Consider the following 53675-nt stretch of genomic DNA (forward strand, 5'->3'; position numbering starts at 1 on the left):
AGTACAAGCATGCAAGTAAATTCACAGGCACAGAGGATCCATGTTAAAAACAGGTAAGGTAGCTGTGATGCAACACCAACAATTTGAATGGTCCTGACACACTCAAAATATTACCTTAATTATTCAACAAAACCCTGAAGCAAACTCTTGCTATTCTGATACACTGCTAAATACTAAAGTAGCATGTTTTTTCCATGGTTTCGCTTAGCTCAAAGAATTTTTACACTATTAAGGAAAAAAAAAATTAAAGTATTTCCCCTTTTTAAATTTACACAGACGTTTAATTAGCTTTATTTACAGAGCAGGGATGTTTTTTTTTTCAGTCTCCAATGGTGCCTAGATAACATCATTAGGCAAGAATGCCAGTTTAAAAGAAATCTATGCAGAATCCTAAAAATAACAGATGTTGAGGCTCCTCAAGAAGGGACAAGCTTGACTATATCAGCAGCTCTCTCAATATGCCTCAGTTACTCAGAAGCAATTCTGTTGCAGTCTCTACATCCCATGATTTTGAAGACAAGGCCACTATTACAGCATTCTGTAGAAATAAAAAGGGGGAAAAAAAAAAAAATCAAATCTCAAGGAAATATCTTAAATCACTCCCTTTGTATTAAGAAACCACAACTTGTTTTGTTTTTTTTTAATCTTTATGTTGCATTGCACTTGTGCATAAAAAAGCTTCTAAAACAAATGACTGGAATGAGTAAAAAGAAAAAAAAAATTACTGATTTTTAAAAACAAGAAGTTCATATATCAAAACTAAATTTAGAGTATTTTTGAAGCAATTCTGTCAGCCAAGAATTTGCCGCAATCGTTTAAAATCAATGAATATATCAAAATTACCATGCCTTGCCGAGACCGGTTTGGCTCAGTGGATAGAGCGTCGGCTTGGGGACTGAAGGGATCCGGGTTCGATTCCGGTCAAGGGCATGTACCTTGGTTGCGGGCATATCCCCAGTAGGGGGTGTGCAAGAGGCAGCTGATCGATGACTCTCTCATCGATGTTTCTAGCTCTCTATCTCTCTCCCTTCCTCTCTGTACAAAATCAATAAAATATATTAAATAAAAAAAAAATCAGCATGCCTTTATGTTACTTACCCTATCAAAGCCCATAGCACATAGGTTTTCTATTTTTTTGGTGTATTCTGGACTAGAAACTGGTGCTCCAGCATACACATGTGCCCAGAGTCGAGCTGTCTGTTTGAACATTTCAGGATTTTGCTTGTACTACATGAGGAAAAAAAATTGATTGACATGACAATAGAGTAGTAACTAGCTAAGTTCTAACTGCCTAATAACTGCTTTTTCTAGATAAAACTAATGTAGGTTTTAAATATTGTTGATTCACTCTCTACTACAAACAAACTAACATTATTATAAGCTAGAATTCATAAGTTATATAGATGAAAGAAAAACAAAGACAAATAACATTTATCAACTCTGATCTCCAATTTCAACAAATGTAAGTATTAGAAAACTAATGCTAAGTCAAGTGAGGTCTTAGAGATTGTTTCTAATTAGAGATGGTTCTAAATACTGTGTAGGGCAGATATTATACAACTAAATAGAATTATAATTTCTAAAAATAAAAATTACTAGTTTTTAAAATAACATGGACATTAATTAACCACAGCTCAGCTAGAATACACAATTGGACTTTACTGTTTTGCTAGAGCTGTATCAGTGAATAGCTATTTAAGAAAACCCCATATATCAACAATAAAGATTTTTAAAAAAGAAAAACACATGTACAAAGCCTAACTTATATCACATGTTTTGAGATGATTATGAAATTACCATACAACATTTGTAAAAGATAAAAACTTCCTATATGGATTGAAAAGAGGTAAATTTATTCTCAAACATTCCATTATTTAATAAAGCAAAGTATACATTTAAAGTAATTGTGGAGCCGGGACCGGTTTGGCTCAATGGATAGAGCGTCGGCTTGGGGACTGAAGGGTCCCAGGTTCGATTCCGGTCAAGGGCATGTACCTTGGTTGCGGGCATATCCCCAGTAGGGGGTGTGCAAGAGGCAGCTGATCGATGACTCTCTCTCATCGATGTTTCTAACTATCTCTCTCCCTTCCTCTCTGTATAAAATCAATAAAATATATTAAAATAACTATGGAATTCACTTTCTTTCAGAAGTATTTTACACATCTTTAATATTTTACCACCGAGATTTTGTTATATTTAATGATAAATATATTTTCTAATATTAATTCTTAACAAGGAAATAAGCCAAATTATTGGCTTGTTTTAGGAACTAGAAGAAATCTTTGAGTCCACCTCACCACTAAATAGGAACCAAAGCTGGGACTCAGGCTATGCTTCTAAGTACCAACACTGAACAGATAGCACATACATACATATAACATGTAAAACCGTAATTCTAAGCACTCAGAGACAGAGTATTTTAACAAGAATATACATATAATAAAACAAGGAGTGAACAACTTTGAGAGAAAAGAGAAACTTGCTGAGAGGAAAAGTTCCATCAGGCAGCCCTGGTTGGTGTGGCAGAGCCATCCTTTATCCTTTACCAAAAAAAGGGCATGAGTTCTATCCCTGTTTGGGGTGCATACAGGAGACAAGTGATCAATGCTTCTCTCTCATATCAATGTTTCTCTCTCTCCTTTTCTCTCTCTCTAATCCTCGGGTGAGGATTAAAAGGTCCTGGGTTTGACTTTGATCAAGGGCACTTATGTCAGTTACAGTCTCGATCCCGGCCCCAGTCAGGCAGTTCTGGAGGCAACCAATCCAATGTCTGTCTGCCTGCCTGCCTGTCTGTCTCTGAGCAATGTTTCTGTGTGTGTGTGTGTGTGTCTCCTTCCCATCCTCTCCCCCCTGCCCTTCTTTAAAAGTCAATGGAAAATTATCCTCGAGTGAGGATTTACAAACAAACAAAAAATGTCCTATGGCAGATCAGGTAAAATGACATGTAGAAATGCATCTCTTTTTAAAAAATATATATTTTATTGATTTTTTACAGAGAGGAAGGGAGAGAGAAAGAGAGCTAGAAACGTCGATAAGAGAGAGACATTGACCAGCTGCCTCATGCACACCCCCTAGCAGGGATGTGCCCGCAACCAACGTACATGCCCTTGACCGGAATCGAACCTGGGACCTTTCAGTGTGCAGACGCTCTACTGCTGAGCCAAACCGGTTTCAGCTAGAAATGCATCTTGAAAAAGCATGAGGTTGAGGAACAATAAGAATTTAGGGAATTAAGCTGGGTATGTAGATAGTTCAAATCATGGAGGAACTCTGCAAGTTCAAGAATTGAGACTTATTGCACTAGCCGGTTTGGCTCAGTGGACAGAACGAGGGCCTATGAACTGAAAGGCCCTAGGTTTGTATCCAATAAAGGGCACATGCCCGGGTTGCAGGCTCGATCCTCAGTGGGGGGTGTGCAGGAGGCAGCCAATTAATGATTCTCTCTCATCACTGATGTTTCTATTTCTCCCTCTTCTTTCCTTTCTAAAATCAATTAAAAAAAATCTTTAAAAAAAAATTGAGACTTACCGAGTAGGTGATAGAGCAAATAGGTTTTTAGTAGTAAAGTAAAATGAGATTTACACTTTATAAGGCTAACCGGTATCAATGTAGAACATGGGGGAAGAAAGAGGCTGAGGAAGGGGAGTTAGTTCTATCACAGCATTAGAAATGAGAAAATTAAAAAAATCTGTACTGCTGCACCAGAGAAGTATGATGACAGACAGATACTGGGAAGAGAATCAACAAGAGAAAAAAATACCTGGAGAAGAATTCCAAAACTGTGACTTGGATATTTAACTACATTGATGATGTATCATAGAAAGATAGACGAGTCTGCAGGCTCTAAGATTCTGCATTGAGTTTTGGGAATGCTATGCTGAGGTACTCATGGACATTCAGATAGAGCTATCCAGTTCCAAACTGGTTCTTGGGCTCAGGAGAAAGGTCTAGTATGAACATTTTATCAATATACAGATGGTAAGTCAGTGTGGATATGATCATCCAAGTGAGTGTATATATCAGAACCAAGGAACTATATTTAAAAAGGAATAGAAAGAAGAGAAATAATTGTGGGAACTAAGAAGGAATGACTACAACTATGAAGATAAAAGAGAACTGTTATTTCAGAAATCAAGTGAAGAAAAAATTTCTATGTGAAAAATCAATCCTAATGGTTTAGATAGAAGTTGGCAAGCTTTCTTAAAAGATCAGATAATAGCCGAAACCGGTTTGGCTCAGTGGATAGGGCGTCGGTCTGCGGACTGAAAGGTCCCAGGTTCGATTCTAGTCAAGGGCATGTACATTGGTTGCAGGCACATCCCCAGTAGGGGGTGTGCAAGAGGCAGCTGGTTGATGTGTTTCTCTCTCATTGATGTTTCTAACTCTCTATCCCTCTCCCTTCCTCTCTATAAAAAAAAATCAATAAAATATATATTAAAAAAAAAGATCAGATAATAATTATAATAGAGTACATGTAGGCAAATGTTAATCATAGAATATAGGTTAGGTAGGTATATGGATGTTCACTCTAATTCTTTTAACATTATTTGTTTGAAAATTTTTATAATATGCTAAAAAAAAAAAAAATCTACCATATCCCAATTAACACGTTAAGCACCCAACCCCTTTTGTCGTCCGGACGGGAAGTATAGTGTCAGTCATTGGTGACTGACAGGGCACTTAACGTGTTAAGCTAATACGTTAAAAATCAAGAAATTATCTTTTCAGATTAAAGAAAGAAGAAATTAACTTTTCACTAATATATCTGACAAAATAACCTATTGCAAGAACCATTTCCAAATTTGGGTCTGATAGAAGTATGCTCATATGTTAACAATGAAAACCACTAACGCAGAGACTAACAGGTAAGTATAGATGCATCTTTCAAAAGGAGCAGCTATCATACCTGATTTGCTACTACTGCATCCTGTGGATCATCTGGTTCTGCAGCTGCCAATAGTGCTTGCAACGACAATAATACCGTGCGGAGAGTCATTGCTGCTGCCCTAAAATTAAAAATAGAAAAAAATCAAGTTAAAGAATGCTCCACATGACAAAAGCAAAGTAGATGTTTTCTGAATAAAACATAACTACTGGAGTGAAAAGTAGCCCAGGCTTTATCTTAATTATATAATTAAGTCATAGAATTTATAATTATATTATTTGTGTACCATATTTTTTTCTTTACAATGACTCAGTCTTTCTATCTCTTTTTGGTTTTAATACTCACCTGAGGATATTTTTCTATTGTTTTTTAGAGAGTGGAAGAGAAAGGGAAAGATAGATATATCAATGTGAGACAAACACGCACCCTGCATACACCCTGAACAGGGCCTGGCCAGGGAGAAGCCTGCAACTGAGGTAGGTGCCCTTGATCAAAATCTAACTCGGGGCCCTTCGGTCCATGGGCTGACGCTCTATCCACTGAGCCAAACCAGCTAGGGCTGATTGATGTTTCTTCTTTTTTTAAAAAAATGTGTTAATTGATTTCAGAGAGTAAGTGAGAGGAAGTGATAGATAGAAACATCCAGGATGAGAGAGTCATGAGTCGGCTGCCTCCTGCACATCCTCTACTGGGATTGAGCCTACCACCCGGGCATGTGCCCATGACCAGAAGAATCGAACCCGTGACCTTCGGTCTGCAGGCCGACACTCTATTCCCTGAGCCAAACCGGCTAAGGCTGATTGATGTTTCTTACATTGAAGTCTCTCTCTCTCTCTCTCTCTCTCTCTCTCTCTCTCTCTCTCTCTCTGGGTCATTCTATTTCTTAAGACAATTCAAACTGTCTTGAACTAGCTTTGTTTTTTTTCTTGTTACTGATATCTTCAGATAAGCTATATCCACTGACTCATTTCCTACCCATTTCTCTAGACATAAAGTTAAAAATAAAGTGATATACTAACATGGGGAACTTAGTTTCAATGGCACTCTAAAGACAATAAGACATCATCAAGCACATCTCTTTTACTTTCAAGACAGCCTTGCCCAGCAGGTCTGGCTCAGTGGTTGAGCATCAACCCATGAACCAGGAGGTCACAGTTCCATTTTTGGTCAGGCCACATGCTAGGTTTCTGGGAATGATCCCCAGAAGGGGAATGTGCAGGAGGCAGATGATCTCATTACTGATGTTTCTATCTCTCCCACTTCCTTTCTTTATGAAACCAATAAAAAAATAAATAGTAAAAATTAAATTAAATTAAAGGCCTGGCCTGTTTGAGTCAGTGGTTAGAGCCATGGTTCTCGGATCTGAGATCTCCAGGACAGGGTCAGGGCACATGCAGGAGGCAACCAATCTCTCTCTATCCCTCCCTAACTCCTTTCCTCTGTCTTTAAAAATCAATGGGAGCCTTAGCTGATTTGGCTGTGATTTTGGTCAAGGGCATGTAAGTCGGTTGCAGGCTCGATCCCTGGCCCTGGTTGGGACAAGTGTGGGAGGCAACCAATCAATGTTGTCTACCATGTTTCTCTCTGCCTCTGCCCGACTCTTCCACTCTATAAAATTCAATGGGGGAAAAAAAATCCTCGGGTGAGGATTAACAACAAAAAATAGAAAAATTACAAAATATTTAGTCTGGCCCTAGCCAGTTTGGCTCAGTGGATAGAGCATCGGCCTGCAGACACAAGGATCTCAGGTGCAATTCTGGTCAAGGGCATGTACCTTGGTTACGGGCACATCCCCAGTGGGGGATGTGCAGGACCGGCTGATTGATGTTTCTCTCTCATCAATGTTTCTGACTGTCTCCTCCTCTCCCTTCCCCTCTATTAAAAAAAAAAAAAAAAAAAAAATCAATAAAATATACTTTTCTTAGAAAAGTCTGAAAAGATTCCTTAGCATTTTGAAATAGAGCAAGTTTTTGCTTAAAATATATCACTTAATTCAGTGGTCACCAACCTTCAGGACCTCACACAGCAATGGCCAAATTCATTTGCTTCTAAATATATTAATAAAGCAAATATGTATCTAGAAAATGGTATCTACCTAACGAGCAAGGATTCATAGCATTTCTGTTAAATATTAATATAGAAATTTTTATAAATGTAAGCATAATAGTGAAATATTTAAGATCTTGAAACTATTAAACAAATATATGCCCATTTTCACCACACTAATTATATCATTCTAAAATACTTCTTTTTCAGTTGGGGGTCTTCATTTCAACCACACATAGAGAAAATTAGTAAGTGACTGTGTTCTCAATTTCCCCAGGATAACATATAAATAATGCCACCTTGGATGTTTAGAACAGCGTTTTTCAACCGCTGTTCCGCGGCACACTTGTTGCCTGGTGTGCCGTAGGTGCAGACAAGACAAGAATTTTATAATTTTTCACTATTTTGTTTACTTAATATTTCATAATAAAGTAATTATAAAATACTTTCTTTGTGTTTATTTGATTCCTATTCAAGAGAATTACTTTATATATAGTCAATATAGGCACAGAGTTAAATTTTTTAACATTTTCTAATGGTGGTGTGCCTCGTGATTTTTTTCATGAAACAAGTGTGCCTTTGCCCAAAAAAGGTTGAAAAACACTGGTTTAGAAGACAAAATAACTCATTACCAAGAATGGATAATGTCTTAAGGCAGTGAGTATAACAAATATGCTTTCACCAACTAATAACATCGGTAGCACTTGGGAACTTCTAAGAAATGAAAATTTTCAGCCTTATCCCAGACCTACTGAATTAGAAACTCTGGGGTGTTTTAACAGGTACTCCAAGTGAGTCTGAGGTATGATAATCTTTCAGAAATACTGCTTTAGTGCATTATAGATTAAGCTCATTGAGAAAGGCTATTTTCAAAAAATATATATATTTTATTGATTTTTTTACAGAGAGAAAGAGAGATATAGAGAGTTAGAAACATCGATGAGAGAGAATCATCGATCAGCTGCCTCTTGCACACCCCCTACCGGGGATGTGCTGGCAACCAAGGTACATGCCCTCGACCGGAATCAAACCCAGGACCTTTCAGTCCGCAGGCCGACGCTCCATCCACTGAGCAAAAACGGCTTCGGCGAGAAAGGCTATTTTAACTGATAAAATAAGTATCACATCTGTATGTCTATATTTTATGTATTAGAGAAAAATCTATACAAGTTGTTCTTTAAAATGTTATCAGAGTAAATCTTTATTAAATCTAATTTATTCTTTTAGAGAAGCTAAAGAAGTAAGAAAATACTGGTTATGCTAAAAACTGGCTGAAATGCTAAACTAATATTAAAAAGAGAATAGGATTTAAAAAACATTACATATTCTTATCTAATAGAAATTTCTATTTCTGAAATAGAGCTGGGAAAATAGAAGTGCTTCTTTAGACTAGCTTTAAAATTTCCTAAAGTTTACACAAGTTCTTTTTCCCTTCCTCTTTTATATTTTATTGTTGTTTTGTTTTTTTTTACAGAGAGGAAGAGAGAGGGATAAAGAGCTATTATAGAAACATCAATGACAGAGAAACATCGATCAGCTGCCTCCTGCACACCCCTTCCGACCGGAGTTGTGCCCGCAACCAAGCTACATGCTCTTGACCAGAATCAAACCCGGGACCCTTCAATCCGCAGGCCAACGCTCTCTATCTACTGAGCCAAACCGGTCTCGGCTACACAACTTCTTTTCATTTTTCTAATTTAATTTAATTTTATTGATTTTTTACAGAGAGGAAGAGAGAGGGATAGAGAGTTAGAAACATCGATGAGAGACATCGATCAGCTGCCTCTTGCACACCCCCCACAGGGGATGTGCCCGCAACCAAGGTACATGCCCTTGAAAGGAATCAAACCAGGGACCTTTCAGTCCACAGGATGACGCTCTATCCACTGAGCCAAATTGGCTTTGGTTATTTGTGGTGTCTTTATTGTGAAGATACTCACAAACCATTATAGACCTTCTTATCACTTCATGAAGTGGAAGTTAAAGACCTAAAGGTGAACATGTTAAAAGGGATTCTATTGTTTGCCCTCAAAATGAAAGAAACAACTGGAAGTATAACTTTAGATACAATTTATAACAATCTCAATGAGAAATTGTACATTTTCAATATGCTTCATAACAATTAGTATGTTGGGGAGGTATTTATGAACCATTAAGAATTAGTTGAATAAAGAAATTTGAAATCTGCCTAGCCGGTTGAACGTCAACCTATGAACCAGGAGGTCAAAATTCAATTTCCAGTCCTGGCATATGCCCAGGGTTGTGGGCTTGATCCCCAATAGAGGGTGTGCGAGAGGCGGCCAATCAATTATATATAATATTATATATATATATATATATATATATATATATATATATATAGAGAGAGAGAGAGAGAGAGAGAGAGAGAGAGAGAGAGAGAGAGGGGGGGGGGAGAGATACATATATATAGATAGATAGGTATATATCTATATATTGTATATCATTATATATATATATAAAGCATATATATAATTATATACACTTTAAAGATATATATATATATTTTTAAAATATATTTTATTGATTTTTTTAAGAGCGAAAGGAAGAGGGATAGAGAGCTAAAAACATCGATGAGAGAGAAACATCAACCAGCTGCCTCCTGCACACCCCCATTGGGGATGTGCCTGCAACCAATGTTCATGCCCTTGACTGGAATCAAACTCGGGACCCTTCAGTCTGCAGACCGATGCTCTATCCACTGAGCCAAACTGGTTTTGGCATATATTTCTTTTTTAAAGATTCACTTGTGCACCTCTCATATGCAATCCTTACCTACTCCCACCACTGCCCTAATTTTTATCATCATAAAATAGCTTTGACTCATCTTAAATTTCTTAAAAACAGAATCATGGTGCATACTTCTTTCTGTCTGGCTTTTGTCACTCAGCATGTCTATGAGAATCATACCTGCTGACTGTGTCAACGTACTATTGCTATACTGTACAGTGTTTTACTGTACAATAAAGCCATTAGATATCCGTTATCCTGTTGATAAACATTTGGGTTATTTCCAATGTGAGTAAATCTGCTATAAATATTCTTGCACAAGTCTCTTGGTGGACATATGCACTCATTTCTCTTGGATATATACCTATGAGTGGAACTGGTACTGGGTACTGGCCATATTGAAGTTGTATGTTTAGCTTTGGTACATAATGGTTGGGCGGTTAAACCATATTTGTATCAACAATTCATGAGAACCATTTACAAGTGTGTAGTGGTATCTAATTGTGACTTTAATTTATATTTCCCTGATGATTAAAGATGCTGAGCAGAGCTTATCAACCATCTAAATAATCTCTTAATGCCTGTTCATGTCTTCGAAAGGGCAGTATCATTGAGAGCAATTTTTATGTGTTGTCATTTTCTTCCTCAGGTAAATTAGACACTTTAGTCCTGATAGGTGAGGGGGAAAAAAAAAATCAGAAAATAGTTTCCACATAGACTAAGAGTAGGGGTTAAGGAGGAGGAGGTTGTGTGCAGTGTCGGGGGAGGGCCTGATCAGCAGTGACCCTGGCTGCTTCAAGGGTGGGAGAGGGAGGTAGGGCGGGACCAGCAGCCTGGGGGAGGAGCGAAGAGCAAGGAGCGAGGCAGGGCCAGGCAGGCAAAAGCCGCAAGGGCTGCTGTTCTGTGGCCAAGGTCAGGGTTCATGCAGGAGGCAACCAATAGATATGAACCCCTCACACTGATGTTTCCCTTTTTCTTTCCCTCTCTCTTCCACGCTCTCTAAAAATCAATGGGAAAATATCCCTAGGCAACTTGAGGGTGGATAGTGTTTTAATAGAAGACCAAGATTGAAAAACTGCTTTCTAGCATATCTGTCCCATATTATTAATATTCATTCAATTTATTTTTCCTAAGATTACAATCCTATAGTTTTCTCTTTTTTGAAATTGATTTTAGAGAGGAAGAGAGCGAGAGAATCACTGATCAGCTGCCTCTTGCACACCCCAGACATGTGTGCTCTGACTGGAAATCGAATTGTGATACCTTAGTTCATAGGTTGGTGCTCAAAGACTGAGCCACGCTGGCCAGGCTACAGTTTTCATCAAATTCAAGTTCTAAAGTCTAAGCATCCACACTTAAACATTGATACCTACTAAATGTCAATTATACTTTAATGAGGGGCCTGGTGCACAAAATCGTGCAGGGGTGAGGGGTGCGTTGGGGTGTACCTCAGCCCACCCTGCACTCTCCAATCTGGGAGCCCTCAGGGGATGCCCTACTGACAGATTAGGTCTGCTTCACGTGGTTCTCCGCTTTCTGTGGGGGCCCACGGCCAGGGGCAAGCAGTCTCCCCCAGTCTGCTGTCTGCTCCCTTCTGCAGGGAACATTCCTTTCCCCGGCCCCAGCCACTAGCATGCACACCATGAGTGCCGGGGTCTGGGGGATGCTCCCACCCTGCCCCTGGCCGCTCAGTGCCTACATGTGGGCCTACAGGCTCAGAGTGGCCTAGCTCCCGAGGACACCTGTCCCCAGGACGCAGGCTGCTTGGTGCCAGCATACACGCAAGTGGCTGCAGGGCGGGAACACATAACGGATGTTCCTGCCCCTGTAGGCCTGGAGGGGCCGGGGGCATTCCTGAATTTCCTGAATGGCCTGAGTCCTAGGACACCCACCCCTGGGATCCAGACCACTTGTCGTTGGTGCAAGCAGCTGTCCCACCCCCGGCCGCTTGGTGCCTGTGTATGCAAATAAACCTGCCATCTTTGTTGGGTTAATTTGCATACTCACACCTGATTTGGCTGGTGGGCATCGTGAGTCAAATGCATCTTTCTCTTTTATTAGTGCAGATAAAGCTGGGGATGGTGGGGTGGGCAATGGGGAGATAAGGACACATACGTAATACCTTAATCAATAAAGAAAACAAAATTAATAAATAAAGCTGAAGAGGGCACGGAGAGAACAAACCCATGGATATCCAGTCTCAACTATTTTATCTTATGGGTCTTTGCTATCTTTTAATATTTTAATTATCCTATATAATAAAGAGGTGATATGCAAATTGATGATCACTTCAACACACAATATGGCCGCCCCCATGTGGACACAAGTTGGCTGCCACAAGATGGCCAGCAGGAGAGGGCAGTTGTGGGCTATCAGGCCAGCTGGGAAGGACCAGGCCTGCAAGGGAGAGCAGTTGAGGGAGATCAGGCCTGCAGTGGAGGGCAGTTAGGGGCAATCGGGCCAGCAGGGGAGCAGTTAGGCGTCCATCAGGCTGGCAAGGGAGTGGTTAGGGGGTGATCAGGCTGGCAGACAGAGGCGGTTAGGGGCAATCAGGCAGGCAGGTTGGGAGCCAGTAGTCCTGGATTGTGAAAGGGCAGTCAGACATCCCTAGAGGGGGTCCCAGAATTTCGTGCACCAGGCCTCTAGTACAGGTATCAAACAAGACTACATTTCAGCTATATCACCTGCCTTATGAAATGGACAAAGTTGATAAAAAGTCTTTTGGTACAAAAGTTCAAGCTCTCCCTATATGTCTATATGTATCCCATAATCATTCAGCTATCTACAGAGAGATAATCAGAGGTGGTAGGACTGCTGGCTTAACTCTGAGCAACAAAGAAAGTTAGTGGAAGATTTTAGTCTGGAGCTTTATTTATTTTAAAAGAGGTGGCTATCATTCCACTTGTTGAGAAGAGCCTGAGCAGGGAAGGGTCAGAAGCAGTGAGGCCAGCTACCATAATCATTCAGGCAAGAGGTAATGTGACTTGAATCAAGGTGGTAGTAGTGAAGCTACTAAGATTTTGGAAGTCCTACCAACAGAACTTACAGACAGGGTACAGAGTACCAGAGAAAGAAGAACTAAGGACCACCATGATGAGACTTTGTTCTGAGCAAACGAGGGGATGTAACTGCTAATAACTTAGATGGGGTGAACCAAGTTTTTGGTTAGGGGGAATATCAATCAGTTCAGTTTCCAACATGTTTAAGTTTGAGATAAGCCTAGAGGAGTTCAGGTAAGATAAATTTGTGAGTTGCTAGTATGTAAACCATGAAGTTATGAGATCAGATGAGTTTACCAAGGAAGTGAATATTGATGAAAAGGAGCACAGGTTAGGACTTAGTCCTGAAGCATTTTTTGTAAAATATATTTTATTGATTTTTTACAGAGAGGAAGAGAGAGAGGGATAGAGAGTTAGAAACATCGATGAAGAGAGTCATCAATCAGTTGCCTCTTGCACATCCCCTACTGGGAATGTGCCTGCAACCAGGGTACATGCCCTTGACCAGAATTGAACCCAGGACCTTTCAGTCCGCAGGCCAATGCTCTATCCATTGAGCCAAACCAGTTTTGGCAGTCCTGAGGCATTTTTATATGCAAAGCTCCAGAGAGGGAGTAACCAGTTAAGGAGTCAGAGAATGAGCATAGGAAAAGGGAACAGAATTGATATCATGGAAACCAAGTTGGGGGGCAGGAGGGGAGGTATCTCTTAACATTGCAAATAAATATTCATTAATATCACTGAACAATAGAGCTAGGGATCTTGGAGATGACCTTACAGGTACAAACAATGGGGCCAAGAAATTCAGTAAGTTGCAAAAAGCAAAAAAATCAAATGAAAGACAGAAGATAAAGTTAGGCAGATGTATTCTCACTGTTCAATGTTTAACAATATGAAATGTAGATCAAGAAACTAGATCCCAGGAGATGATATACTGAGTGGGAAGCCTTACACAGATGTGCTATTAGAATGAAAAAACAAAACAAAACCAGCAACTCTTGCCTGTTTATCCAGTTACTAAATAAACCAAATCGCCCATACACTGAATGTTGTCATTCCTGTCTCACCTTGTTCAGGTTCCTTTCTTTCCCTTCCTTAACAAATCAAACACAGAAGTTACTTCAATGTCTTTATGCTCCTTGCTTGTCTGCAACCTGGGCACATGCCCTGATGGGAAATTGAACCAGTGACCTCCTTGTGCATGGGTCCACACTTAACCACTGACCAACACCAGCTGGGCCCCAATGTCTCTTTATACTTCTTAGTCTTTTCATCCATTTTCAGAATAGGCCTAGACATAAAACAATTCACTTCATCCTGTCAACAGCCTTATGAAGGAAGTATTAACCCCATATTTTTTTCCAGATGAATTAACTAAGGCATAAAGATTAAGTGATTTGCTCAAGACTACATTGTTCAGTAAATGGCAGAACCAAGATTTGAACATTTTGAACATAATGACTCCAGAGTAAGAAGTTAAAAAAAAAAAAAAAAAAAAAAGCTTACAGATTTTGAGAAAGAGAGGAAGGGAGAGGGAGAGGGAAAAGGGGAAAGAGGGAAAAGGGGAGAGGGGAGAGAGTGAAACATGGATTAGCTGCCTCCTGCCTCTGACTGGGATTGAGCCTGAAACCCAGGCATGTGCCTCGACCAGGAATCAAACCTCTAGAGTAGGGGTGTCGAACTCAATCAGAGAAAGGGCCAAAATCTAAAATCCAGCCTAAATCTCGGGCTGAATGGTTTACTGAACAGTCATAAACTGTCATTGTGATGGAAACGCAGCGGAGTGCAGTGATGACAGCGCGGTGCGGGCCACATTGCAAGGCCTGGCGGGACGGATTTGGCCCGCGGGCCTTGTGTTTGACACATGTGCTCTAGAGGCATGGGACAATGCAAAATCAAGTGAGCCACACAGACCTGGGTCAAAGTAAGAACTCTTAAAACACTATGTTAAGATCAAATCAGACAAAATATGTGAAAGCACTATAAATTTCTGTGCAAATGAAGATATCACCTACAAAGGTACTTCTTGGAAGCTGAAAATCTAAATGAACACTTTTCACATTTTTGTTGGGTAACACCATCTAAGTCAGAGCTGATTATTTCAATACGTTCTTTTTAGTCTTTAACAAACATTCAAAATAACAAAAAACAAATTTACCAAAAAAAAAATGAAGTCCAAAACTTCTCAAGAGGTAAGCTAGCATCTGACATTACTTAATAAGCTTGTATTAAAAATATAGACTGTGATCTCAATTATAACATTTTCAATTACTTAAATACATAAATCTTAAAATCATTGCCCAAACAAGAGAAATGGTAATACACAGTGGGCAAAAGTAGGCTTACAGTTATGCATATGCAAAAGTTTATCCTTTTTTTTTTTTAAATTAATATATTTTATTGATTTTACACAGAGAGGAATTGAGAGGGACAGAGAGTTAGAAACATCGATGAGAGAGAATCATCAATCAGCTGCCTCTTGCACACCCCCTACTGGGGATGTGCCCGCAACCAAGGTACATGCCCTTGACCGGAATCGAACCCGGGACCTTTCAGTCCGCAGGCCGACGCTTTATCCACTGAGCCAAACCGGTCCCGGCAGTTTATCCTTTTTTAAAAAAAATTATTTAAATGATATTTTACAGAGAGGAAGGGAAAAGGATAGAGTTAGAAACATCGATGAGAGAGAAACATCAATCAGCTGCCTCCTGCATACCTCCTACTGAGGATGTGCCCGCAACCAATGTACATGCCCTTGACCAGAATCGAACTCAGGATCTTTCAGTCCACAGGCTGAGGCTCTATTCACTGAGCCAAACCAGTTAGGGCTGTGGTCAGCAAACTGCAGCTCACGAGCCACACGCAGCTCTTTGGCCCCTTGAGTGTGGCTCTTCCACAAAATACCACGGCCTGGGCGAGTCTATTTTGAAGAAGACGCATTAGAAGTTTTAAGTTTAAAAAATTTGCTCTGAAAAGAAATTTCAATCATTGTATTGTTGATATTTGGCTCTGTTGACTAAAGAGTTTGCTGACGACTGGGTTAGGGCAAAACAGCTTATTCTTGAATTGCTATTTATTGTATTATTTGCCATATGAACAACTATAAATCTAGTTTTGCCCACCTCTGTATATTCAGCTTTGAAGCAGTACTCATTTTAACACTCCAAATATAGTCTTGGAATTCATATGGGAGAGAAGGTAAACGAAAAATCTCTTACCATTGATCTTTCAGGATATCCAAACAAATAGCCCCTGTGACAGAACTAATATTAGGATGCCATATTTTAGTGATAAACCGGACCTAAAAATACAAAGCATACACGTTTTTAAATAACAGAAATAAAACACATATAGTTTAAATAGAATTACAAGAGAAAGAAATCCTCATATTTAAAAAGAGTGCCTATTTTTACATCAATAAAAATATATATTAAAAAAAAAACTCAATGGAAAAATATCCTTGCATAAGGATTAACAATAATCACAACAAAAAATTAGAAAACCTATGGTGCCATTTGAGGTACTGGAAATATAGAGGGGAACACTATGTAAAGTATATGATTGCCTAATCATTAAACTATACACCCAAAACCAATACATAATAAAATAAAAAGAAATTTAAAAAATCAACTTTGCCCAGTTGGTGAGGCTCAGTGAACTAGGTCACAAACATAAAAGATAAAAACAGTGAACATCTCTAAGTGGTCATATAGAAATTTTGTTTTCTATTTTTCTTTGTACTTCAATATATAACTTTCCTGTACAAAAAACAAACTACTTTTATAATAATAATAATAATAATAATAATAATAATGAAAAAGAAATGAAAAAAAAAATTTGTGTGAGTTCTCTACATCTTGGAACACCAAGTTTTTCCAGACCTAGAATTTAAGCCATTTAATGTAACTGCTAATAACTGTTATTATTAGCACATCCTATTATTCCAGCCTAGAGCCATTATTAGATGCCTGAGTAAGCTTGCTTTTCATCATAATTCTAGAAGCTGTCTTCCATTATCTGAAATCTTGTCCACATTAAATTTTCATAGTGAATAACTCAAAACATTCTAATTTTAATAAGCACTAAAATATATGTTATTAATTAAGTGGGCCAAGAGAAATATTTTAGAAGTTCATGTACAAAAATAGGCTTACAATACCTTAGGGGGATTAAATGGATATGTTTCTGGTATTTTTATCTCCAGTTGATATCTTCCTCCTAAAAAATGGGGAGAACAGAAAGTTAGGAACACTGCTCATCTGAACATATAAAACAAATATAGTGGTAGAAATTTCAAACCATGTAGTATTTTATATTCAATTACAACAAACTAATTTTAAAGTTGCAACCAAAAAAGGATATAATCAAAAGCACAATTTTTAAAATTTAAAGCATACAGAATACCCATTTTATACAACTATATTAGCTTATTAGTGAATAATAGGGCTAGACATAGATAAATACATTAAATCCAGACAATCCAATGCCAAAGATTTGATTGGGATAATTATACAATATACACCCTGTCTCCTTTGTTTCTTCTTAGTCCACACTGACAAGAGATGTTAAATAGTGGAAAAAAGAAAAATAGAAAGCAGGGAGGTATAAAGGCACAGATGGCATAGAGGTAAAGGATATATAGATTATGCCATAAACGGAAAAAAGTCTACTTCTAGCTGGTTCTCTCATAAGCAAAAATGTCTAAAATTTTTAACTTGTGTCCTAAATTAAATAACATTGCTTGCTATATTTTCAAAATAAAATTCAACAGTAACAGGTATGCCTAAAGACAAAAACTTTTGTCTCTAAATAGGTGTACAAAATGCAGAGGTTTACAAAGAGATAGTTCTAAGAAGGCAATATTCTGTTTTGAAGTTATATTGAGCAATTAGCAGCTAAATACATATTTTAAAAAGTTTATCTAGCTTCCCATACCTGGGAGAATAACAGCCTCTCAGGAAACTCTGAAGGGGAAAACCTTGCACTTGAATGAGAAGCTAGATTTGAATATTAACTCTATAGAACCTAATTCTAAGACCCATTAAAATACAACAGTAACTATTCAAAAATATAGCAAAAAAAACCCAAAAAAAAAACCTTGTGCTACCAGAATATTTACATATGAAACTATACCTGGGATTTGCTTCAAATAATCACGGAATGATCAGATCAAAGACTGGCCATGAGTTGAAAGCCTTTAAAGCTGGCCGGTGAATATATGGAGAATTCATTATACCATCTACCTTCTTCTATAGATATCTGAAATTTTCCATAATAAAAAGCCCTAGCTGGTTTGGCTCAGCAGATAGAGCATCAGCCTGTGGACTCGGAGTCCTGAGTTCGATTCCAGTCAAGGGCACATGCCCGGGTTTCAGGCTTAATCCCCAAAAGGGGGGCATGCATGAGGCAGCAGATCAATGATTCTTTCTCATCACTGATGTTTTCTCTCTCTCCCTTTCCCTTCCTCTCTGAAATCAATATAAAATATATTTTTTTCAAAAAGTAAAATAAAAACTATGTGCTAGGAGCAATATTAACTTCAAAATTCCATACATTCAACTCTCAGTATATCATAAATTCTCTCAAATACTCCTCCACTGTTAGAAATAGGTAGGTAAATGTGAATCTGGGAAAAATAAAAGCAATCCACTTGGTTCCTGTTTCTTCAAACCCTTTTTGGTTCCAATTCTTCTTTTCTTGCTAATTCTTTTTAATAGAGTCCCAAAGTGACTGATACATGAGTTGAACTAGATGCCTGAATCATAGAGCATATGGCAGCAGTGAAATATATAGGAAAGTAGTCAAAACAAAAGGAACAAAAATTAAGATAGACGAGTAATAGGAGAAATTTTGTGAATACAAAGATAACTCTTTATGTTCAGTTATAAATGCTAGCTTCAAATACAGGCATAATAAATCTTGCCTGAAGAATATGCAGATTCTTTTTCTTTCCTAAGAAACTTACTTTATATATAAATAATGCTGAATCCTAGACTCCCCAATCCTATTTCTATTCCACGTCCTATTAATATGCTGTCTTGAATTATTTTTTGTCCTGAATTATTACCCGATAACTTTCAATATCTAATCATAGCATTATTTGGTATACACCAGAGCAACACAATTAAGGGAGCTTTATAACTACATTATTCATATTACAATAAGTTTCCCTATAAAACATTTTATTTTTGTTATTAACTTTTAATAATAAAATTTTATCACTTTTATATTCAACTTAATCCAAATGAATGGAATGTGATGAGATTTTTTTTAAAAATCAACAATTCCATAAATTCAAAACAACTCTTAAGGAAAAAGGCTCAAGAACTAAATTGTTCCTTTCCCACTGAGCCATTATGAAATGAGAATTAAGTAACATGTGTAATACTGTAATTTTCCCATGGGTGTTCTACTTCTCAATCTGATTACTTTTAACACTGCATAAAATAGCTACCTCATTATTTAATAATGATTATAAACAATTTAACGCCCCACAGGTAAATTTTTGCCTTAGCTAAAAAAAAAAATCTCAAAAACTAGTTAAAAGCCCCACAATAAATATTATCTAACTATTTAACCATGTTTATATATTTTTAAAAAGTAGTATATGTTGCCCTGACTGGTTTTGCTCAGGATAGAGCCTTGGCCTGTGGACTGAAGGGTCCCAAGTTCTATTCCAGTCAGGGGCATGTACCTTGGTTGCAGACACATCCCCAGTGGTGTGTGTGTGTGTGTGTGTGTGTGTGTGTGTGTGTTTGTGTGTGTGTACACATCCCCAGTGGGGGGTGTGTGTGTGTGTTTGTGTGTGTGTACACATCCCCAGTGGTGTGTGTGTGTGTGTGTGTGTGTGTGTGTGCGCGCGCAACTGGTTGACGTTTCTCTCTCATAGATGTTTCTAACTCTATCCTTCTCCCTTCCTCCCTGTAAAAACCAATAAAATATATTAAATTTTAAAAAGGAGTATATGTTTATGCCTTTGAATATGCTTTTCCTAAACAAAGTTAATATTTCTCTGCAAATTTTATATAAAAATACAATTTAAATTTATCTATCTTAAATATATACCCCAAAAACATTAAAATTAATCTCATCAAATATTAATGTCTCATATAGTGGCAGCTGTGGAAATAAGCACTTAAAAACCACCAAACTTGTTTCTAATTAGCAAAGAATGTTATATTTATAATTTAATCATCTTACAAATAGTGTCTATGTTCCAATTTTTTAAATTATATACCTCTCTTAAGGATTGCCAAGAAAGTAGAGAACATTCTGCCATTTAATTCAGGAAGTACCTTGTTTATATGTAGCCAACTAAAAAGAACTCTAGAATGATGTTACTGCCCTATTATCTTTAAAACATCTGAACCTAAAAAGAGTAATTCAAGAATATTTATAATGTCTGCCTTCAGGAAGAAGCTAGTACAGTCGTCCTTCAATATCTGCAAGGGATTAATTCTAGACAAACTTCCAAAATTCACAGATGTTCAGGTCCCTTACGTTGAATGATATAGTATTTTCATATAACCTATGCATATCGTCCCATATGCTTTAATCATCTCTAGATTACTTATAATATCTAATGCAATGTAAATGTTATGTAAATAGTTGTTACAGTATATTTATATTGTTCAGGGAATAATGACAAGAAAAAAGCCTATACAACCACCATATATCTAACTACATTAATATACATCAGCAAAATGTAACATCCTCCTTCCTCAAATACTTTCATCTGAAGTTGGTTGGATTCACAGATGTAGAACCTGGAGATATGCAGGACCAACTATATATCATTACATACAACACCTGCTATTAAGAAAAGAACCTGATTTTTATAAGATAACAAAGATCTATTATTTAATGATTGTCAAAAGGACTAAATGAATAGCTTCCATGAAAGCATCTGAATGAGGCCTGGCAATATAAGGAGACACTCAATGAATAATATAAAAATTTAAATATCTAAAAATGACTCATATGAACCATAAAAAAAAAATTATTATTTAAGATTTGGTAAAGACATTTTTAGGGTCTTTAAAATTTGAAATAAAATAAATATAAAATAAAATATTCTAGTATACTACATTCTTCTGAAAAAATTTGGAGTAAATGTTCATTATAGGATTATAGAACCACGACATTTAAAATAGGCAAAATCACCACTTCTAATATTCAGTCAATCCTGATTTACTTAAAAAAACAGAAAAGTGATGAGAAATATATGCTTTGAAGTCAAAGGCTGAGACTGAAATCCCAGCTGTGCCACTCAGATGACTTTAGACAAGTTACTTCTCTGAGCTTAAGGTGTTTCTTCATCTATGAAACATTGACAACTGTACTTACCTTATAAGATTTGTTGTAAAAACTGAATGAAAAAAATACATGTAAAACTCTAACAGTAAAAACTCAGTAAGTGTTAATACTACAAATTGTTATATGATTTCTATAAGTATTTAAATGCCTATTATATGCAAGAACCTTGGTTATGCTACATAACCCAAACTTATATTCATTACTGAAGATTTGCCTAATGAAGAAATATTGTAAAAAGCTATAATGCTTTTTGTATCTTACCACCCAATTTCATGGTCTAAAATAGCTAGAGACTTAGTCTGTGAACATAAAATTCAGCAAAGCTGCCTCCTTTCTTTTTTATGTATCTTGAAACAATCACGAAAAGCTTTCCTGAATTATGAAAATCAAATATTTGTAATACAGCTTATAAGAAGACATACGTGAATGAAATGCTCAATGACAAACAGGGGAGAGGAATTTTAAAAATATATAAGTATTTTTATCAGTCAGAAATTTAAGGCAAGGTTTGTTATAGACACCATATGGAAGGGTAACTGAAAGTCTATAGTCCATATAAGTTAGATGCTTAACAGATATGCTTTATACTATTAAATTCTAACCTATATAAGCTGTAACTTGACTCTACTGAATCTATTTTTGGAAAATAAAAAAATTAGCTAAAATTCAGTAAGAAAAATAAGTCCAGATAAGTATCTATTTTTATTATTTAAAAATTGCTATATATCCTAAGCTAGGGGTGTCGAACTCAATCAGAGAAGGGGCCAAAATCTAAAATCCAGCCTAAATCATGGGCCGAATGGTTTACTGAACAGTCATAAACTGTCATTGTGATGGAAACGCAGCGGAGTGCAGTGATGACAGCACGGTTCGGGCCACATTGCAAGGCCTGGTGGGACGGATTTGGCCCGCGGGCCTTGTGTTTGACACATGTGTCCTAAGCCAAATGAAATTACCTCCCATTTAATTTATAATATATGCTTAAGTTATTCTGATTTAATGTTTCAGACAAGTTCTAATACGCACAATATTTTGATACAGAAAAAAGTACTTGCCTTCATATGGTGTGTCTGGAGGTCCTGCTATTTCTCCTCTTAATTCTGTAAAATTCTCATCTACAAGATCTACTTTAATTTGATTTTTGCTCGTCTTAAAAATAAACAGAAAATAAATGTTAGTTATATCAGCAAGAAAAAAGCCTATTATAAAGTATTATCTATAAAAATTTTGAAACCCCCTATTTCCTTAGCTTGGTTATCTGCTCTAGTAAAAATAATAGTCTTGTGTTTTTCTAGGACTTAACTAGCCAGTTTTAAGAATATTTAAAACAAACAAAAAATAATAATAAAGTTTTCACTTCAATGTTTTCAATGAAATAAAACTACTTTGAACAATAGTACAATGGCTTATTGACTTTATAAGAATGTTTAGAGAAAAACAGCAGACATTTATATTTGCCAACTTCATGTATGTTAGGTACAAAGGGATAAATCTATTCATTTGTAGACTAACACTGAGATACTATACCCCCAGGTTACATGGACTCTATCCATATAAATAGAAAAATCAGAGTCAATAAAAGCCATTTAGGCTATAAGCTCTCACTTGAAATAGTCACAACTCTAGATGTTTAGATTAACTGAAATATTACACCATCCACCCAGATGGTAAAAGCTCTAAGCATCTAATTGACTTCTCTTTCCATAAAAATTCCTGAAGCCTAATTGCCTCCCTAGAATTGTCTAATGCCTTCTTCAATTTGTTTTTCTACTCAGTTTACTTCAATGGCAACAGCCTCCTTTCTTTCTTTCTTTCTTTCTTTCTTTCTTTCTTTCTTTCTTTCTTTCTTTCTTTCTTTCTTTTTTTTTTTTTTTTTTGAGATATAATAGCAATGAAATCAGATTTGTATGAAATCAAAACATTCTTCTTGGCTCCTAGCTCTCTGCCTCCCTGGCCAGCCTATCTATCCTCAAAGCCATAACCAGTCTTTCTCTTGCTCTCTTCAGTCTCAGAGCCTGTCTCTGGATATCTCCACAGGTAACTGGTTGCCTGCAAAGAAGCTGTAGGCCACAGAGGCCTGCTCCTGGGTGGCAACAGCCTACTTTCAAAACAGATTTTTATTTTAAATTTATATACCATCTATTTATTCAGCATATTACACTACTTCTCAAAGTACTTTATTATCAATAGTATCACTTCTCAATCTGTTTGTTATCAGAGTTGATCAATGGTGATTCAGAAAACCCTACATTGGGATTCACATTGATGTTCACAAGTACCTGTCAACATGAAAACATAACTTGTATAACAAATAGTGTCCCTTTAGGTAAGCTGCTGTTCCTTCTTGGGTCTTCCCAGCATGATCAAAGAGTCAGGCGTCTGTAAGTGTCTTAAGCAGGGCAGGAACCTTGTCAGTTCTGCAGCTTACAAAGTTCACTCTGAGGCTGGAAGAGAGGTCTGACCGAGCAGGAGGGCCTTACCCCACCGTTTGCCTACAATTTCCAGCTGTCTTTCTGGGACAGTCTCTAAGGTGAGGCCCAGAGTTCATTCTGGAGGATCCTGCAACCTCACTCTTCTACTTCACCATTGGTCACTTCCTTCCTTTTTTCCTTTTGCACCCCAATTCATTCCCTTTTACTGGCTCTAGTAAAGAATACCTTTAAAAGATGAAGTTTGAACTGAAGGCAGTTCAACTTAATATACAACTTAATATACAAGTTATGTTTTCATGTTGGTCCTCTAACATTAATTACAAAAACCTTCTCCATTTATATTTTCTGGCCTATACTAGCATCTTACTGCTCTATATTTTTAATAGTTTGTCCTCCCCTTTTCTTAACTTTTAAAAATATAAAGCCTTAATATACAAGTTATGTTTTCATATTTTTTGGTTAGGATTTAATATTTTTACCTAAGTAACACAATATTATCTACTCTTATGAAAATAAGCCTAGCAAAACCTCAAGAATAAATTTTTGCTTTTGAACCTACCTTCTTAGTCTTGTTTCCTCTCCCCACCCCAATAGAAGCTACTATTTTTACTATTTCCATACTAAACTGTTTTAGTACAGAATGTTAAGTACAGAAAAAAGATACAATTTAAAACCTAAATTTTAAGTTTCATGACTCCTAATTAATCTTATCTTTTAATAAGAGCATAAGATAAAAAACTTTATGCATTTTGCCGAAACCAGTTTGGCTCAGTGGATAGAGCGTCAGCCTGTGGACTGAGAGGTCCCAGGTTCGATTCCGGTCAAGGGCATGTACCTTGGTTGCAAGCACATCCCTAGTGGGGGGTGTGAATGAGGCAGCTGATCGATGTTTCTGTCTCATCCATGTTTCTAACTCTCTATCCCTCTCCCTTCCTCTCTGTAAAAAAAAAATCAATATATTTAAAAAAACACTTTATGCATTTCAAAATTAAACATCCTAATTAGTACTGGCTTGTTTGCTATCATTTTTTTATACTTGAGATTAAAGTATTTCATATATTTCTGAAGACAATTTTATTCCCCAAATTAAAATTATAAATATGCATAATGAGAAATATCTTCCTGTGCTCTAAAAAAATCATTATTACCCTGGTATTTGTAGCAGAGGATTAAGTGTACAGTTTAAGCAATTATAATAAAATATTGTGTCCAGTATGCACAGCAATTAATATTAAAATGAAAATCAAAGGCATCAGACAATTTAAGGAGCCACAAGTATAACTATAGATTTCCGTTTCTCTCTGAAGATTTATAAGTAATACAAGAGAACCGTATTTTCCGGCGTATAAGACGACCCCCTAATTTTACAGTTAAAACATAGGTTTAGGCCTTTATTCGCTGTATAAGACTACCCCCCACTTCCGCGGCAACACCAGTTCTTTTTTTAATAGACCGCCTCTCTGACTCTGGCCAATCCAAGCAGGCTTTTTATGCATGCAAATTATACATGTTCTATACCCGAAGCTACACTGTGTTCTAGTAAAAAGCCTGCTAGGGTGGTGGTATAGTGTCATCCTAGAATTCCAAGTGAGGTGCTTTCTATCCGTCCTCCTTTCTCTGTTCCCTCTGCTGAGACCTGAATTCAGACCACTGAAAAAGCCCGGTTGACTTTTTTTCGTTTCAAAAGTCGTTTTACACGCCAGAAAATACGGTGATCAGATCTTGCAAATCATTAATGCTTTCAAAGTTCTCTACTATTTTCCACAATATACCTTTACCAAAAAGAAGTAAATAACCAACAATGTGAGGATACTAAAGGATAGGATTAAAGTTTGGAGAAAGAGAGGAGGAGGTAACAAATTAGAAAAGCTGCCTTCTAAATTGCACCCAATTGTCTTGGTAAATAAAATGGTAAGTAAACATTATTAATTTTTATACCCTGTCTTTATTTTTGTCCTCATTACCCCAAATTATAATTGAGAAAAATGGGTTTCTCACTCTATGAAAGATTTACTAAATTAGCTCAAGAAAATGCAACTACCATAATGAAATCTATTATATATCGGGTAGAAGTATTCTATATGATCTAGAGTAGGGTCTTTATTTGCCGAGAAAATGGAGAATGAAAGACAAAGATTTTTCACAGCTTCATTTTTCCATTATACAATTATCCTTTATTACCTCCACAGTTTAATTCAAACATCCAATTGTTCCACAATCCAGAACTCCGATTCTGTGCCCCCACAAACTAATTAAAATCCCACTTAAAACTGAGTTAAAAGAAAGACATGGAAAATAGCAAAAGATGACAAATAGTATTAGAAAAGGCATGACCTTTGGGGTCAGATAGATGTGAACTGAATCCTACTTCTGCCAATCACTTGTGGTATTAATTCAGGTAAGTCACTTAACTTCTCTCAATTTTATTACTGTAAAATGAGAATACATCTCAGAATTACGTATATGAGAATATCCTGGATAGAAGTAGAGAATGTTGGTCCTCTAACATTAATTACAAAAACCTTTGCTTTCAAAGCTTTATTTTATAAAATGTACTCACAGTTGTTTCAGTCTAATACGAATGTTAAGTTCTAAAAGTAAACCACAGGCTCCCTTTCCAGCATTCACTAAAGATGAGCACCTGGTCGGTGCAGGCACAGGAAACAGTGCAGCAGTGAGGCAGTCATTAGACTTTCTAGATGGTATGGCCTCAGTCCAGCCTTAGAGTGAAGCGGGCTGGCAGTGCCCCTACAAATAGTGTCCCTTTAGGTAAGCTGCTGTTCCTTCTTGGGTCTTCCCAGCATGATCAAAGAGTCAGGCGTCTGTAAGTGTCTTAAGCAGGGCAGGAACCTTGTCAGTTCTGCAGCTTACAAAGTTCACTCTGAGGCTGGAAGAGAGGTCTGACCGAGCAGGAGGGCCTTACCCCACCGTTTACCTACAATTTCCAGCTGTCTTTCTGGGACAGTCTCTAAGGTGAGGCCCAGAGTTCATTCTGGAGGATCCTGCAACCTCACTCTTCTACTTCACCATTGGTCACTTCCTTCCTTTTTCCTTTTGCACCCCAATTCATTCCCTTTTACTGGCTCTAGTAAAGAATACCTTTAAAAGATGAAGTTTGAACTGAAGGCAGAAAGCACATTTTAACCTGCTGAGAGTGGTACGCCTCTGGGGACATGGGAGCCAACATCAGAAGGAAGTCCATCCTCCTTTTCAGAGAACTGCCTAGCACCGTGGTCTGCAAACTGCAGCTCGCGAGCCACATTGGCGCCTTGAGTGTGGCTCTTCCACAAAATACCACGGCCTGGGCGAGTCTATTTTGAACAAGTGGCATTAGAAGTTTAAATTTAAAAAATTTGGCTCTCAAAGGAAATTTCAATTGTACCGTTGATATTTGGCTCTGTTGACTAATGAGTTTGCTGACTACTGGAGACTACTGGAAAGATTAACCTAGTCCGAGTCACTCACCCTGTGCCACCTAACTCAGTCCACACTGCCTGTAACCTGTAACTTATACCTTGCCTACTTTCCCATGTTCATAATTGTTAGTTTCCCATATACCCGTATTTTCCGGCGTATAAGACGACTTTTGAAACGAAAAAAAAGTCAACCAAAAATCAGGGGCAAAAGACCAAAATTGCACAAAAATTACCTGCAGATCTTGACGGCAAAGTAAGTCTTTTCTTTGAAGTGGGGGGTAGTCTTATACAGCGAATATAGGCATAAACCTATGTTTTAACTGTAAAATTAGGGGGTCATCTTATACGCCGGAAAATACGGTAATCTTTGTCCTTCTACACAATATAAACAACTGGCTTATGGGGAGGAATAGAGCAATTTTGTAGATGACCTACTGCTCTCCCATACTGCCAGCATTATTGGAATAAATGCTCATATATGAAAACAAAACAAAACACACACACACATACACACAAAAAATACACAGAACAATGTGTTATTCATTTTAATGACTATAATAACCAGGGAAACTAAACAAGTCTTTGGATGAAAACTTAAAGAATTGTGTTTGGGATCATTGCACTACATTGTTTTGAGAGGACAGCTGCAAAGTTGCTTTTCTATAATTTCTTCTCCCAACTCAGCTAAACACAAAGTGGGACCTCTCGTAGTCCTGAATTTTATAATTTTCCCTTTTGGCTCCAATGCATTTCTAACACATAAAAAGAAAAGAAATTAATAGAAGCTATACAGTTCCTAGTAAACATTTTTAAAATAAACTGTTTTGTTTAAGATATAACATACATAATGTATGCAAAATAGCACGGTACCAGGGCAGGTCATTAGTCATTGCAGCTGGTCCTGATGTCTGCCATGGCATTGCTCCACCTGGTTTTGCTGCTTTTCTGGGCCTGGAGCTGAAACACAGCTGAGGCCTACATGTCATCTCCAGGGGTTATTGCTTAAGGGAGTGGTCCTGCAAGGGCCTGTTGCTAGGTACCCAGGGCTCTCTGCCCTGGTGACCCTCTGCATTTGGCCCTTTGTTCCTGCCCTGCTCTTGACTGTGAGAAATGCTCATCTGTCCGAATTCAAATAATGGACTCATACATAGACAGAAATATGGCAAAAACAAAACTTTTAATATGTTCTTGAGAGCGAGTGTCTGGCTGTACTGGCACATATGGAGTATTGATCACAGGCTTATCCAGTCCCTCCTCCAGTTTCCATAGGCTAAGTATTATGGGTCACCGGTTTCCTCAGACATCGTTTTCTCATACATCATCTAGGTCTCATTGTCTCCCATTGGGCCACTTAAAAAAAACTGGGCTGAGGCCTTTTCTAGTTGTCTCCACCTCTCCCTGGGGTTTCCACCATGATACTGGCTCATATCCACAGTCCTTTGTTCTTATATCCTCTTCTCTCCTCCCTACATTCTGTTTGCCCTGGGAAAATTTAGTAAATGGTTCCATTAAAAGTTGACTGTGCTGAAGATGGATCATAGAGGCTTATTTCCTACAATGCCTAACTGCCTACTACAATTGGAAGTAAAGCTTATAGAATTTAGTTATTACATACTAAAAGTGTATGATAAGGAAGAAACAAGGATCACTCTTACAGTTTTGATTTTCAACTGGGTGGATGATCCTTTATAATAAAAGGCTAACATGCAAATCGAACAGCAGAACAACTGGTATCTATGATGCTCACTGACCACCTGGGGGCAGATGCTCAATGCAGGAGCTGCCCCCTGATGGTCAGAGTGTTCCCACAGGGGGAGTGCCATTCAGCAGAAAGCAGGCTCATGGCTGGCAAGCGCAGCGGTGGTGGCAGGAGCCTCTCCTGCCTCTGCTGCAGTGCTAAGGATGTCTGACTGTCGCTTAGGCCCATTCCCCCACTGTCAATGGGACACTCAAGGGCTCCTGGACAGTGAGAGGGTGCAGGCTGAGCTAAGGGACCCTCCCCCCCTGAGTGCATGAATTTCCTACACCAGCCTCTAGTAGTATAATAAACCAAAATAAGGAAATAAGAAATTGAAGGGTCAGAGTTTGGGAAAAAGGGAAAATCAAATTCAAATTTAGATATGATGAAAAGAGGTATGAAAACTATAAAAATTCCAAGGACCAAGTAGACTGTTGAAAACACAGATCTAGAGCTCAGGCGTATGCTTGGATCAAAACAAAAACAAAAAATCAAGATCTGTTATCACTGGTACAAAAGGAAGAAAAATGTTTCAGGGACAGAGTAGCTAGCTAATGTTGCTAAGAAGTTAAGAATGATAATAGCAGTTCATACCTACATAGCACTTTATAAGTAGAGCTCTAACTGACTTAAATATAATAACCCTCTTAATCCTTGTAACAATCTCACATGTTTACCAACCAGGAAATAGAGATACAAAGAGGTCCACACAAATATTAGTGAAGCAAGATTTCAAAAATGACTCATAAGCCCTAGCCTGTTTGCTCAGTGGTTAGCCCATGGACTGAAGAGTCTCGGGTTCAATTCTGGTCAAGAGCACATACCTCAGTTGCAGGCTCATCCCCAGTCCCAGTCAGCGTGAATGTGGGAGGCAACCGATTGATCTGTCTCTCACATTGATGTTTCTCTCTCTCCCCCTCCCTTCACTTTTTCTAAAAATCAATGGGGAAAATATCCTTGGATGAGGATTAACAACAACAAAAAAGACTCACAAGTCAATCTATTTCACTGACTCTAAAATACCACAAATTATAGGATGCCCTGATATATGCCACTAAGAAAAAAACACTACCACTCACATTATCATACAATATTTTATCATTTAGAATTGCTACTTTACACTTAAAGAGACTTTAGATTTTACATACATTACACATAAGACTGCATTAAGAAAAAAATAAGCAAAATAGTTATTTTGTTCATACACATAAAATACTTCCACAAGCATATGTAAGAAACTGGCAAGAGTGGTTCCCTTAGGGTAGGAAAACAAGAACTATGGATCTAGAGTAGATGGGAGAACATGGTGCTGTCTAAAAATGATTTCAGAGACACGTAACTTGCTACAGAACACTTTATAAAGGCTGATGGACTGAGCAACAGGCAGGTATTTGCAAAGTGAGGGGGGGAAAAGGTAAAAGCATCCACTATAATTGGGTAGTCCATGAAAGATGAGGGAATGGTGAAAGAGAACTCTTCCAAATTTTGGCTGTGAAAGAAAGTGAGAAATAGGGCAGTAGTTGGAGAAAAAAAGGATTTTATGGGAGGGGGGGTTTAAAAATAAGAATAGCACAGATAGCCGAAACCGGTTTGGCTCAGTGGATAGAGCGTCGGCTTGGGGACAGAAAGGTCCCGGGTTCGATTCTGGTCAAGGGCATGTACCTTGGTTGCGGGCATATCCCCAGTAGGGGGTGTGCAAGAGGCAGCTGATCGATGACTCTCTCTCATCGATGTTTCTAACTCTCTATCTCTCTCCCTTCCTCTCTGTACAAAATCAATAAAATATATTTTTTTAAAAAAAGAATAGCACAGATAATCTAATGAACAAGATAGAAAGGGTAAAGCCTAAAATGAGAATGACTGGCCTTAGAGAACAAAATACTTCTTCTATATCAAGAAAGGAGTAATAGATATACATAGGTCAACATAGCTGTATAGGTTTCTTCCTCTTCTATCCTTGATGAAGGACTCCTATCTTCAAATCTTAACTGTGACCCTAGCCACAATCATCTTTAAGTATACACACTGGGACAGATAATTTATGAACAGGATCTAAACTTAATTCAGAACCTAGCACACTGTAGGAACTATATACTTTTCAGAACTGGCTTGAATCTAACTTGTAAAAAATAACATGCTCAGCCCAGTTGGCGTGGCTCAGTGGTTGAGTGCCAACCTATGAACCAAGAAGTTATGGCTCAATTACCAGTCAGGGCACATCCAAACCAGCTAAGACAAAAACCTAGCTGTTTTTGCTCAGTGGATAGAGTCGTCAGCCTGTGGACTGAAGGGTCCCAGGTTCGATCCTGGTCAAGGAAACATGCCTGGGATGCAGGCTCAATCCCCAGTAGGGGGCGTGCAGCAGGCAGCCAATCAATGATTCTCTCTCACCATTGATGTTTCTACCCTTCTCCCTTCCTTTCTAAAATCGATATAAATGTATTTAAACATATATGGCTCAGAATAGAAATGTGCCTGATTTAAGATTTTCTAATGTTCACAATTACATGTTATATGACAGCAACAATAACACTCATAGCCCACATTTGTACATCACCTCATCTTTTATGAGAGCAATCACCTTCCCTTTCCCATTTTATTTTTATTTTTTGGTTGAAATTAAGTCTCACTTCTGATGGGGCCATTATAAAGCTACTGAAATCAAAATGCCTGACTTCAGCTTAGAAATTTAGGCACACATAACAATGGAACAAAATAGGAAACCCAGATGTAGGCCCAGACTTATATAGTCAACTGACCTTTGACAAAGGAGTAATTTGATAGGGGGAAAAGAATAGCATTTTTAACAAATGGTGCTAGAACAAGTGAACAAAGTAATCTTACATTACATTTAACATTTTTTAAAACTGGAAAAATTCTTTTATTTTTTAATCTTTATTGTTGAAAGTATTACAGGTGTCCTCCTTCCCTTTTTCCCATTGACCTTTTTCACCCTCTACCGTTCCCCTAAAATGGCAAAATTCTTTTTTAAAAATATATTTTTATTGATTTCAGAGAGGAAGGGAGATGGGAAGAGAGACAGACATCAACCATGAGTGAGAACCACTGACTGGCTGCCTCCTGCATGCCCCTCACTGGAGAGTAAGCCCACAACTAGGGCATTTCCCCTGACCAGGAATTGAACCAGGACCTATCTTCTAGTTCATAGGTCAACACTCAACCACTGAGCCTGCTGGGCTAAGCTGGCAAAATTCTCAATACCCAACACTGGTAAGGTCAAAGTGGTACCAATAAAGCTCATAAGCCCTTTTTTTAAAGGTTAATAATGCAAAAAATATTAACACCATAAATTTTCATACTCTTTAAACCAGTACTCCCACTCCCAGAAACTGCTTTAGAAACTCATTTCATTACATGTAGAAAAAGTTATCATCATGGAAATTACAAACATTACATATAATGAAAAATAAGAATCTAAGTATCCAACAACTGAGGAATGCCAACAAGAATTATGATACAATTTAAAGGGAAACAAGCAAAAATAAATGGAGTAAACTTATGGTTTCCCATCCAGCATGTAAACACTTAGAAGCTATCACTCCCACTCACAGAAGAAAAAAAACGAACAAACTAGAAATCAACAACTCTTCTTAGATATAATCACAGGGCAAATTGCCGCTGTCAAAATTGGAGACAGGTAGGCAGAAAAAAGAGAATCAAACCTTACCAGAACAAAAGCTTGCAAGCCTCTCTGCGTGAACCATTCATTACCTGGTTAGGTAAATCTAAACTGTAATTGGTAAATTACAGTTGCTGGAGGCTCAGAAAGGATGAATCTGAGAATTTAAAAAATCCCATGGGCCTGCACACTTTTATGATTTTTTAGCTCCAGGATTCCTTCAAGATTTTTACAGCTAAGATCAGAGAAAAATGCCCTCATTCTTCTGGCTGCGAAAGGAGGTAATTCACCATTTTGAAATAGTAAGCCCAGAATATTATGTTACCCCAAAGAGAAACTATTTCACCAGAGCCTAACCAATTGGGGTTTTAACAGATCTAAGCAACTAGAGAAGAGAAAAACCCAATTCTAGCCCCCTCTAGCTTCCTACTCTCATCTAAGAGGGGAGGGGACTGAGAAACACTTGAAGATAAGAACTTAGAGGCACAGGCTCACTAAAAGACTGAGACCCAATTACGGACTATAGGTTGATTCCCTTACCCCAAAGTCTTACCATTAGGACTCCAGTATAACAGGAGACCACAATTCAAAAACTTGCATATCTCAGACCTTATTTAAGATGTTTCTAAAGAACCAAAGTCAACAGAGGAGCCCTAGCTGGTTTGGCTCAGTGGACAGAGTGTCAGCCTGTAGACTGAAGGGTCCTGGGTTCGATCCCCCTTAAGGGGAGTGCAGGAGGCAGCCAATCAATGATTCTCTTTTACCATTGGTGTTTCTATCTCTTTCTCCCTCTCTCTTCATCTCTGAAGTCAATAAAAAAAATATTTTTAAAAAGTCAATAGAGACAAAAACAAGAACAATAAGAGAAGATTTTAGCCTCTGACATCTATAGCTACAGCAAAACTCAGCCAATTCCATAGACAGGTAAACATAAAAGTATCTCACTGAAGGTCTATTTACACCTCAGTTTCTTTTACCCAGTACATCATGTCTGGCTTTCAAAAAAATTACAGGGCATACTAAAAAATAACCCACAAAAAAACAAAGACTCTGGCTCATATATGATAACAATGCTGAAATTAGACTAGAAATTTAAAACTATAATTAATATGCTAAGTACTCTAATGGAAAAAGTTAATAACAATGTCCAAAACAGATGGGTAATGAAAGCAGTGATGGAAGCTCTAAGAAAGAATATAAAAAGTAAATGCTAGAAATAAAAAAAAACACTGTAACAGAAATGAAAATTGCCTTTGGTGTGCTCACTAGTAGGTGAACACAGAATCATTGAGACAGAAGAAATGTCAATAGAAACTTTCAAACAGGAAATGCAAAGGAAGAACAAATGAAAAAGAACAGAACACCCAAAAGGTGTAACATACAAGAATACCTGATGGAGAAAAAAAAGAAAATAAATAAAGCAATAATGACTAAGAATTTCCATAATTAATAGACAACAGATCTAGGAAACTAAAAAAAAATTCAAGTCAGGATAAAGCCTCAAAAATCTATACCTAGAGACATATTAAATTTTTAATTTAAGAAAATTAAAAAGCCAAGATAAAATCTTGAAAGAAGCCAGAGGAAAAGAACATTTTACATACAGACGTGCAAAGATAAGAACTGCGCCCAGCTGACGTGGCTCAGTGGTTGAGCATTGACATATGAACCAGGAGATCACGGTTCAATTCCTAGTCAGGGCACATGCCTGAGTATGGGCTCAATTTCCCGTGGGAGGCAGCCAATCAATGATTCTCTCTCATCATCGATGTTTCTCTCTCCTTCTCCCTTCCTCTTTGAAATCAATTATATATATATATATATATATATATATATATATATATATATATATTTTTTTTTTTTTTTTTTTTTTAAAGATAATTAAATTGGACTTCTCTTCAGAAAACATGGAAGCAAGACAAGAATGGAGAAGAATTTAGTGTTGAAAGAGCTTGGCCATGGTGGCTCAGTGGTTGAGTGATCTATGTACCAGGAGGTCACAGTTTGATTCCTGATCAGGGCACATGCCCAGGATTGTGGGTTCAATCCCCAGTAGGGAGTGTGCAAGAGGCAGCCAATCAATATTCTCATCACTAATGTTTCTCTCTCTCTCCCCCTCTCCCTTCCTCTCTCTGAAATCAATAAAAGCATATTTATATAACGAAAAGACAACCTATCTAGTGGGAGAAGATATTCACCAATGATACATCCAATAAGGGGTTAATATCTGAAATGTAACTCATACAACATAACACACCCCCAAAAAACCAAAAAACCAAAAACACAAACTAACAATTCGTTTAATAAATGGGCAGAGGATCTGAATAGACATTTCTCCAAAAAGAAAATACAGTGGCCAACAGACATATAAAAAAATGCTCAATGTCGCTAAGCATCAGAGAAATGCAAATTAAAACCACAATGAGATATTATTACCTCACATCTGTCAAAATGGCTATCATCCTATATAACAAAAGGCTAATTATGCAAATTGTCCCCTCAGGTGTTTGACTGAGAGTTCAACCATTCACTATGACATGCACTGACCACCAGGGAGTGGCATGGAACGAAGGCCAGATTGGGCTGGAGGGAATCAATGTGTGGGGGAGGGAAAAAGGGGGACATATGTAACACTTTCAACAATAAAAGAATTATTTTAAGAAATAAAGGTTGAATGAAAAAAATAGTAAATAAAATAAAATTACTGGGTTATAGTATTTGAACTCTTCATACTTTTATAACCAAAGTACTTTCTAGAAAGATGGTCATAAATTATTGTAGTGCTGGTACTTCACGAGGCAGCCCATTTCATCATATTCTCATCATTAGCACAGTCTTTAAGAACACACACAAGTAGCCCTAAGTGGTTTGGCTCAGTGGATAGAGCATCAGCCTTCGGGCCGAAAGTTTCCAGGTTTGATTCCAGTCATGGGCATATGCTTTGGTTGCAGGCACATCCCCAGTGGGAGGTGTGCAGGAGGCAGCTGATTAATGTTTCTCTCTCATAGATGTTTCTAACTCTGTATCCCTCTCCCTTCCTCTCTGTAAAAAAAAAAAAAAATCAGTAAAATATATTTTAAAAAAAATAAATGAATGAATAAAAATAAAAACACACAAATAGAAAAATCAACTCTCTATATTTTTAGTGAGACTAGCCTGTCTGTCCCAAGCAGCACTGCTGGGGAAAAACTCACATTACCACTCACTAATTGGTCTCATGTTCAAGTGAACACCATATACAAATGGAATTTAACATGACCCTATGTGTCTATGTTCTTACTAAAGAATAATCCTTCCACTATGCCACCACTCTATTCTTCTCAAGGACTTTGCACCTTCAATTACTCCTGCTCTATCATAATTTCTCACCCACCAATATACAAACATTCACTATTATCTACCAGAAAAATTTCTAAAGATCTTTTATGGCCATATTCTTCGCTAGCTCCCCTTCTTCTCTGCTCTCCTGTGAAGCAAACATCTTTTTTAAAGTTGATGATGTGACATGCTGGCCAGGCAGCTCAATTGGTTGGAGTGTCATATGACACCAAAAGGTTTCAGGTTCAATTCCCAGTCAGGGCACATACCTAGATTGTGGGTTTGATCCTCAGACATACCTAGATTGTGGGTTTGATCCTCAGTCAGGAGGTAATCAATCAATATCTCCCCTCCCTCTCTAAAAATCAATAAAAATATATCCTCAGGTGAGGATTTTTAAAAAATCGATGTGTTATAGTTGTACACTTGAAACCTGTATGGCTTGATTAACCAATGTCACCCAATAAATTCAATTTTAAAATGTTTATTAAAAAGAGTTGCCACCCTAACCGGTTTGGCTTAGTGGACAGGGCATTGGCTTGCAGACTGAAGGGTCCAGGGTTCGATTCGGGTCAAGGGCAAATACCTTGGTTGCAAGCATACCCCCAGTAAGGGATGTGCAGGAGGAAGCTATCAATGTTTCTCTCTCATCGATGTTTCTAACTCTCTATCCCTCTCCCTTCCTCTCTGTAAAAAAATCAATTAAAAATGTTTTAAAAAATCAATAAAATAAAAAAATAAAATAAAAGAGTTGCCTTAGCCAGTTTGGCTCAGTGGATAGAGTGTCAACCTGCGGACTGAAGGATCCTGGATTTGATTCTGATCAAGGGCACATGCCCAAGTTGCAGTTTCCATCCCCAGTAGGGGGCATGCAGGAGGCAGCCAATCAATGATTCTCTCTCAAAAATTGATGTTTCTATCTCTCTCTCCCTTCCTCTCTGAAATCAATAAAAATATATTTTAAAAAATACACACACACACACACACAAAAAAAACCCACACAGAGTTGACCAGATTGTCAGATCCTTACCTTACCTTACTTCCTCTTAACCCACTCCAATGATATCCATTTTTACCATTCCAATAAAAATATTCCATGCCGGGACCGGTTTGGCTCAACGGATAGAGTGTCGGCTCAGGGACTAAAGGGTTCTGGGTTCGATTCCGGTCAAGGGCATGTACCTTGGTTGCGGGCATATCCCCGGTGGGGGGTGTGCAAGAGGCAGCTGATCAATGACTCTCTCTCATTGATGTTTCTAACTCTCTGTCTCTCTCCCTTCCTCTCTGTAAAAAATCAATAAAATATATATATTTAAAAAAAAATATTCCAGTCAAGGTCACCAATGACCACCATGCTACAAATTCGAGTCATTTCTCCCATTTAGCAGCAAGACAAAGTTGACCATCCTCTCCTTGGAACGGTCTTCTTTTGGCTTCAATGGCATCACTCTCTTCTCATTTTGCTCAGACATCACTAAAATTCCTTATGCTTTGTTAGTTCTCGGTTCAACTTCAAATTGTAGGAGGAGGCCAGGGCAAATACTAGGACTTAGACCCCCTTTCTTTTCAAACCAAATTGTTCTAGAGTTAAGTCAACTTGTCTAAGCTTTAAATATATCATCTATATACTTAGGATGCTCAAATCTCTTTTCAGACATGACTTCCAAACTCATCTCAGAAGTAAGCATCATGATCTATCTAAAGAGATAGGTGTTTTCCCAGCTTCTTCATTTTTTCTCTGTACCACCAGCAAGCTGTGGTGACTCTATATGTACCTTTAAACATTTCCTGAACACTTCTACTGCTCTTCAGCTTCCTATTCTACCCTAAAGCTAAGATACAATCATCTCTTGCCTGGCCTACCAAGAAAGGCTCCCCAAATTATTTTTCTGAGTTCATTCCTACTCCCTCACTCTCCCACTATACATGGCAAGTTGCCTACTCAATTTCCTTTCTCCTTCTTCCTTACTAACGAAACCCTGATTTTAATTGGGGAACAATGTATTCAGCTAAAAGAACATTTCCTAGCCTCTCTTAAACCAAGAAGAGGTTATGACACAGACCTGGATAAAAAAAAAGTAAAAAATAAAAACAGGTCACTAATTGAGGCTTCTTTAAAGGGAGCAAACTCAGCTGGCATGCACCTTATCCCTTTCCTTTTCTGAAATTCAGACCTGTCGTCTGGACGGCTGACAGCCATTTTGATAATTTAAGGACAAGGGTCAAACTCCTAAGAATGATAAATTGGAAGTTAGAATAGTCTACTACCGTAACACTATAAAGCCCTTAATCAAGAATTCAGAGATACTGCCCTCAATTCACTACTATTGTTTCTTTTGTTACACCCAGCCAAAATTAATTCCTAACTCTTAAATCCTTTTTTCTTACATTTTCAGTTTCTATTCACTGTCCCCACAGCAGCCAAAGTGGTCTTTTAAAAAACAATTTTTGTCCTTTGCTTTAAATCTTCAAATGGCTTCCGTCACTTAAAACCCAAATTTCTTACTTTGGGTTTAGAAAATTTTATGTGATCTGGCTCCTGCTTATATCTTCAACTTCATCTTGCACCATTCTCTTCCCTTATTCCAGCCACAATAACCTCCTTTTGTTGGTTAAACACAGCAAATTCTTTCTGACTTTAGGACCTTTATAGTAACTGTTTCCTCTGACCTGGAATGATGATCTCCAGGGGCATGGCTTTATAATTCAGATCTTTATCTAAGACTGAAATCCCAGGAAAGGGATTTAAATTTCATCTGTACAATATCATTATATTTCTCAGCATTGCATTTATCACATATTTGTCTTTCTTGCCCCACTCATCATCACAGCTCCATGCATCCCTGATGGTGCAAATACAGATAGTTTTTTTCTTTAATATAGTTCCATACTTTCCAAAATTCAATAATGAGCAGACGCTTATTTTTATATTCACAGAATTACAATTTATTTAAGAGGAAAAGGCAATTAGATGGCCCTTCAAAATCTTGACTGTATAATAGTTGTTTTCTATATGCATATTAGAGTTAGTATCCTAATATATAACGAAGTTAATTCCACAATTTATCCTCCCAAGTGTCAGTTTAAGAGTCATCCCCAAGGACCTTTTCCCCCCAAGGTTAGGTTTCCCCACCCCAACAGTTCTCCTTACTTAAACTCAATAAACACACAAATAACTAAAGGCCCGGTGCACAAAATTCAGGGGTAGGGTGGGATGTTCGGTACCTCAGCCAAGCCTGCCAGCCTGATCACCCTTAACTGTCCTCCCCCACTACCGGACTGATTGCCCCTAATTGCTCTCCCCTGCCGCCCTGCTGTGTGGTGGATTCTGGGTGTGGGTATCCAGCTCCCTCCTCCATCTTGTCAGAGTCTGGGGCGTGCTGCGGCACCCACAGTCAAGTCCCTGCCCATCCATGAGCGTCACAAAATCACTAGAGACCCAGACCCAGCTGGCCCTGCCCCCACTGGGTGAGACCTAGACCCCGCCAGCCCCCCCAACCCCCATTAAACCCTGCCTGCGTGTCATGTCCCTGGCCAGCACCAGGCAGGGATGCAGTCTCCTGCTGATAGGTCATTACAGTGAAAACCATTTACATATTAGCCCTTTATTACTATTGACTAGAGGCCAGGTGCACAAAATTCATGCAGGGGGGGAGGGGTCCCCTCAGCCTGGCCTGCACCCTCTCTAATCTGGGAACCCTCAGGGGATGTCCAACTGCATCTCGCAATCTGGGATCACTGGTTCATAATTGCTAACTTGCCTGCCTGATTGCCCCGAACTGCTCCCCTGCTGGCCTGATTGCCCCTAACTGCTTCTGCCTCGCCCCTCAGCCAGGACCCAGGATTCCCTCTTCCAGCCAGTCACAGGCACCTGGAACCTGGGCTTCCCTCCCTCTGGCCAGCTGCAGGCACCCAGGACCCAGGCCACCTTCTCCTGGGCCACAGCTGCAGGCAGCCGGGGCCATGGGGCAGGCGGCTTGTCCCTCTCCTGGGCCATAGCCACAGCCACTGGCGCTCAGGACTGCGGGGTGAGCTGCTTGTCCCTCTCGCCGGCCGCAGCCTGGCTGGTCCCCATTCCTCTCTCCCCAGTGTTGAGTGACTGAGCTGTTATGGGGCACGATCACCATTCGCATAATTAGCTCTTTATTATATAGGAGGATTTGCATCTCACTGCCTTCCCAAACCATAACTTACTCCACAATAGCATGGACCATGTCTATCTTATTAACACAGGTAGCATTCAATAAATATTTGTCGAATAAAGAAAAATGTAAAATTAAACTAAGGAGTTAAACCATAGAAATATAAATATTAGCATAAACAGTTTGGGGCAAAAGTAGGTTTACAGTTTTAAGTACAAAATCCAGTTTATTCTTGAACTATTTTCCAAGTGAAGAACTGTAAACCTACTTTTGCCATTCCCCGTATAATACTAAATAGATATTCCTGAGGTCTTCAAAAAGGAAAATACAAAATAAAGCCAGGGGGTAGGGTATACCTACCAATTTTTGGCTTGGACATTATATTACCCCTATGCAGAACCTGACTACATTATCAGTACTTAAATTTAGAACAGAAACCCAACTTCACCAAGAGGCCACATTTATCAACATAGTCAATTCTCCTAGTCCCAAGGGCATGATAAAAGGCATTACTTTCATAGTGGTTGGGGATGACCACCTAGGAGCTTAAGAAAATCCTTAAAATCATTCAGGAAAACAAGTGCCTCTGACTTGTCTAGCAATGTGCTAAGCAATGAAGAATCAAAAATCAATAAGGCCTCTGCCCTCAATGATTCACTCATAGTTCATATGGGCAGATGCAGATAAAGCATCTAAGTAAACACCTAAGGATATATATAATTAAAGTATGACCAAGCCCACAGATATAAAAAAAAATGTCTGACATATATAACCACCTAAAATCCCATCCAAACACCCAATGACCTAATGATACCACTCTGATATACACCTAAAATCTTCCATGTGTGCACCAGCAAGAAACTGAAAATAACTGAGTAGACTGATTTCTAAACTGCAATATTTTTAAATAAAGGAACTACTACCGAATGATATATAAGAAAAAATGAAGCCCAGTCCAGCCTATGTGTCTCAGTGGTTGAATGCTGACCTGTAAACCAGGAGGTCATGGTTCAATTTCCAGTCAGGGCACATGCCCAAGATACTGGCTCAATCCCCAGTGTATGTCATGCAGGAGGCAGCCAATCAATGATTCTTATCATTGCTGTTTCTATTCCCTCCCTCTCCCTTTTTCTCTGGGATCAATAAGAATATTAAAAAAAGAAAAAGAAAAACGAAGCACAAAATGTTTTATCACTGAAAACCATATATATAAAATGTTAGATAACAGGCATTCAATTTAACTATAGTTATTTTAAATTTGCAGTTAAAAGTAATTAAAGGGAGGAAAAAGGATATAGATTTTATTTTATTTTTTAGAACATAGGTTTTAAATGAAGTTCTCTTACATTTTCAGAATTATATACCATGAATGTCAGAAGGATGTGACCACCACTATCTAGTTTCAAGACCCAATTTTAAAATAGGGATTTTACAAAGGGATTCAAAATTACTTTACACACCATAGGATTAGAATCTCAATTCCATGACCCAGTTCCTATTGACCAGAGCCACAGGAAGAAATCCAAGGGTGGGTGGAGGTGGAAGAGGGTATAGTGGGGATAAATGGTGATGGGAAAAAAATAATAAATAAAAAAATAATCTCCTAATGCTATATTATCCAAAAGACTTCCAAATAATTTACTTGTCACTTATTGTAGATCACATTTTTACAGGTTTTCTCCAATTTCGTCAAGGACATGTACATTGCAGGCTCCACCCAGGCCAGGCCCTGGTCAGAGCGCATGCAGGAGGCATCCAATTGATGTGTTTCTCTTTCCCTCTCTCTTTTCCACTCTCTCTAAAAATATCAGTAGAGCCCTAGCTGGTTTGGCTCAGCGGATAGAGCATTGGCCTTCAGACTGAAGGGTCCCAGGTTCGATTCCAGTCAAGGGCACATGCCCGAGTTGTGGGCTCGATTCCCCAGTAAGGGGCATGCAGCAGGAAGCAGCCAATCAATGATTCTCTTGCACTGATGTTTCTAACTCTCCCTCTCCCCTCCTCTCTGAAATCAATAAAAATATATTTTTAAAAATAAATTTTTAAAAATCACTAGAAACATTCTTGGGTAAGGATTAAAAAATAACAACATAAAATAAAGATCAACCAACACCTGGAGAACAAGGCCCACATTTAATTCCTTTATACTTTCCTTAGATACTAGCCTCACAATGACAAAGAAGCACTAAAGCTCCACAGTTTAAGCCTTTCCTTGAGGCAAATTCACATAGAACTATCACTAAACCATTGAAATGATCTTCAAGCTATCACTAAAACGTGGAAGGAAACCTTTATGATACAAGAACAACAATAAGCATAATAGGAAAGGGTAGTTAATTTTGACATCGTAACAGTTATCCATTTACTGAATGTTTAATGTATCCCAGGCATTGTTCTAAACTAGGGGTGGGTTAATAAATGTTTGACCAAGTATAGCAAGCTAATTTCCCCCCAAAAAAAAACATATTCCATTGATTCTCTACAGAGAGGAAGAGAGAGGGACAGAGAGAAACATTGATGAAAGAGAATCATCAATCAGCTGCCCCCTGTACACCCCCCCACTGGAGATGTGCCCGCAACCAAGGCAACTGGCCCCGACCGGAATCGTCGAACCCGGGACCCTTTAGTTCGCAGGCCGACGCTCTATCCACAGAGCCAAACCAGTTTTGGCTAGCAAGCTAATTTTTAAGGTGAAATTTTGTATTGCCTGCAAATAATGTTATAAATACCCAAATGGCCCTTGGCAGAAAAAAGGTTCCTTACCCTTGCTCTAAGCACTGTAACAACTCTCTCTCTCTTTTTTTTTAAATATATATTTTATTGATTTTTTACAGAGAAAAGGAGAGCGGGATAGAGAGTTAGAAACATCGATGAGAGAGAATCATCGATCAGCTGCCTCTTGCACACCCCCTACTGGGGATATGTCCGCAACCCAGGTACATGCCCTTGACCGGAATCGAAACTGGGACCTTTCAGTCCCCAAGTCGATTCTCTATCCATTGAGCCAAACCGGTTTCGGCAGTAATTCTTTTAAACAGTGAAATATCATATACAATTTACTTGTTAAATCAGATTTTAATTTTTTTATTTGTTGATTAAGATATTACATATGTGTCCTTAGCTAAATTTACCATATTATGCTTAAGAAGGTAAATAGTTCTAGGCAAATTTAAGTTCTCACACCAAGAGAGAAAAGCAAAATACACTTAAGTACAATATTCAATATTAAACTCTCACTTGTACTTAAAAGTTTTATTGGCATTCAGCTTTTACAGTATTATTTATAAAAAGGATAGTCCCATAAAGCAACCATTATAATGATTGGAGTAGACCGATATGCAAGAAACCTGGTTTCACCATTAACCAGATGTGTCAACTCTCCAGGCCTCAGTTACCTGATCTTAACAGATGAGGCGTTTGGCCTATATCTAAGGTCTCTTTCAATTCTAATATTCAATGAATTTGAACACACTTTTTAATAAAGATATTAAAAGACAGCTTTTAAAATTCTTCAAGACTGAAACAGTCACATAGTATACACTCGGGTCTATTCTTTTATTCAAATACTAGAGGCCTGGTGCATGAAATTCATGCATGGGGGGGGGGGTGTCCCTCAGCTAGCCTGCACCCGCTCCAATCTGGGATCCCTCTCACAATCCAGGACCGTTGGCTCCCAACTGCCCATCTAAATACCTTCCTGATTGCCCCTAACTGCTTCTGCCTGCCAGCCTGATCACCCCCTAACCACTGCCCTGCCAGCCTGATTAATGCCTAACTGCTTCCCTGCCAGCCCAATTTCCCCTAACTGCCCTCCCCCTGCAGGCTCGATTGCCCCCAACTCCCCTCCCTTGCAGGCGTGGTCCCTCCCACGCCCTCCCCTGCTGGCCATCTTGTGTTCACATGGGGGCAGCCATCTTGTGTGTTGGGAATGATGGTCAATTTGCATATTACTTTTATTAGATAGGACTAGAGGCCCAGTGCATGAAAAATTCGTGGACTCAATGGGGTCCCTCAACCCGGCCTGTGCCCTCTTGCAGTCCAGGACCCCTCAGGGGATGTCCACTTGCAGGCTCCCTGGGGGATGGAGCCTAACCTGGCTGTTGGACATCACTAATGCTGCTGAGGCAGGAGAGGCTCCTGCCACTGTGCTCGCAGCCGTCAGTCTGACTTGTGGCTAACTGGAGCTCCCCCTGTGGGAGAGCACTGACCACCAGGGGGAAACTCCTGCACTGAGTATCTGCCCCTGGTGGTCAGTGCGCATCATAACGACCTGTTGTTCTGCTGTTAGGAGTCAATTTGCATATTAACCTTTTATTATATTCAAAGCTTATCTGTGCTATAGAAGTCAAGAATATGACTGAGGGATGGTGTCCTATTGTGCTGGTAATATTCTGTTTTTTTATTTGAGTGCTGGTTACACTTCCTTTTATGTACATTTTTCTTTGATTTTTCTCCCCAAAGATAACAGTGAAAAACCTTAGAAAGATGTTCAAACTCCACAACTATGTTTGTGTACACAAAAGCTGTGCAACCTTTGTGTTCTAAATATGTAAATGTGTTCCTTGCCTAATTTTGTCAATAATCTCTGCTCTCTAGTTCCAACTCAGATGCCTACAGAAGAGATTATCTATGTCTATATCCTAATAAAAAGCAATATGCAAATTAACCATCACTCTGCTACATCCATAAGCCACACCCACCAGCCAATCAGAGCGAGTATACAAATTAATCCCAACCAAGATGGTTGCCGCCAGAGAGTAGGAGGGAGGCTAGGGTTTCCCCTAGCGACGGAGGAAGCAAAGTTTTCCACCTGCCCTGGCCAGCTCAGGCCTCCACTTAAGGTTACAAAGTTTCAATTATAGAAGGTGAATAAACCCCAATAGAAATGGCTGCCACCACAGAACAGATTGGTTGACCAGTCATCTGTCTGCCCCTGGTTGTTAGTGTATGTCATAGCGAGCAGTTGGGTGGCCTTAGGATATCATTAGCATATTATGCTTTGATTGGTTGAACGGTCAACTGGACTGGACACTTAGCATATTAAGCTTTTATTATATAGGACTAGGGGCATAGTGCACAAATTTGTTCACCCTGAAAGGAACTGCGGGCTGCAAGGCTGCTATGGGCACAGAAGTGGGTCTTGGCCCATCCTCCTTCCCCCCGCGTGGTGCCTCCTGCCATGGCCCGATCCCTATTCCCACCACCACTGCTCCCATACATTGATGGTGCCAGCCCTGCTCGCACCTGCTCACAGTGTGGAGCGAGCGATTAGGGCCAGCGCCAGCAGTGGGTGCAAGCGGGGCCAGTGCCAACAGTGGGAGCAAGCAGCACCTGCTGCCCTGATCGTCCCTCAGGAGCAGGGGGAGGTGGAGAAGCCCTGAGAGATGATTGGGACCTGTGCTGGGCATTGGCACTAGGTGTGAGGGGTACCTCCAGCACCAGCAGCAGGTGCGAGCGGGGCTGGCACTGGCAGCAGGTATGAGCACCAGGTGGAACAGTGGTGCACAGGACCAAAGAATTTTTAGTAACCACCAGAGGTTTGCCTGGATGACAGTGACCAGCACCCCACCTTGGTCTGGTGCTCCTGCTCACCTGCTCCACCATCCCACCACAGCCGACGCCTGCCATGTTCCATTCGCGCCCCTTGGTTGTTAGACACATCATAGCAACTGCTTATTCGGTTGTTCTGCCATCAGTCTATTTGCATATTAGGGTTTTATATATATACTAGAGGCCCAATGCATAAAATTCGTGCATGGGGTGGGGGGATGTCATGCAATGACCACCAATCAGGACAGACACTTTGACCGATAGGTTAGCTTGCTGCTGGGGTCTGGCTGATTGGGACTGAGCAAGGTAGGGGATGTTGGAGAGCCGGAAAGGCCAGTCATTATGACATGCACTGACCACCAGGGGGAAGACACTCAATTCAGCTGTCAGGGCTTGGAAGTGGTGGTGGCAGGAGCAAGGGCTGCAGTGAGAGGGACTGAGCAGGGGCACAGAGGATGAGCCAGAGACCCGTCCCTGTGCCCACCACAGCCTCACGGCACAGAGTTCCTTTCAAGGTGCATGAATTTGTGCAATGGGCCCCGAGTATATATATAAAAGCCTAACCAACTGGCCAACCGTTTGACTGGCAGCTATGACACGCACTGACCACCAAGGGGCAGACACTTAACACAAGAGCTGCCAAGCTGCAGTGACTTGGCAGCTGCGGTTTTCAGGTGATACACCCAGAACCAGAGAGGAGGGAGCCCGATTCTGGGGTTCTTCACCCGAGAAATACCCTCTCGCAATCCGGGACCCCTCGGGGGATGTCATAGAGACAGTTTTGGCCCAATCCCCACAGGCCAGGCCAAAGAACCCCACCGGTGCATGAATCCATGCACCAGGCCTCTAGTTTACTTATAAATTAAATATTTCTGTAATTTCTTTGCAACTGTCTTCTGAAATTTGAAATCAGTCTTAACTTTCCTTTAAAACCTAGCTCAAAAACCTCTCTTCATTTGCATACCCTCAGAACTCCCTATCTCCCAAACAGGTAAGTCTTTTGGAGCTGTGGTCAATATGCTCAATAACTGCTGATAACATTTATGGAGAAATATAGTCTATATAAAGAGGTGACATACTAGAGGACTTCAGATGCATCTAAATTTATGCCTGATGAATAGAGATGAAAGTCTTTGTAATAGTAAAGTAAAACAAGAAATGCACCCCAGTCAACACTGCTTGGACAGGCTTTAAATTTTTCTTTTTTACCCTATCTATAAGCTTCCCTTGTTCAACCCACACCTAGAATCCCAAAGGGCACACTATTTAAATAAGTTATTAAAAACAAGGATACCAAGCTGCCATCTTGTGTCCCTGCATGTGTACGCTTATCCTGAGCTGGTCTGCCCAAGACTCCCTGAGTGCCAACCCTAGTCCCCCGTGTGGCCCACTTCCTCTATGAAAGAAACTCGTGATCCAAGAGAAACTGGCCAAATTGTAGGCACAGTGCACATTGGTGAGAAAGAAACTTCTCGTAGAAAGAAGGTAGTTCCCCGAACAGCACAGCAGATGATAAAAAAAAATTTAGTTCTCCTTAAAGAAGATAAGGTAAACAATTTACTCTGGTAAATATGTTCACAACCAAGGAACAGTGAGCCACTTTAACAACCCTAAAGTTCAGGCAACTCTAGTAACAAACACTTTTGCACTATTACAGGCCAGGCTGAGACAAACAGCTAACAGAAGTGCTACTCGGCATCTTAAACCATCTTGATAAAGACAATCTGACTAGTTTAGAGACTGGCTGAAGCTCTACCCAAACAATCTGTGTGGGGAAAAGCACCCTCGCTACAAGAGAGGATGATGATTGAAGTTCTAGATCTTGTGCAGAATTTTTAAAATCCTCACCCAAAGAGTGAGGATATTTTCCCATTCATTCATTCATTCATTTAAAATATATCTTTATTAAAAAAAAAAATATATATATATATATATATATATATATATATATATATATATATATATATATATATATCTTTATCTTTATTGCTTTGAGAGGGAGAGGAAGAGAGAGAAAAACATCAACGATGAGAGAGAATTACTGATTGGCTGCCTCTTGCATGACCCCCCATACCTCCTTGATTGGAACTGAATCTGGGACCCTTCGGTCCACAGGCCAATGCTCTATTCGCTGAGCCAAACTGGCTAGGGACATTGATTTTTTTAGAGAGTGGAAGGGAGGACAGAAAGAGGGGGGAAGGAGGGAGAGGAAAAGAGAGAGAAGCATGAATGTGACAGACATTATCAATTGGTTGCTTCCCACACATCCCTCAATACAGGGCAGGGATTGAACCTGCAACCCAGGTATATGCCTTGATGGTAATCCAAACCTGTGACTCTCCAATGCACAGGCCAACATTCTAACCATTGACTAAACTTCCATATATATATGGAAGAGAGAAAAACAACAATGTGAGAGAAACATTAATTGATTGCCTCCCATACACCTCCCAACTGGGGATAGAACCCACAACCTAAGTATGTGCCCTAACTCAGAATCAAAACCCACAACCTTCTGGAGTATTGGACATGCTCCAACTACTAAGCCACCAGCCAGGGTTTATGGAGAATTTTGATCAGGCTTCCAAGAATGAAGCAAACGAAATTGAGACAACTTCTGAAGATAAAATTGAAGAAGTTACTGGGAAGTACTATTTTATATTATGACTGCTTTTTCAAATTTTGTTTACAGATGATAAAATCTAGATCTCTAATTTTTTTAAGCCCAAGCCCCATGGACAATGCAGCTCTTTTCAGTTTTTGCTTATACACAAATCACTCTTTGCAGCTAATTAAGCTGAAAAAGCCTGGGAATAGTTTCAAACAGGTTAATGAATAAAGTTAAAAAAACAAACCCAACCTTTTCTACTAAAAAATCTGTACAAATACTGGTTATATTGATTTTTACCAGGGAATTTCACCTTTTTCTTTAAATCAAAAAGGAAAGTTTAGTCCTGGCCAGGTAGCTCAGTTGGTTGGAGCATTGTCTTGTACACCAAAAATATGGGTTTGATCCCTCGCTGGGGCATGTGTGGAGGCAACCAACTGATGTTTCCCTTTTACATGGAGGTTTCTTTTTTCTCTCTCTAAAATCAATTAAAAAACATATCCTCGGGTAAGGATTAAAAAAACACAGTGAATACATACTTTAGTAGAACCAAAAAAAAAAATTGAGGTTTCCTTCTAAAATAAAAATAAAAATAAAAACTAAAAGTTCATGCCGAAACCGGTTTGGCTCAGTGGTAGAGCCTCGGTCTGCGGACTGAAAGGTCCCGGGTTCAATTCTGGTCAAGGGCATGTACATTGGTTGCGGACGTTTCTAGCTCTCTATCTCTCTCCCTTCCTCTCTGTAAAAAAATCAATAAAATATATTTTTTTTAAAAACAAACCTAAAAGTTCAGAGGTAGTAGAATCCATGCTATGTAATTTTTTATGCCTTTACTGTTAATTTTTTTAGATAAATTATTCTATACATCTTATATAGTTAATAGTCTTAAATGTTCTTCTAAAGAGTTCTGTCTAGAGCAGTGGTTGTCAATATGTTGTAATGTCTAAGGACATTTTTAATTGATACAACTGGCAAAAAAAAAGAAGATAGGGAGGTGGGGGGAGAGCTGGCTGTGCTACTATCTAGAATAATCTAGATCAAATATGTTAAGTATATATTAAGTTATAACAGACATAACAATCCACTTAATTGCTTAAGGAAAACTTATACAATAGTAGTATACATGAAATCAACTTGTTAATGCCATAGATTTAAATATTACTTATGAATATCCTAGAAAATGTTAGCAAAATATAGTTACAATTTGAAAAAACTATAGATACCATTAAGCACAAGAATAAGAGCTTCAAATTTTAAAATATTTTGCATAATGAAATTGAAGTAAATCTTTCAAATTAATTACAGGTAACACTTATTTTATGTTTAAACTAACAATTAAATTAGGTTGTGTTTAGCCCTGGCCAGTGTACTAAGAGCATTGCCTGTGCACTGAAGGGTCTCGGGTTCCATTCTGGGTCAAGGGCACATACCTGGGTTGCAGGATGCAATGATGAGGTCCCTCAACCAGGCCTGCGCCCTCTCACAATCCAGGAAGACTTGGGTGTTTGTCAGAGAGCCAGTTTCGGCCCAATACACACACACACACACACACACACACACACACACACACCTCCCCTCGCAGGCCAGGTTAAGGGACCCCACCAATGCACAAATCTGGGCCTCTAGTATAATATAAGCATAAGCAGACCTAGATCCTAATCCCAAAGCTATATGTTTACAGATAAATAATTTAACTTCTCTGAATCTCAATTTCTACACCTAAGAAATAAAAAAATCTAACTCAAAAACCAGTTGAGAATTAGCAAAAATTTATAAACAAATGGTACTGAAAACGACTCTACAAATGGTAATTGACATTAAATATTAACCTATGAATACAAATTATAGTTTTGTCCTCAATATCAACAACTCACTTATGTAATTTGACTCACAGAATAACTACAGAATGTACTTTAAAGCAATTTTCCACTCCTAGCAACTTTACCTACAATTCTCGATTTAAAAATTAGTATCTGACAAAGGATGACTTTTCAAACAGTCTCAAGGAAAAATGGCCTAGATGATGCTTTTACTATTTTATTTATTTTGACTAAATAACATATTCACATGCCTCAAAATTTAAAAGGGATCTTTTGATGCCTGTTGCCCCTTACACCAATTACCGTACACAGAAGCAATTAATCTTACCAATTTCTTATTAATTCACTTATAAAAATACACACTTTCCCCACTTCTGATACAAATGGTATCCTCCTCCACCTATTCTGCACCTCACTTTTCACATTTTTTTTCCTTGATGTTTATATTTTTAATTAACAACACATTCCAAATATGGCCACTTATAACTTCTTATGGCCAGAATTCACCAAACATTAGCATTCTTTACAAAGGCACTCAAAAGGCAAAAACAAAATAAAATCCTTAAATCAACCCAGTATTCTTAGCAAAACAAGCATATGAAACCCAAACTTTCGTAAACTGGACACTTACATAGGTGACATAATCAAAAACTTGATTTCTTAACCAGCCACTTAAAGACTCTGCATTTTAAAAACAACACATGGCCTGGTTTTGCTCAGTGGATAAGACCATTGGCCTGTGGACTGAAGGGTGCCAGGTTCGAATCCGGTCAAGAGCACATGCCTGGGTTGCAAGCTCTAACCCCATTAGGGGGTGTGTAGGAGGCAGCCGATCAATGATTCTCTCTCATCATTGATGTTTCTATCTCTCTCTCATTCTCCCTTCTTCTCTAAAATAAAAATATATTAAAAACAAACAACAACAAAAGAACACACACATGAACTGTACTACAAGTCCTTCATTGAGTTGAAAATAATTCACTTTTAGAACTGGCCTTATACAGATGAAATAAAATATTGGTGCAAACAAAGCTATTGGTTGGTTATATTCCAAAATTAAGTTATCTGACTCTAAGAATAAGAATATCATGGTGAAAAGTTGAGAGTCCTTACCACTTTTAAGTAACAGAACATATAGATTACAAGTTTAATATTAAGTTTTAGGCTTGTGCAATCTTATAGAAGAAATGTTTGGGGCTGTTGGCAAAATATTTGCTGCAATGTTTCATTACAAATATATATGTTAACTATCCTAGAATATATTTTCTTATTAAATAAAAAAATAAAGTCATTGTTTGACTGCATATCAGATGACTACTTCTGCACTGTACCACAAAAATACAAAGTCATCCTTCCATTCAGAATTTTGGCACTAGAACAGAGAGGTCAGAGTTCATACACATGCTCTGTAAAACTGATTATACTATATACCACTACATTCGATAAATATGCTTGTATCTGTAATTTTTATATAGTTTTAAACTATTTTCTCCATGTCTAATTGGAAAGATATGTAAACACCCTTATAAACTCAAAAGCACAAATAAAACTCAAGTGCTATCAGATATACAGGGGTGGGCAAAAATAAGTTTATCGTGTTCCTATGGAAAAAAAGACGTGCAGGTTATGATTATTACAATAGCTTTATGAACTCAAAAGAATGACACAGTAAACCTACTTTTGTCCACCCCTGCATGTATTTCAATTACTCACCACATACTTAGAATGCTGAATTTCACAAATCATTGCGATTATAAAAATACCAAGAGAAAAATACAAACAGCAATCATATATTCAATAATGGTATCTGACAACTTGAAAATAACAACCATTTCAGCTTTTTAATCTTCCTTTGTTAACTCCAAGAAGGAAAAACAACCTGGCATTCTTAAACTGGGTATGGAAAATTGTACTGATACTCGCATGGTTTTGAGTCAAGTTACCAGAACATTTTGAGTTATCTTATATAAACAAATGTGGCCAACACTAGAGTATCTAAATTCTGCAGGACTCAAGAGAAGCTTCATACAAAAACATTTTTTTTTAGTCAACTCAGGTATGTTATAATACACCCTTCTCACTTAAAAAAAAAAAAAAAAAAAAAGGAGATATCACAATGTGCTCATCAGGTGAAACCTCAGGTTTTAAACAGGACCCTTTCAAGAGCAAGAATCAACAATGAGGGGCACATCATAATGAAGTTTCATGGCACAACTCAGTCACAGAGGCATTGTCTTGGGAGAGGCTCTCTCATCAGTTACTTCTGTAACTTATGTTTTGAAATGAGCTTATTATACACTCCATTTTTTCCTTCCCGGTTAAAAATACTTAAATGCCTCTAATCCACCAAAACAACTTTCCTTTCCCCAAGTGAAAAGCTTTAGGTGTCAATAGAAAAAGGAGCAGCCTAGGAGTTGGAGGTAAATGACCTGGTGTGGAATGAATACCTTCTCCCAGGTGAAAATCCCCTCCTCTCCCTTCACTTCAAACATCATAGCATCCCAGTAGGTCCCCTTCCTTCTCTCCCCACACCCCCAACGAAGAGGGGCTAACTCTGAACGCCCTCCTCCTCTCATCCATACCCAGGAATTCATTCTCACAGCTCCGTCCCCTGCCGAGAGGACGGCACAGGCTATCATCTCACCCAGAATATACCCTCAAAAGTGTGGGCCTTCGAGCACCGCGGCTCCCCGGATCCAGTTACCTTTCCCCTTCCCCCTTCCCCCAGCCCACTTCCCGGGTTTTCTCAGGGTTTCCTCAGGCTCGGCCTGCTCCCCCCTCTCCACCCTACAGCCACCCTCCGAGCTGCGGCCACTGCCTGGGGCTCTCTCTGGAGCTCACACCCCGCCGACAAGGACCCCTTTCCGCATCTGCCCCCCAAAAAAACTGTGTTCTCCTCCACAACCCTCACCCGCGAGCCTGTCCATCCCAGGGCCCCGGGAGCGGAGGGGAGGGGAAGGCGGCGGAGCGAGAGGGGGTGGAGGAGGCGGCTGCTGGTTCCTCTCAGGCAGAAGGGCGGCCCGCGAGAAGGGGCGCCCGGGGTGAGCCGGGGACTCATTGGAAGGCGCCGCCGCAGCCGCCGGCAGGGCCCTCCCGCCCGCCCGGGGCTGAGGTAGGTGGGGGGATGTCCCGGAGTTCATTCCTGACCTCCTCGCTCTTCAGCACCTCCTTGAACTCCCGCTTGATTCGCTGCACCGCGATGTTGGCCATGTCTCCGCCCGCAGCTGACTCGTACCCGCCTCCTCCTCCTCCTCCGCCACCGCTACGACGACCACCGCCACCGCCGCCGCCACCTCTTCCTCCGCCGCCTCCTCCCCCGGCGATTCAGCCCCGAGCACACGAACGCCGCCGCTGCCACTGCCACCCCGGCCGCCGCGCTCTCCTCAGTGTGGAATCACCTCCGCGCCGGGCCACCAAAATGGCGCCGGGGCCGCGCATGCGCACGACGCTGGCCTGGCCGGTCGGCGCGGCCGCTCCCGTCTGTAGCGCCATACGCCCCGCCGCCGCGCCGCCGCGCGTCTGGGAGCCGCGGCCCGAGGCTCCGCCCCGCGGGCGTCTGGGGCCCGGAGGGTGCGGCTTCCGCGCTGGCGGGCCCGGCACGGGCCTCTCGAGCCGTCTCGCCTGCTCCTCCTCCCCGCTTCACGCCGCTGTGGGGTAGGGTCGGGGCAGGCGTCCTCGGAGGCCGGGGTCCGCCGGACGGGGCCCCGCGGCCCGGAGCGCCGCCCGGTGCAGCCCGACCCCGAGCCCGCCGGCCCCCTGTGCGGGGCTGAGCTGAGGGTGTGAGAGCCCACGGCCCATTGCTTGGTGGGATGGTTGGGCCCAGGAAACCCATCATCGCGGTCCGTGTGTTTGTGCTGAAGCCATGGCAGTGCCACTGTTAGTGCCATCGGGCCAGGTCCTAGAAGTCATGGAGTTATTAGGTATGTTCAGTGTTGGGTCCCTTATCAGGTGTACTTGAGACAGGATGTTGACCTTTGACCTACCTAGGTTATACCGAGCCGTGGAACAAAAACCATAGTT

The 53675-nt window shown here is 39.4% G+C and overlaps 1 protein-coding gene across 2 annotated transcripts; it reads right to left on the reverse strand.

Annotated features, from left to right (window-relative positions):
- Positions 1-259: 259 nt before the first annotated feature.
- UBE2K (ubiquitin conjugating enzyme E2 K) lies at positions 260-53097 on the reverse strand. Of its 2 annotated transcripts, none has more exons than XM_036418282.2 (7): positions 52803-53097; positions 22050-22143; positions 16838-16896; positions 15897-15979; positions 4907-5006; positions 1099-1227; positions 260-538 (listed from the first exon to the last, which is right to left on the reverse strand). In XM_036418282.2, exons 1-7 carry the CDS (start codon positions 52863-52865, stop codon positions 464-466), a joined length of 603 nt encoding a protein of 200 aa, XP_036274175.1. In that variant the 5' UTR covers positions 52866-53097; the 3' UTR covers positions 260-463. The 2 variants fall into 2 exon arrangements, with proteins under 2 accessions (XP_036274175.1, XP_045429272.1); XM_045573316.1 differs by lacking the exon at positions 52803-53097 and adding an exon at positions 25608-25708.
- Positions 53098-53675: the final 578 nt, after the last annotated feature.

This window comes from Pipistrellus kuhlii, unplaced genomic scaffold, assembly GCF_014108245.1.
Source record: "Pipistrellus kuhlii isolate mPipKuh1 unplaced genomic scaffold, mPipKuh1.p scaffold_m20_p_1, whole genome shotgun sequence".
Lineage (NCBI taxonomy): Eukaryota > Metazoa > Chordata > Mammalia > Chiroptera > Vespertilionidae > Pipistrellus > Pipistrellus kuhlii.

Excerpts from the sequence above, each read along its gene's own strand:
- UBE2K (XM_036418282.2), bottom strand. The coding sequence starts at position 52,865 with ATGGCCAACATCGCGGTGCAGCGAATCAAGCGGGAGTTCAAGGAGGTG. Across the intron at positions 22,144-52,802 it reads AGGTGCTGAAGAGCGAGGAG|ACGAGCAAAAATCAAATTAA; the intron begins GTCAGGAATGAA and ends TTTATTTTTAAG. Across the intron at positions 1,228-4,906 it reads ATGCAGTAGTAGCAAATCAG|TACAAGCAAAATCCTGAAAT; the intron begins GTATGATAGCTG and ends TTCCTCATGTAG.